The sequence below is a fragment of the Lytechinus pictus genome, chromosome 2 (assembly GCF_037042905.1).
Source record: "Lytechinus pictus isolate F3 Inbred chromosome 2, Lp3.0, whole genome shotgun sequence".
Classification (NCBI taxonomy): domain Eukaryota; kingdom Metazoa; phylum Echinodermata; class Echinoidea; order Temnopleuroida; family Toxopneustidae; genus Lytechinus; species Lytechinus pictus.
This window is the reverse complement of record NC_087246.1, coordinates 7971010-8023824: the sequence shown is the minus strand read 5'-3', so window position 1 is coordinate 8023824 and position 52815 is coordinate 7971010. Positions and strand designations below refer to the sequence as shown.

Sequence of the window (52815 nt, the reverse complement as noted above, 5' to 3'; positions counted from 1 at the left end):
AGATAATAAAGTCACCACTAAATCCATAATTGTCTTAACCTGGCTTTGATAAAATCCCGGAGCAGATGTATCTTCATCCCTCAACAGAAATACAGCCCTCCATTAGCAGATAAATACCTAGCCCCCTCTTTGAGGCAGCATGAATTTTCATATACACAGTGCATCATAAATTAGGCAAATGAAGGGAGAATTTGAGCCTGCGCCATGTAACCCTGCCCACTTGCTGCTCCCTGCATCTCTTGTAAATATGCAGCAGGATCGAGGGGGTGCTCAGCCGTTAGTTACGCGTTATTGCTCCTGTGCAGGCTTGGTTTTCATCTTCCTCTCTTTCTCCATGGAGGGATGCCTGTTAATGGGATTCAGTGAGCGTTCTGAGACAGCATCGGTTCCTCACACAAGTCACCTATTTACTTATTGACCATCCCTGAAACACTAGCTTCTTCAAACAGAAAGAGTTTGCCTTTAAGCCTTCTCTCTCATTCTCTCTCTCTCTCATTCTCCCTCTCTCTATTCTCCCTCACTATTTCTTTATCTCCTATTTTTTTGTTCTTTCTCCTAACCAAACCATCCACAATTCAGACTATCCCTTCCTTTCCTCCATGTGTCCTCTGTTTACTTATATTTCTGTTCTACAACTAGGGGGTAATACATCCTCCTTTCTATAATATATTTCAGTTGTATGCAACAGCTATTTTATTCATACATGTAAAATATATGTGTTTTACAATCGTCCATGCTTCTGATAAATTGTATTTCATAACATACGTGTACATGGGGGGGATTGGGGAGATAAAATAGAAAAGGCAACTTCCCTTTTTATGTCAAGATCAAAATCATGTGATTTGAATATTAAAAGTACCCTGAGAGATTGATTTGCATGAATTGACAAATTGTTACTTCACTTTCATCTTTAAGCCTCACTTTGACAGATACTTTCGTTGATCTTTCCACTATTTCCCCCATTTTTATATGCTAAGCCACATGATTTATGTATAGTTTCAATGTCTCTTATCCCCTCTTTAAATTACAAAATGGCAAGAATGATTTATGATACCTGTCAATAAATGGCATACTGACCCAACATCTCAAGCAACATGGTGTGACCAGTATACTTGAAAATATGAAATTTTGAATCCATTAATGTGAACAGATATTAGAAAGCAATGGATGTACATGTATGCCATCCCTATCTGAAACCACTCGCAATGACAGATAAGTGAAGTTTACACCTCTTCATCTTTTGTCGACATCCCCTCGTCGTCGCAGCACCAGATTGTTCAGCTCCAACTCTGTACATTACAGTCGGTCACAGTGTAGCCAGAATCATTGATTGCCTCTCGCATGATGATGCGATACCCAGAAAATAAAATCAACTTTCCAGGAGTGAGGGCATGCAAGGGACACATTTTAAGATCATTGATTTGTAAGGCATTGTGAAGAGGTCAAGCATTCAGGCTTGTCTGTATTACAGCAGGGTGAAATTGCCGAACACTTGTGATGAGGTCACAAAAGGTTATTGTATGCAAAATACATTTACCAAAGAATCAATTCTAAGTAGTAGTACACTGTAGGTGTAGTCCAAGTGTTATGGGTTTCCTCCTTTGTTTCTTAGTAGGCCTACCGGTATATGATACCCTTTTCTGTAATATCTTTATTATGTATTCTCAGTAACACTTGGTATTCCATGAATAGCCAGTACTCTGTTTTCTGTATTAGATTGGCAAATTACCATACGCTGACCCAATGGACTTCTAGTAAAAAGTTCACAACTAAATTTCAAAAATTTTGTCTCAGAAAGTTCCTTAAACCCTTTGAATCCTAAATTATAAGGGGCGGCGGTGACCCATACCCTGAATTATTTTCATGTATCGACCACATTCACAAACTCCCATGATTCGAGACCCAACGGCATGTTCCCCCCGCTATAACCCGGACTGGGCCGGCTGAAGTTATTTACCTTCTCGTAGACCTAGTCTACAAACAGAAATATCAACTTTAGTGTCTGTTTTGGGCTCAAAATCACTGTTTTTACTATAAAATCTATCAATTGCTTACCCATAGTAAGCATGTGACCCACCGCATATTACACTGTGTATTACCACACATACCACACAAGCAACCGCAGAAAAGTGGCATATTGTGGCCAATTTTTTATGCTAAATCCTTCCGAAATCAATACCGATCTTGACTGAAATTATTGACTAAATATCCCTACACGTACTAGAAACTAAATGACATCATTTTTAAAAGATCACCCGACATTTAGAACCCATGTTTTTGAAGTCACATGGATTCAGGCTGGGTATATGCACGTTCATTGGAAGGCTGGTATTCCGGCCAATAGGGTTCAAGGGGTTAAATTTATAAATTCTCTTACCTGTAGGATCAGGTAGGCTCTATCCTTGATTTCTGAACATTCAGTAGGTGTATTGAGTGAAGAAGATCTACATGATGTCAAACATTTTCACCAATTCACGACCAACTTAAATGTTACGCTTTATTATTGTACAGTTGTTATATTGAGTGAAACTAGATAATTGACGCCCTATGAATTCCTGTATTGGATTATGTTTAACCACCGTCTCATAAATTGGAAACAGAAATACCAGAATTGGGCATGAGTGTAGTTGAGAAGTCAGATCATTCATTTCATCAGCAGTCTACTTGATCGAGGTCGGTTTCCAAAACACCTTGAGATAAAGGCCTACATACATGTAACATACAAGACATGGTTTACACATTTACATGTATATGCTTTTCACACTGCACTTTTTTCCCTTAACCCCAGGAAATTGGTGGGGCTAAGGGGGGTCTTAGCCCCACCAATTTCCCGGGGTTAAGCTTAGCCCACTTCGTTTTCACACTACGTTTTAGCAAAGTGGGCTAGCACGGTAAATAGTACGGTACTATCTGGCCCTGCAAAAAAGCAGGGTTAATTTAGCCGGCTTATTGTGGTGCTAGCACCACAATTGCGGAGCTAAGAGATGCAGTGTGAAACAAAACAGGGCTAAGCAAAAGTGGGGCTAAGCATTAGCCAATCACAGAAGTCGAAATTGCACGTTAATCGCGCTCTGTATGGTAAAATCATCAATATTTATGAGCTGTGTGATTGCCCGGGGTTATTTCTGATTACCAAAAGTTGGCATCTCTGGGTTAAGGCGTTAACTCCGGCTAAGCAAATAGTACAGGGTTAAGAAAGACAGTGTGAATCGAAAAAAATATAGTATGGGGTTAAGGATAGTCCGGGGTTAAGGATAGTCTGGGGTTAAGGATAGTATGGGGTTAAGGAAATGCAGTGTGAAAAGCATAGTAGGAAATTATTCAAATAAGAATATCCTCAGGTGTATCACCCATGGGACCCCTCTTCACGTAATATGCTCTGTGTGACTTGAGCACCTGAAATCTGAATGAGAAGCATTCTATCTACAGTAACTGTTAGGTGAGAATGATATGATTAATAGTTGCGTTCACATCATATCCATAAACTGTATTCATGCATCAAACAGATATCTTAAGTCATATTCTTGTTCTACAGACCTGTGTGTTTTTATAAGAATATTCTGGTTCACCACAAACCAACATCTTCTATCGATATGAGTTTATATACGCACTACACAGTTTGGTCAGACCATGGTCAGACCACTGCAATTATGAATGTGATCCATTTTCACTTATCTTGCATGTGAATAAGATAGTATTTTCTAATGCCGTGGAACACAATCCATGTTCACCCTGCCTAGGTGATGAACTTACACATATAGCAGGCTATATGTAGGCCTACAGTGTATGACCTACATCTTTGTTATGAAATTACAGTTCAGAGAATAACAATCTAGGTTGCCTGATAAAATGAGTTCATATGACGCTTGGTTTCAATATTATATGTCAAAAGTGTATTACAAGGGCCCATTTACACAAAGCAAATAAAATTACAAATACATATTGTTTTCTCATACTGCCAGTCATGATTTACATACACACTTCAGACCCCCCCCCTAAAAAAAATGTATCGATTAAATATTTATATTTAGTAAAACGGCAAAGTCCTTGCCATTCTATTTGTGATCACATGCATGTTGGCAATGCCGTTGACCAAAGTCTGTTTTGCTATTCTGATTTTAATTGCATAGACACTAGAAAGATAAATTGATACTGCAGTTTTGGAAAGTGTAGACACTACCAGTTTTTCAGTGAGCCAAGGGAAAATAAAAGAAATTGCTTCATAGTGTGAATAAAGCCAGAAACTAGGACATGTATGTATCTGACCTGCAGACAGCTACACGCATAGTATTAAAATAGCTTGTGAGAGCATGGACCATGGTGAGAGGCAGAAGGCTGTTGTTGTTAGTCATAACATGGTCCATGGTCATGATCATGCCTGTACCCACAAACATATTCATACAATACCTGCCAAAAAGTAATACTTGTAATATCCCCAAAAGAAAATGTCTTAAAAATGTATGGGCATTAAATAAATATTTAAAGATTACAAGAACTTTGGCAGGGATTCTTTTATGGGGGGGATGGTATTTTAAATAGTAAATTATGATAAATTTTGAGGTGAACCAAGAGGGAATGCACATTCATTGGAATAGGATGAAAAAGTCTCCACAAATTTTCTGGTTTAAGGCAGGTATGAATGCACAAAATGAGCATCCATTATTTTGAGACCTAAAGGAGTTCTTTTAGTTTTGGTTTATTTTTCAAAATTGGGGAAGTGAAAATGCATTTCATAGGGGTACATGTAGGTTTGGTGAAACAATTGAGTAACATTGGTATATTTCTGCCTGTATGTGTCCCAATTATTATCAGCTCTGATGACCTTTAGAACGTATGGACAAGGAATTGATCTACTTTTTATCATTTTCCTTCCTTCTTCATCCAGCAACATATATTCATTTGGTCTGTGATCACAACCTCGTATGGTTTCTTATTCAGTCTTGTGATACTTAATATCGTGTAGACATATATGAAATGTTATAATTTCTCCTTACAAAATATTTCTATTTAATTAAAAGTAGTGATTTAAAGAGTGTAGTATTTGATTGAATGTATTTATTAGGTAAAAATCAGCCAACTTCTTGTTCATGTATTTTATCAAACTCTCATATCTATCAGCTGCTTATCTAATTATCTGACAAAACAAATTCATAATGCATATTTGTGAATTTGTATTCAAATATGAGGAAATCAATATCTTGACTTGCATGTTTGTGCACTGAAACATGGTATGAAATGAGTAGGCCCTCCCTGTAAACATGTTTGACTTTATTGTTGCTAGCACATTTGAATTTCACAAAACAAGAGTGTTAAGGAACGCTAACCTCCATTGATTAGCCTTGGAATCAAGGTGTCATTAGTCAGGTATAAATTGGAAAGCTTTTCATCTCATCAAATCAATAACAAATGCCACTCAAAATGACAAAGGTTTGAATTCAACAAGAACCAGCATTTGTATTCTAGCCCTGTTGGTGTGTTCACATATCCAGAATGGTTTGTATTGATGTGAAACATGATCTTACATGTTTCCATTATTATGATGTAAGAATGAATCAAAGTGCTCTTTGTGCCTCTAATATAAATCAATTATAGTCCTGATTAATACAACTTGTGTGAATGGGTACATACATTGTACATGTAGTGTGTAGACCCTATTGTCCTACATGTAGCCTTTCCTGAATCCAGAGATATATGAAAAGAGTTCATGCAAAATCTAATCAAATGACCACCCAAGTTTCTGTAGTATAAGTGAGAAATATGTGCAAGAAGTTGTGTAGACTGATTGCTGATAAATTATATAAATACAAAAATTAATTAGCTAGTGTAGGCTCATAATAATAATTGAATACTTTGCAAGTATTATAATGTACATTCCAGCCTGGCAAGGTTGCAATGTTTATTTACCGTTCATGTTTATTTACCATTGTGATGTCGTCACAACAAATAGAAAACTATGAATCATTAACCCATGTTTTAATGGCAAACATAGAATGCAAGAGATAAATTGAAACATATTTTATTAGTTTTGCATGATAGATAATGCACAATATTCACCTGTGTACATAATGTCATTTTTATCTTCATGTACATCATGTATGTCTATACATGATTGAATCAACATGCCTTGAAACATGACGTGATGAAACTGTCCATGTCATACCCACAGTTTTAGGAGAGAGAAAGAATGTTTCTGTAGCCAAGACATATTATAATATAGAATTTTGAGTGGAAAAAGCCTCAAAGCTGGCAGTTGTTTCCACCCTCCTATGGGGATTGTTAATGATTTTAGGATGCAAGATCCAGTGATGAGCAAGAGATGGTATGGAAACAGGACTGAACACTGGAGTGAACACTGGGCTGATTTTGTAGCTGTGATACAGGAGGGGATCAAATGAGTGATGGTGTAGAATAGATGAGGATTGAAAGGGTTGGGGGGGGGGGAAGATTCATGTTAAACTCTTTGGGGAAGAGGGGGTGGGGCAGATTCCATTTTTTGTGAATTCAATATTTTTGCCACAAATAATGATACAGAAATGGAGGTTTCAAACTAGAATAAAAGAGTCAAGGTTCTTAAGAATTTGGTCCCCGTAGAATGATAGGTATAGCTTCATGGTATATGTGTACATACTTGTGTAAGTGTGTGTTGGAAGGGGGGGGGGCAATAATAACAATGCTCAGAAAGTGGCAATTTGATACACTGAATTATATTAACATAACTATGTTGTCAATACCAGTCATTATCTTTTCTTGACAATTTGAATATGACCTTGCCTTGCTCGAGGTCAATTTTAATTACATTGACCTAGAGTTGACTGGTCAAGTGAGACTGGTCAAGCGAGATATTGATATGTAAATCATTTTATCTGAATAAAGGACAAGGTCATATTGAGTTGTGAAGTTCACAAGCATTCAGTGGTTTGACACATTTCTTTCTTAAACAATCCTTGGTTTATTTTTTGCTGGAAATATGCACTCCTCCCTACATTTTTTTCACATATACACAATAGAGCCTTTCATTGTTCAACTTTGAAGACTGTTAATTAAGATATGCAAATTTAAACATTAAAGATGTTGAGAGTGAAAAAGTTTTAGCTCAGTTTTTTTATTTTTTAAACTTTCCCCCTCTACCCCCCCCCCCTCACTCTCAAATCTGTACTTATTGCCGATAATTTTACGTATGCTGTGCCCACATTATCTGTTTGAATGATATGATGCTCATAAATGTCCTTAAAGCTCTAAAATGTAGGCCCTACACTGTGTGGATGTGGAAACTGGGACGATCTATTTTAAGTACTGGCTCTGTAGTACCCTTTTTACACAGGATTTTCTTAGCCCCGGACTATCGCTAACCCCGTACTGTCCTTAACCCTGAACTATTTTTTTTCCTTTTCACACATGCCAAATTGTTATTGCGAACCCCGGATAAGGAATGCTTGCTTTTCACACATGAAACTCGCTAACCCCTGACTAGTGGTAGCTCATGAATATTCACGAGCGCACTTAGGGGTCATTCGGGTCATATCCAAAATCATGCGCGCTTTAAATACATTTGTCGATCATTCGTAGTACAAGTACTTCACTCGGAATTGTTTACCGGCTATACGATAGACCTAATTACGTTATTTGCTTGATTCTCATCGCCGAATTCGCTGTTCATGAATATTCATTATGCTTACCTCTGATTGGACAACAGGGTCGGCACTGTTGCGGGGCATGAATGGGAGCGCTTAGCCCTCTTTCGTTTTACACTAGCAATCTTAACCCCGTACTATCGCTCTTAGCACCGCAATTACTGGGATAACCCTGCTTTTTTGCAGGGCCAAATAATCCCGTACTAAAGGTGGGGCTAAATGGCAATTTAGCCCCACCTATAGTACTGGGTTAAGGAAATTTTATTGTGTCTAAAAAGGGTATAGGTGAATCATGCATATTATGCAACAGAATCAAGATATGGGTCGGATTCTAGCAGCATGCCCTCCTCAAAACTCTCCTACATGAACATCCCTGTCAGTGTGGCTTTATTTGCTTTAATATAGCAGAAATATAAAACTCTGAAAAAATTGTTTCATTTGTTTAAAATGTCCTTGTAATTTAAAGCTACCTAATCACAATAAGCTTGGAATCTGTTGCAAGTAAATTTTAGATCCCATATCAGTCATACTGAAATCTTTCAATCAATTTAAATTTGCGATAGATTGATAGTCTGTTTCTTGCAATAGAAAATATGAATTAATTTGCTTTTGTTAAGATTTATCTATCAGTTGGAAATTTGAAATGAGAATTTACAATGAATTTCAGTATTAAAGGATCTTGGAACACCCTTCAATATTTCTGCTTAATCCCCCACACCCTTCTTGTCTATTCTCCTTCAACTCTCTCTTCATGCTATCTACATGTACTGCTCACTCATCTTTGCGTCTCCATCTCCCCTCACGATTTCTCTGTTTGGTGTCTGCCGCCAGCCACGATCTAACCCCAGCCACTCGTCAGAGCGTGATTGAGACTTCTGGCTATCAAGAGGCAATTGAATGGAAGGAAAGGCTGATTATGACAGTGTTTTAGGGTCTTCTTTTATCTCCTCACCTCATATTCATCCTCTTTCTCTGTCTTCCCTCTCTTCCTCTCTATCTCTCTATGCACTCTGGCTTTCTCCAAAACCCTGTTCATATGCCAATACAGCATATTGCAGTAATCTTACCACTCTACACCGATGAGCACTTTCCAATGCCCCTATGTATTTTGACCATTTAGGAATAGGGGTCAGTCAGAATGCTTAAATCTACACATCCATTTCTTTTCATCTTCAGAGAATTATGTTGCAAGCACGATAGGGTAACAGCAACATGACCGCTAAAAACCCTGCAATATATGAAGTATGGCCTCTATGAACACATATATATGCTGCATTTTTGCGAATAACCAGTGTATATGATCGGTAACAACTCTTATTTCATTCCTGCATCTTTCCAGCACATACTGTACATAACAATGTAATCTTTCTTTCCGTCTCTCTCTCCCTCTGTACTGCAACCGACAATTTACAAACCTACATGTAGGTGCCTCCACCCTCTCTCCTCTTTATCCTTTCCTATTGGGATGCATTTCAAATTCTTTCCCTTTGCTCCCTTACTTGTAAATGCTTGGTTAGCTGTGTAATTCTTTGATTTTTCCTTTTTTATTTTCACATCACAGAGCAGCTTGGCTCATTCACATTAAGTTATTTTCATTTTTGAAATTATGAATTAATGTAAGGAAATCTGGATTCCTCACTCTCTTTTTGGGGAAATCAATTTGTTTACAGTGTACTTGTATAGTTTCTTTAGTTCTCTCATGTTAGAAACATCATCCCTTTGAATGCCATGTTCACAATGCATACCTTGTGGAAGTTGGAAACTTTTAGGTTGGTTTGTTGTCCTGACATGGATATACTTTCATCGTACATGTTTTTGTCTGTATTACATTTCATATTTCCTCAAGTATTTTTTTCTTGCTTTGTTGAAGATTCTGCTAGATAGAAATGCATACTGTCCTGTCTTTCATCAAATCTCATTTGTAAACTGTATTTGTTCTCCTTCCTTATTGTTTACATTTGTCATGAGTGTTGCTTTCCTTTCACTTTTCCCCTCTAGAACCCCCTGATATTGCACTATTTCTCTCCATCTCCCTTTATTCATATCACTTTCCTTGAGCATCCGACAATCTTCTTCATTCCCATCCCCAGCTTGCTCCTAATACCTTCTCCATTGCCTCTCTTTCTCTCCATCTCCCCTCTCTTTTAGTTTGTCTTTTATTAAAATCTCTCTTTCATTTTCTTTTTAAAAGTCCAATTTATTCTGTTTTCCTCTCAATTTTTACCCTATACTCTTCACCATCTCTTAATATCTAGGGTATTCTTCTGCCCCTCCTCGTCTCCACCACCACCACACTCCTCCCTTTCTCTCTTCTCCTATTTTCTTGCCTCCTCTCCTCTCTAGCAGCTTTATACTCAATCCCTCGTTCCTCTCTTTCCCCTCGTGTGGCTCTCCAAGCATGACCCGATGGGAAGAGAGGTAGGAGACAAAGGAATGAGGAGTCGCCAAGCCAACAGTGGCGCAACGCAAAGGGTTGCCATTCCAGGGGCCGTCATCGTAATTAGTCTCGGCCAAAACTGAAACTCTCTGCATTATCAGGTGATCTGCAAACAAGATTTCCAACAACCTCTAGCTACAAAGCAAAGTGCCCATGAGAAAAGCCAACCACACAAAGGACATTGATTTCTGCAGATCGTTATCAAAGAATTGAAATTAGATTCTGATAATATACCAGCTTTTGCTGATGAAGATGTATACAATTGTGGATTTTTATTCCATAAAAGAATCATCTTTCAGTCTTAGTTTCCCAGTCAGCTCAAATTTAAACAAACACAAATCAAGCTCTTCATTCATGATACAATATTCAATGATATGGAAAACCAACCTGCATTTATTTGCTAAGCCTTCATTTGGAATGGCTTCAGTAATGGCTTTAACATTTTACTTTATGGATCAAAATGAATCACTGCATTTGAATTCCTTGATTGAATTCTTAAATTCTCTTTACATAATTGATTTTCTGATGTATGTATTATGTAGCCTGTTACGTCTTTCTTCCTATTATACATATATGTTCACGTAGGCCTATTTGATAACCAAATATAACTCATTATTTTCATTGCCAAGTTTATTCCTGAATTGGATAGTCAATATTGTAAAATGGACAATAATCGGAGTATTAGCCAAATTAAAATTTATTAATATGGTTGATGGGGGCAAAACAAGAAATGAGTCGTAATTGTGCAACTTATAAATCAACAGAACAAAGAACTGGTGTGTCTTCAGGGAGAAATTATTTTCGTTTATGAAACAAAACAGGGAGAATGAGAGAGAGAGAAAGAAAGATATAGAGAGAGAGGGGGAGATGAGGGAATGCAATATTTTGATATATGTAAATTCAAGTTGCTTTATTAGTCAGACCACCCTCCAGCTTGAATTGAAAATTAGTTTTGATTTTGACATGCGATTGGTTGTCCTTTGTGCGATCAGGGATCGTTAGTATTTCTTTCATGGTGTACATATCTACTTTGCCATGATGACTACAGTGTTCTCTCTCTTTCTGTTTCCATACCCAGTCTGTGCATGTGTGAGTGTGCGTCTGTGCACCGGTGTGTGTGATTTGTCGCCCGGAATCCGGTCTGCTGGTACGAGTGTGTCCCTCTCAATCTTAATTTACAGGGTTATTAATGGGTTGGGAATTACAGATGCTGAGTCTTTGTGTGAAACTGATAGGTCAGAGTTACAGAACTCTCTTGAAGAAGGAAGTTTGAGTTGTATACATGTATTGGCAATGTTGTCCTGGTGGGATGCAAGCAGGAAAAGTGAAAGTGCACTTGATCTATTACATGTACTTTCTTTTCTGTTTATTTTAGTCAATACTTTAGCTTTTCATATCTAATCATTGTGAAAGTCATACAGAGCTTTCTATGCAAGCGTGAATGCCTTGTTTGTATGTTTTGATTTTGAAAATATTATTCCCATTACTCTGACAGACGATATACATGTAAACAACAAATGATTAGTCTGTATTGACAGGATATATCAAAATGAAAGAAAAATATGTTTTCACTCCCTTGGTAATAAAGAATTATTCAGTTCAAATTATTTTCATATTGATGCATCATTATACTGTGCAAATGTAAGCCTTTGTCTCTGCTATCTAGCTCAGATTCATTTTAAGACCAATGCAGAGAGGCTGTACATTAATGTGTTTCAGGTCACACGACCAAGGTCAAAGGTCATTTAGGGTCAAAGAACTTAGACCATGTTGGGGGAATCAATATCGAAATCTTAATCAAGGTTAAGTTTTTGAAATGTCGTCATAACTCTTGAAAATTAGGGTAATGGTGTATCACTGTAGATCCTGCCTGAGTTTCAGGTCACATGACCAAGGTCAAGGGTCATTTAGGGTCAATGAACTTTGGCCATGTTGTGGTATTTGTTGAATTGGCATCATAACTTGAAAAGTTAATGGGTCTAGTTTATGAAACTTGGAGCAACCATATCCCTGAACATCCTGTGCGCATTTCAGGTCACATGACCAAGATGAAAGGTCATTTAAGGTCAATGAACTTTGGCCGTGTTGGCCTGTTGGGGGTATTTGTTGAATTGGCACCATAACTTAGAAAGTTTATGGATCTACAGTAGTTCATAAAACATAGACATAAAGGAAATCAAGTATGAATGATTGTTCTGCAAAAGTCTTGAGTCACATTATCAAGGTCAAAGGTCATTTTTAGTCAATTGACATAGTATTTTATTATCATATGAATGTTTTCTCTTGTGAATAATTATTCAATAATTTTTTTCAAAGTCAGCACTGCTGCCATATGAAACAAATGTCAGAGGCGTTCCACTTGTTTTTTCATGACAAAAGATATACCAGAGAATTTAGAAAATTTCATTCTAATACATTGCTATGAATAAAAAAAAAGTGAATTCATAAAATAAATTTCATTAAATGAACGGTTGGTTGGTTGATTGATTGAATGAAGAGATGTTGACTACTATCGAGAATTATAAATTTATTGAATGAATATGAATAATAATTTTAACACAATTTTTTTTAATTCCACTTTCTAGTCCATTTGCCTAGTAAACATAAAGAAGATTAGGTGTACAGAAAACGATAATATTGTTTACTATTTGTCTGATAAAGCATCCAATTGATGTACCTTTCCATGACCTGCATTTATTGGTCAGTCAGATGGTCAGCTGGTCATCAACTTAGCTGGCCTGAGAAGGTGATAGTCATGGTCAAAAGTGTCTGTCTCAATATGCCTTGGTGTGTTTATTGATAAGGTCAAGAGCAGGACGAATTAGCTGAAGACTTTAGATGACAAGCTCGTATATCAACCTTGTGTATGGTGGCATTTGTGTTGTGTAAATCTTGTTACACCTCTTTGCTTGCCCTTTAAAGATATAGTTCAGGGCTAGAAATGCACTTCCAAGACAAAACAAAACTAATGTTATTATCATTCCCATGATTCCATCCAATAAAAAGAAAAGGCCAATGTAAGAAAACAAGTTATGAAAAAATTCCTTAGAATTAGGACGTATCTTAATATGAAACTGCATTATTGTTTTTTTTTTGCACTGTGCAGTATATATTATTTTCAAAGCTTGATTTGGCCTATGCTTGTTTTTTTTTATTTTCAATTCAACCAATTTGTAAATAATTATATATTCAGACCATTAGAGTAAGGCAAGCTACAGATACACCAGTCTGTTATCGTTCAAAATGTACACAGTCTACTAGTACATTGTAGGTTCAGAGTCAAACACACAACTAAGGCCTATCAATGTATTTATGGATGCCTAGATTTGTTTACAGAAAAAACAAGACACTAATAGTTTAAATAGCATATTGGCATTTCTTGTGGTGTTCGGCAGCATTTATACAATTTGAACTTTGATCGTCAAGTGGTGGTTTATATCCTAGGCTAGATCTCCATGAGTAAAATAAACATGTGCTAATAATTCATTGCATTGTATGTACATGTGGCATATTTCCATACAGACTAATACATGTACAGACCTCCAAGGCCATTTTGCCTTCCAGATTTAATCAAAATTAACCCAATGCAACAAACTAATTAGTTACTTCAGGGAAGGAGGTAAATTTAAATGAAACATAAAGTGAAAGGTGCAAGTTCCACTCTATTAGGGGAAGCAAATCGCGAGAGTCAGCTGATTCTATGATTGCACGTACATGTAGAGTTGGTATGGTTGAGTAAGAAAGGACAAATTACAGGAAAACTGGTATATTTACAAAAAACAACATATGTCAAAGCTCTTCCTGTGGCCGACTGTTCTTTCCATATTAAAACCTAATACAAAGGCTCAGGCAAACTACCTCACAACCTACAATATGCCAATGACATTTTTTTTCAAAATATGATAAGGTCAGTTCTTGTTGGAATTTGCTTTGAGGAGAATTTCTGTTAAAGTAATCTGTTTTCATCTGCACTTTACGCCTTGTTAAGTATGTAGGAAATAGATTGGTGGTCTTGCGTTGATTCAAATTTATTTTCAGAGAAAGAGATAATAAAAATATATTTGCACGTAGTAGCTCTGTCATGATCTATTTCAAGGATTAAACGAATAAAAGAGTACTTTTTTGCCGAAATGGGGATATGCATGCAATTAAGACACAATGGATATCGAATCCTTACCTGACATGTAAGCAATACTTCTCATGTAGATTTTCTTTTCGGTTTTTTTTGTTTGCAAGTATGTATTCTTGGTTTATGAATCATGTAGGGCCTACATGCATGAAGTAGTCACATGCATTTATATCTAAAATGTCAAGTGTAGTTTAGCATTGGCCTCATTTCCTATACACTGGTGTCCCTGCTAAGACAAATGATACAATCCATTTCCCTTAAATTTATTTCACTTGTACACGTACTTTCACAGCTTGTGCCAAAGGAAATGAGGTAGATTAATAAGAATTCATATCATTAATGACTGCATTGATGTATATCTATCTGTAATTCTGTATATATTTCCTATTTAATGCTTGTATGTTATAGCCAACTATTAACGTTCATCCACTAGCATAATTTTACGTACTGTGACATATAGTCATCTCTCTTCTGAAAAAATTGTTTGAATCATTGAGATATCTCTGTCCTGAAATTAATATGAGTTGAATTAATAAAATTAAATTAAAGAAGCAAAGCACACAAGAAGCTGATTGAAGTTTTGTGCATTATTTTGATAAAAAAAAGTTGCATTAAAGCATATATTGTGAATGAGCTGGTGATATTATCATCCCTCCTAACTTGCATATTTTCATACAAAATTCAAACTATTTTGATTTTCTGCTCCAAGGATGAAAAAACAGAGTGGCTTACAAATTTCTGTATCAGATCATCATTGCCATAACATATTTTATTACATATGGGATATATTTTATACACATGGAAAAATCAATAATTAAAATTTCAAGTGATGTGACATCCCTGCCTCACCCGTTAATTCATGACAACATACATACATGTAAATACTATTTCACTGTATTAATGCAAAGCATTGGAATTCCATTACTTTATAATTTTTTAACAGATTTTGATGAAAATATTAGGCCATTGAAGCTCTGAATTGACTTGGCATTGAAGGGTTAGGGTGGTGCACACTGCAGAGTCTGTATTCCGTAACTGCAAACTAAGGGTGTGTTTATGCTTCCATTGCGAGGACAGAATCAGCGTTTTCAAACGTCGATTCAAAACGCCGATCGTAAACGTGGTTCTGGGAGTGCTGTTTATGCTGAACTTTTCAGAGGCGAAATCACGATCTCCAGCTGGCTTCGCATCGTAATTTTGGTTGAGCAGGAAAGCGAGGTCAAATTGGGCGCGCCTTTTTTCGAAAGTTTTTTTTTCCGAGTGTTGTTATTACGTGGAGGTATTACATGCGACCATGGAGCAATACGACTGTATTTGCCCACGGATTTTCATCTCACCGGAAGCATGTACCATATGACGTCATTTAAACACGTTTACGATCATGGTTCTGTAACTTCTGTTTATACTTCCCCAGAAAGCCTGATTCTGGTCAAACGACGTTTACAAACGCTCCTTTTTGTGAGTTTACGATCGACGTTTTGAAACGTCGTTTAAATGAAAGTAAGCATGGACGCAACCGTGTTTTGGACTAATCACGTATGGAAACGCTGATTCTGGCCTGAGAAGTGGAAGCATAAACACAGCCTTAGATCTGGATATCTGGCAGAAATATCAGTATTTTGAAGAAAGTTCATGTTAGGGTCATCGCACTCATAGCATTCAGATGAGATATGAAGGGAGATTGGATGACCATGGCTCTTGTGGTCAGATTAATATAAGTGGATTGAAGGAGGCCTGTAGATAAAAAATATTAAAAGTTAATTTGAAGTTAGGTTTTTTATTGAAATCAGCCCCCTGTCCTGTCCTTGCTTTCAGTATGCTATGCATAGTATACTAGTAAATTCTGAAATTCATGAGCCCCAAGACATGAATATGCATGGATTTGCTTTTACGTGAAAAATTAGGCCTGTGAGTGAATGTATGCATCTTCTCTATGTATTTTGTTTCTATGTCTTTCTGGTAGATACACATTTATTTGTTACTCTTTCGTCATTGACGACCGCTTTTTTCATTTCTCTGTTCTCACTTTCAATTTTCCACGCTTGACCCTTCATTTTGTCTTACTCCATTTCTATTCACACTGAATTATATTTCTCTTTGTCTCTTTTTCCAGTTTCACACTTATTTTTCATTTCTCTTTTACTCTCTCTCCCCCATGGATCTGATTAATACATGCTTTAACAAGTTTGCTTTTCCATTTTCTCTTTGGTTGCATCATCAGGTCAGTGACGGACCCTCGTGATGGCAAGCGGGTCGCTCTCAAGAAGATGCCCCACGTCTTCCAGAACCTCATCTCGTGCAAAAGGGTCTACCGGGAGCTCAAGATGCTCTTCTTCTTTAATCATGACAATGTAAGTAGATGTACACCTCAATTGAACAGCTCAATTATTTCAAAGGGAAAGTTCACCCTGAAAAAAAAGTTTATTGTAAAATTAGTAGAAAACATGTAAAAAAATATTGCCGAAGGTTTGAGATAAATCCATCAGAGAATTAAAAAGCTATTAGAATTTTAATTATTTGATTTGTGACGTCATATGCAAGCAGCAGTCCTACATAGCAAATGGTTAAAAAAATCAATGAAATGTCATTTTCTCAAAGAATTGAAAATGGTTTTTACTGTACCTTTTGTATATTAGACAAATCAATTCGCACCCGATCATGAAAAGGAAACAAAAATAAGTCATCAGGAACCATTAAAAAATTAAATTCATGCATTATATATTACATAACATATGGGGAACCTGCTCGTTTATGACGTAACAAATAAAAAACTTAAAATTCTAATAACTTAATCTTTAACAGATTTTCCTCAAACCTTCACCAATATATTTTCTGCTATTTCTTACAATCAAACTTCTTCAGGGTGAACTTCCCTTTAATGTATTCACATTTTTATATCTCTTCCTCTCTCCTGCATTTTACCTTCACTCTTCCTTGCTCATTGTTGCATACATCCCTCTAACACACTTCCTCTGCCCAATCATTGTCATTTATATGCAAAATGGAAATTTTGAATATGAAATAATTGGCCCCCTCTGCCAAGAAAGTTGATTAATTGATTGAATGAAAGAATTGATTGGTAAGAATTGCTACATAAAATCAATGAATAAAGCTCTAAAATATCTGTGAGTAGAAAATGTATTGATGAATTGGTAAATAAGTAAATGATTATGAAAGAAATTAAGAAATAAAGAAAGTATGATTATGTTATTTATTGAACACTCAATAAAATCCTTTTAGATTATCACTTGAAATGTTGTTTGTTCATTATCATTATTTATATTCATTTCGGCAATCAAGAAAACATGTTGACAAGAAAAAAATAAACATTCTCCAGGTAATTAGCAGTTATAGAAAAATTACAGAAACCACCTCAAACTTTGTTTATGTGAAGCTGACAGAAACAAGTCATTACATGCAATTTCATCTGATCATCCCTATTCATTGTCTGAAGAGGCGGAAAGAATCAACATGATGACGTGAGAATTAACATCAGAAACAATTTCTGCTTCACTTCTGTAATCAAGAGAGCCAGACTTGCCTTCAATCTCAAAAAGGTCTCAGCTGTATGGCCGTATTCATTATCTTCTACATTAAAAAGCATTATTAATCCCGAGTAAACAAATCAGTTGCATAACAAGACATAAGTGATTTGAGAGCATGTCATGTAACAAACACTGAAAACCATTATAGGCTACTGAAATCCTTGCATCTGATTTGGCTCCGAACAAATTAGTAAAAATCCCTTTATACAAGATGCCTTATTAAACATTCCCAGGACTTGTCAACAGAATAAAGCAAAAGGTTAAGACACTTTAGAAATATATATATATAAAAACATACTCCTGTATTGCAAAGTTAAAAAAATTATGCTTTCAAAGGCAGGAAGTGATGGGGATTAAAGTAACAATTCATTTTAGAAATAATATTTGGGTATATAATATTTGTTAAAGGCACTTTTCTAATGATGGGCCTTTATCCATGAAGAGAACTTCTTTGGAATGATTTGCATGGTTAGACCAGGGGAAACATAAAAATACCCTAATAAGCATTATGATATAATCTAAATGGGGTTGGATCAAAGTGTGTTGTTTTAATGGTATCTTCTAAGAGTATTCTAGTTTCATACCAATGATCAAGTCCCATCTATCCTGATAATAAATCATCTCTAAATATCAATTACTTACATCTGTCTTGTTGTTGTGATGGTTAAAATTAACAAATATTTATCAAACAGAAAGAGGTAACATGATAGGCCCATGAACGATATTGCATACAGTTTATGCATATGCTAAGCTCTTAGTATTCTGTGTTGCTGTTGGTAATGTTTTTTATTACGGTACTAATGAGCTAGCAATTTATCACTTTCACAATTCATGCATTTGTTCATTTTGAGCCCCACTGTTTTCTTTTCATTTGATGTTTCAGTTCTTCACAACAATACAATCTTTAGAAAAAAATACTATTAAGTCAGTATGTGTAAGCCTCCTCATTAGGACAATCAATATTTACCCATAAAATTTCACAATATAATGCATTCATGAACATGAATCAATCAGAATTTAAAATATTGATTCATAAAACTTAAGCTGGACCTTTATTTTGTCAGCTCGTCTGGCCTCAGTTTGATTAAAAATTTTTATCTGAAAACACAAAGTGTGGGATTCAAACTTTTACACAGAATTTTGAAACTCATCATCATCAGCATCATCACCACCACTATCATCGCCATCATCGTCATTGTCATTGTCATCATCATCATCACCATCATTTGTGTTTTCCTCTCCAACCGTCTTATTCTCAAGTTAAATTCTTTGTCCACAATTTTGTATCTCCTTCCCCCATCCTCCTCCCCCTTCCTTTCCCTACCCCTTCATATTTTTACCTCTCTCATGCATGGTGGATGGCCTTCCCCTATATCCTCTTCATGCTGCTACCCATCTTGACCCCAAACAAACTTGACCCCTTCATCACACCCCCTTTCCACTCCCATAGCAACATCCCTCCAGCCTGGTTAGGCCTCTATAAACCAACCCTGCCTTCAACCCTTGACAACGAACCAGGGATCACTGACGCACATTGAAGGGGGTTATTAATAAACCATGCCATCTTGGTAGACTTGGCTTGACCTATTACACTGAATTGGTTACTCCAATCAATCTACTCAACCATCTACACCATGTCATTATAGACTATTAACGCATATTGTGCATCATTTACTCAGGGGTTACAGTAAAAGGCACATCAAATGTCTTGATTTCCTTCTCATTCTTCAGAATATACTCCCCCACGTTTCATAAAAGAGCTCAGTGAATGTCACTTCCACACTTTCTTCTAATGCAGTATTTATCATTTTGGGGCTATTTATATGTATTAGCCTCTATGCCTGTTTGATACTGCTACATTTATTGACATTTGTTTTATATTTGAAGTTCAATCTGAATAAAAATCTACCACTGACTCATTTTGAGTTGTGGTATTCTCATTGGTGTTGATATCCTAGACCAAATCACCCTATGAGGTATTTATGTTTGTGTTGTATACTACTTCAAAATTATTTTGTATCAAAGTATCAAGGCCAATGTCATTTTTTTGTCTCCAAACAACTCTCAGTTATGTCACTCCAATGTTGTTCATTTACTTCCTGTTATAGTGATTGTTCACTGAACAATGCTTTCAGAAATCTGAATCAGATTAACTAATTGTATGATAAATCCATATTTTCAGGATTAATGCTCTCACAGTATATGGGTCAAATTGATTAACAATGACACAGACAAACTTTAGCACAATGATGTTTCCAGATTCTCCTCTAATTGTGTTTATAAGGTCAACCAAGAACGGTTCTAAACCTATCAGCCCGTTAGTAAATTGGCCACAGGGAATATGGAATGTTGACAGGCATTTTCCCTTATCTAAAATGCATATTGTGAATATTTTTCCTTGTACATGTTTTATGTTTACAAGTTTGTTTGTATTTGATTATTAGATGAAATTAGTGTTGTAGTATTGAATTACATACCATTTTAGAGTAACACTAACTTGATGATTGGTGTAAATTGTGCTGGAGAAATAATTTATGACAGTGATAGTTTTACTGATTGCCACAATAGCTCAGGTTATCATTTTCACTAACAATGCTGTGTGCACTATAATATATTGTTACATGTAGATTGGAACTATAAACCATGAGGTATTTCACCTCATCACGAGCACAAGTTCAAGTTAGTTCACAAAGGGTGAATAACATCACCATCAACTAATAGGAAAAAGTCAAATGTTAGTGATCATGCACAGACTGCCAACTTCCTCTGCTAAACCTTTCAAACTAACTCCCAAATGGTTGCAGTTGACAGTTGATAACTCACTTCCAAGGAAATTCATGAAAAGGACATTGAAAGTGACATTATGTTTGACATTGAATTCTCCATGTTATATTGCAGAGGTGACATTGTCCCCACTGCCAATGCCAAATGGTAATGGCTGTAGATCTATTTTTAAAGTAAACACAATTGATGTTGATAGTGATTAGCTGGATAGTATATGGATATAATGCTGAATGAGAAATGAGTGGATTTTAAGTGAGCACCCCCCCTCCTGTCTGTTTGTTCTTCTGCATGTCTGCCTTCCTCTCCTCCATTTATCCATTCCCTTCAAATCTTGTGAGATTTGAAAATGAATTTTAAGGCTGAGCACCAACCCCTGTTGATTTATATTTACCTTAGACCCAGGCTGTAATTTAAGAGTGTATAATTTGACAATTATTCAATTTTTCTTTTTAGTCATTATGAATGAGTTCCGTTCACACATGCTTATCTCTGAATAATACAGACATTACCCTCCCCATCCCCAGCAAGCTTCTTAAAACTGTCCGGAGGGGCCCTGCCTTCCCAATGAAGTAGATTTTGCCAACCTTAATCTAAAAAGGAAAGACAAATCATCTTATGTCCTCCTCATTGCAGCCGTGTAGTGAGAGTGAAAGAATTAGGACTCAAGAGAAAAAAAGTAGGTCAGCAGAGCTTTAGCCCTGTTCACATTCCAAGTATTCCGTACTGTGAAGAATACTCGTGCAATGCTTCAAGATTTTCACATTGCAGTGTTTGGTAGGAAACACATAGGGGTATCTTCTTGGACATGAACCGAACTAAATACCAGAGGTGCTTGAGCAGAGTTGATTCTCTACAGGGAAAAGGGACACTGTTTAGTATCTTCATCCTTACTTGAATGTTTTAAATATCTGAAAGGCAAGGGTGCTCTGGACCCTCTCGACTGACCAATGTGCAAGGAACCCTGGACAGCATTCACCGACCCAGAAAAACGAAGGCAGCAGTCTGTGGATTGAGATTTCTTTGCTGGATTATCCTAGTTCATTGGCAAGCTCTTATATGTTGCACTTTTTGTAAGGCAGAATGGACATTTGGACACAGAGATGTTTTTTAGGGGTTGGTGCACTTGATAAGGGATTATTTGAGCAAGGAGATATAGAACAATCTTGATTTAAAGGAGAAGTTCACCCTCACAAAAGTTTATTGTAAAAATAGCAGAAAAAATTGTAAAAAATATTGCTGAAGTGAAGGTTTGAGAAAAATCCATTAGGGAATTAAAAAGTTATTAGAATTTTAATTACCGGGTATGTGATTTGTGATGTCATATGCGAGCAGCATTCCTACACAGCGAATGTTAAAAAATAAATGAAATGTCGTTATTTTTCAGAAAATTGAGAAAAAAAATTTACTGTATCTTTTGTAGTCATAGACAAATAATTTCACACTCGATCATGAATAGAAAACAAAAATAAGTCATCAGGAACCATTAAAAGAATGAAATTCGTGCATTTTGTATTACATAACATTGTAGGGCAGCTGCTCGTTAATGACGTCACAAATCCAAAACTTAAAATTCTAATAACTTAATCTTTAAAAGATTTTCCACAAACCTTCACCAATATTGATTATTATTTTTTCTGCTATTTTTGTATTAAAATTTTCTTTCCCTTTAAGCTGATGTAGACACAGCTTGAAATCCTTCAGATTCACAAGACTTTGATTGGTGTGTTTATAATCATGAAGATTTGGAGATTTCTACTTTTTTTCTACTATTTTTCAAATTACAAGCCCAGTTCCAATTATGAGACAAAATTGACAAGGGTTACAATTACATGACTTTTATAGGATTTGATCCTTTATTCCCTCTATTCTTAGGAACACTGCCTTGAATATTAATTTCTTCAAGTTATATTATGAACCTTTATTTGGTTAAAATACATCTATGAAATAAAACAAATACCCTCTTTCATTCCTCTATCATATTGGTAACTACATGTATGAGTGTCAATACAGCTGCTGTGTATCAGAGTCAATACCAATTACCCAAATTTCATTAAGATACTGCTACCATGTAAATTGGTAATGACATGATCTGTGTTTGTTGATTGAGATTGTATTCATGTAATATACCATGGAGTGTGCATGTAAAGTACATTCATGGTATGCATGCACTGGTGATCCACATTTGACATTCGGGAGTGATGAACTTGAGTAGTTTTCAATGTGGAATACATGCAGTTGAGCAAGTATTAAGATATTAAGTCTGTTTTGCATATATTTGATAGTATGTTGTAATAGATAATTGCTAGAACATCCAGAAGCAGATGAGAATACAAGGTGGCTAAGAAGAAGACAACAAAGAATTGATCGGCAGGTACATGAATCAACAACAAACAATGCCTGAAAGTCATTTACTACATGCTATATTGTTTTAATTTCAAAACATGTATGAATATTAAAATTGTATGGTATGGAAGGTCTATTCAATAAAGTTTTCATTTAATTCCCCCAACACCGTCTTAGTCAATCCCATATCTCCCTCCACTCCCCCCGCCTTCTCTTTTAATTCCCATAATTTCTCTTCCCTTTTCTTTTCTAGCACCTCTCCTGTATTCCCCTTTCATTCCTCTTCTTTCTCCCTTCTATATCTCAGGAAAATAAAGCCGTTTCACAGCAATTTGGAGATACAGGCCTGCTTAATCTTTGTGTGCTTGTATATGAAGCAGAGAAGGGGGGGGGGGGTGGGTATTATATGCTCTGGGTGAAGTATCGCAATCGCATCAGCCGTGACATCTCATCAATAAATCAACCCTCTTTTTGCTCCCTCAATTTTCTACCCACGTTCTGCAGCGTTATCGGCAGCATCCCTCCCGTTGGAGTAACTGAATGATCTGCTACGATGTCGGTGCAAACTTAGAATCAATGCTGTTCGTAGTGTCGATGAGCATGGTGTCATTTTCAATGCCATTCGATCGAATTGTTGATTTGCCTGGTGTAAAGTGCTTTATAATGATTGATATCTGCGCAACTTGCATGGGAATATCAGTTTATTGAGTGAAGTCTTTCTCATTGTCTTACATTTATAACTAACTCTAACGATCCATGCAATGCCCTCCAGTAAATGATAATCCTTTTTTTCACCAAAACATATTTGTTTTTCGACCAGTCGCCTAAAATGATGGCAATTTTTTTTTTTTTTAATTGATCTTGTACTTCCATATACTCAGTATGATTTAAGATGCTCAGAGCTCTTCAAAGTTTATAGTATTTTTGTACATTTAATATACATACATGTAGATGTTCATATCAGTGCCTATACTATGTAACTTGAATTTATTTTTATTTTTTTACCAATTCCCTTGGAAGATACTACATTTACACTGTTTAACTCTATTTCCTGATGCTTAAGTAAAGCAATACCTTTAAATTGCAAAGATACTGAACATTCTTCGTTCTGTGAAGCAAGTCAAATGCCAGACAACAATTTGTAATGTCAAGGGCAGCATGTAACACACAGGCACACCAAATGTTTGACTCATAAATCTATTTATTCATGGTTACCTTGACCTCATAATAGGCCATGAGTGTCATGTCCAAACGTTTATATGAATCATGGAAGTGATTTTTATTCAAAACATGGAAATATTTGAAAAGGATAAAACTCCATTCACATTTGCTCAGCTATATTTCAGAAATTCTACCACCCCCCCCCCCGAAAAGGTGATTTAAACAATTCAAATCAAATTATGATTATTTGATTGTTTTTAAATTGTTCAGTTTTTGTGTTTTCAAAGAAGAATTAAAATTCAATATAACTGTGTGCTTGGTAGTTTTACCTTAGAGGTTAGAGTTCATTCTTTTAATTCAAACAACTTATAGAGTATAGGCTATATATCTTGATCGGTTTAGAAAATTTGTGCTATATAGTAATTTTGTTTCCCCACATTTCTATATCTCATTTCAGGTTCTTCGAGCTCTGGATATCCTTCAGCCCCCACATGTAGACTTCTTTGAAGAGATGTATCCTTTTCAAAAATGATGACAAGAGAATGAGAAAAGTGATTTTTTTTTAATGAAAATTAAATTCATGGGTGTATATTTTTTGTCTTTTCTTTTTGTTTATGTCACTGTTTTTTTTAATTGGGCTTGTTTTGTAGCGTTGGCTGTTTATTATGTTATTGAATTGCATGAAACCTTCAATTTTTTTGTATGAGGATCATTTAGGGAAAAATAAGAATATTAGAATAACAAGATTAAATCTAAGAAAGAAATAATTGCCTTTGTACATACATACATGTACCAAAAGAGGAGAACATATGTTAAACTTTTAGAGGTATGGAGTATGAAGATGTGATTTTGTCTCTGCAGGCATTATTTATTCTGAAAAGGTCATTAAAAAGAAGACGTCTTCTGCAAATATTATTTGGGTATTGGCTCAATTTCTTTGTGTAGGTCAGATGAACCAGCTTGACAACTATATTAGTATAAACTTTGATATTCTTAAAATTTGGAAAGTAATTGATATAGGATTTTTAGCAGACATAGAAGACATCCTGGACATTATGTATTTGTAACTAGTCAGTAAGTGTTGATGTTCATTTATAAACAAGTATGATTTTTGTCTAGACAGTGTTTGTTTCATACAGTTGTAATGTTGACAAAAACAAAGAATCTGATGAGACGTATTCAGAGAAAGTACATTTCACATGTCATTAATGGAACCCATTAATCATTACCATTCTACATTATGCACCCATCATACTCAAGGAGAAGATATGTCTGTCAAAATGACTTAATTTCACCTCTTTATGTCACGCTTTACTTGCCTCCGGTGATCATTACATACGCAAATAATTACCCATAATTCAAGCGCTCCATCCTGCGCACATCTCGGGGGTTCGTGGAGCAAGCGTTGACGCAATTTAATCTGGGGATGTCGTGTTTTGGGGTGAGCAAGGGAAATTGAATTTTCCTCTTCTGGGTAACGTGAGAGGAGTCTTGGGGTATCCGCAGTCGAGCTTTGACCATGTTTTTACCTCTGGTCAGATCACCTTCCCTCTCTTTCCTATCATTCAGAAACGTACTAGAGATCTGTTAATTGGAGAACAAAGAATAATTACAATAATATTCTTTCTGATCTCTTCTTGAAATCTGTGGAGGCTTTTTGATTAGTCATTGCATGAAGTTTAATTTATGTGAACGAATCTTGCCACTAACTGTTTATTGAAATGAGTAGGATTTATGGGCATGTGATAAAAAGTGGGTTAATTGAAATGTCATGGGTTTGCTTGACTTTTGGGGGGTTGCACATTTCATGAATCTAGCCCAAAGTGTTTGTATTATTTCAAGGGTTTCCTATATTGCTTGGTTTTCTTATGTTCACTCCTGCTACAATTGCTCTGTGAAATCTGGACTTCTTGACTGTCTTTCTTGTCTAACTATAATCCAGCTCTACAAAATTATGCAGTAGAAAAGTGGCTCTTGAAATATTTCATTTGTTATGTAATGAAATACAAAAGAATTATTCAATGTGTGACATCAGCTCCATCATTTGCATACCACCAATGATGTGATAAGAAGTAATGCTTCAAAATGCTGTAAATTTCTTACTGTTCATCTGATTTCAATGAGATTATCAGAGATATGCATTTTTAATCATGATCTCTATTAATTTGATATAACTTTCAGGGACTTGACTTTTAAGAAGAGAGGGAGAGATTTGAAAAGCAAATCAGTAACTTTGTATTTAATCCCTTATTTAAATCAATGATATTTTATAAAATTGTGAGACAAAAATTTGTCTATGCTACCTAACAGAATCTTTCTACAGTAAAGTAGAAGCTGCACAACCATAAGAGTTTTATAATGAAGCCATTACCATGGAAACATGCTGTTAAATGTTTAAATGCTGAATGTAAATGCCTAATGAGCATTCAGTTGTCAACACAAGTATAGCAATCTTTAATTGAGTGGCATGAGATGTTTGTAACAAATTTATGGTTGAGATGTCCTGGTGAAAAATACTTTGCGCTTGGGCAATTTTGAAGGAAATGAAAACAAACGAATAATTGTCTCCCCATGTGAATTATTGACATAATCAGAGTAATTTTCTATTTTTCAAAAGCTATAGACAATGATTGAAACATTTTGACATCTTATTGATTAGTCTATTAATACAAACTTACCAAAAAGATACTATATTATACAAAAGATATCATACATTGTATATTCGTTGTTCAGATATACAAAAGGGATTTTACTGCGTTCCACCATGATGCTGCCATGCCTGTCTCGTTCTTGTCAGGCAATATGTTGATCTGTCTGTTTCAAGAAAAATATAAGTGACTCAAATTTGGAACAAATACAAGTTGATTGATTTATTTCAACCAAGCACATTTAGCTAGAAAGTTTGCAATCGAACCAAATTTATTTTTAATTTTTTGTGAGTGTCTGTTTTCCAACCAACTTTGAGTTCATATAGCGGCTTAAATTTTCGACTTTGTGTGATTATTTTATTTCAACAAAATTTGAATTAGATTCATAACCTGATTACTTGATGCTTTCTTAACCATCCATTGTGTTCCACAAAGTTAATGTCTCACAAATGAGATAAACTTGAAATATCATTTTGTCTGTGTATGAGTTATATGGCGCATTTATTCAGACTTTGTGGGGCGACCAGGTTTCCAAGCCACTGTGATGTAGATGGAAGGGCAATCTTATATGTCATCATACAACATCAGTTGCCCTGCAGGCAAAATAAGTGAGAATATATTTCTCCCTTTTTAATACATGAGCAGAATAACATGAATCATAGCCACAGAATCAATCCAGAAATATTTATTGAGAAAAGTTTTGTTATCTGAGGGTCATTGATTGGATGACTCACTTCAAATATTAATCTAGTCTGTCTCTTTTTTTTCATCTCCTACCTGGGAAATATTCTCTGATTTTTAATTTCATAAATATTTCTTTTCAGCCTTTGAGCCAGGTCCCTCTTTTGTTGATATTATTCTTTTTTATGTTTTTTTTTTCAATGTGATAAGGATGTCTGCAAATTATAGACAAGTTTAGGAAAGTTTTGTGTTGCATTGGTTTTTGAAACGATATGCTCAAATAAGGTCTGAAAAAAATCTTATGCTTGCTGCCCTCATGCGACTGAACGTAAAATACGACTTACAGACTTGCTATTATTTTTGTTAAACTTATACAATGGCAATATTTTAGTGATTTGGGCCAATAATTTGCTCATATTTGTATCCAGTGGCTTAGATAAGCACTGAAATATGTGTTTAACTGCATATATATATTATTCCTTCTCATGATTTTATTTGGAAGCCCAGCAGTGAAGGTAGGAATATACATAAAAAAAGAAGAAAAAATCAACCTAACGACCACACTACCTGATTTGAGGCTTATGAGTGCCACATAGCAATTTTTAAAGCCCAATGTTGGAGCAAAAATCTGGCAGAAAATACAAATCCAAAAAAGTTTAGCAATCATATTTTATACCTTATTTATTATCATAATGCAGTACCAAACAAGCAGTCCAGACTTTTCGCATTCACTATGGAGACACTCTCTACAACGCCACAATTCCTTTGAAAATGCAAGTTAAATCACAATGGAGAGCTGAGAAGCTTCTGTCGAAAGTTGGCGGACTGGGACAGCATTGGAATCTCTTGACTCTTGTTCGTCCGGTGCAAATCTTCAGATGATCTGCTGTCCCAATCCACAAACTTTCAAGAAAAGCCTCTCAGCTCTCCATTGTGATTTTAATTGCATTTTCAAGGGAAATCATGCATTGTAGAGAGTGTCTCCCTAGTACTGTCTAATTATGGATCAGAGAATAAATACAGGACTTCAATCTTAATCCAGAGGATACTGAGCCTGTATACATGCAGACTAGGGCCTATGGAAAATGTGTATTGCAGCATAAACAGCCAGTCTCTAATGGGTTAAGATAATGAAATATCAGTCATTATAAAGTATCATCATCTTTCATAACTTCCTGTTTGTAATATTCATTATGAAAGATGCATGGAACTTCCAACACACTGAACCCAGAAAGGGAAGATTGAAAGATATTTATCTTCCTCTCATTCAGCACGTTATCAGTGTAAATGATATCCTCTGAGTGGATTAAGAACAGTCCATTTGGATTTACATCCGGAAGTAGATGGCAGGTTCATGGTCATGTTGAATGCATTCATCAGCTAGATTGAAGTGATTGTTATATCATTTTACGATCTCTGTATTTTGTGATGTTTTTTTTTCTACTCCAATATCAAATCATATTTTTATTAATTTCACTTCATTAATTTGGTTCGTTTTTAGTTGGGTTTTACTTTTAATCTTTTTGGTATCTTTTTCTACCCCAGCAATTTTTTTTAGAGTTAAGAAGTTTAAAAGGATTTAGAATATTGAAATGTATAAAAATGTTTCAGGCAAGAGAATCATAGCGACGACAAATTAGTCCAAGATACCGTATCTAGATACAAATGTGCCCAGAGCTAGTTATGAAATTGTGCCCCTTTCAAAAATAAAATTCAAATTATGTTGTCAGTAGCTTATTTGGTTGTTCATAAGATGAGACCATTTTAAGGCTCCCCCACCTTTTCATCCTTATTGCTTGAAAGGAAAATGGTACATGTCTGCCAAATAATAGGGACATCCCCTCATATTAAGGAAAAGGGAAAGGAAATTTTGAACTTTGCATTCCTGAATTTATGTTACAATCTGTGAAGCAATATACATGTATGAAAGAATTTCTTATATTTTACTCATAATTGTTTTTATTCCTATTTTTGCCATCATTTTAGTAATATTTGTCTGTAAAAATAAGGGCCTAATGTCATCAATGTTATTGGTAACAGCACACAACTAATAAAAATCATTGGCTCCAAATAAAATGCAATTTATGGCCAAGTTATTAAAAAAAATATGTAGTGTTTTACACAACAGGATGTGGGAATGTTAATAACAGTGCTTATCCTTTCTTTTATCTTACCCTGTTTCTACTTACCAATAATATTTCTTGAGCTTGGTAGCTCAAAGATATTTTGTGTTTGTAAATTACCAGGATCTACACACTGTGTTTGAATTCTATATATCTAGGAATCATCATTCAGTTAAGATTGGATATTATTTTTAGCTCTATATGGAAGCAACTGTGGTGTTTTTGGTCAACCATAAATGGAAAAGAAGGATGATGAGATATGGGAACTTTGAACTATTGTTCAAGATTTTTTTTAATGCTAAATTTACTATTTTCTTTTTGTATTTTTTAACAGTCTGCAGTATTTATGGCGTGGTTTAGTATTCTTATAAACCTTACTGGTACCTCCACCTGTCTGGACAAAAAAAGAAAAAATCAGTTTGTGAGATGGGCCTTTAAACCCATAGATACATGTACAAACAGTTGTACGCATTCATTTTTCATCATCTCACCAATTTCCCCATTGAAAATAAAATTATGTAATATGTAGATTTCAGTAGGCAAAAAGTCATGGTATTGTTTGGATGTTGATGAGGAACATATTCATACTATTAAATACAACATTCAAACTTATTACACTAATAAGAAACTTGTAATAATTTAATTTTCAACTTTACGATGTCTTAATTTAAAAAAACCTTTCACTTTTTTAGGGGGTTTGCAGGACAAAACTTATTCCAGTTTATCAGACTACTTATTATGCTGGCATTGATATAAGAAACCTGGTTATATTTTTAAATGAGGACATAAATCTGTTGATCAATATATGACAATTTTCTTGACCATATTTCATGATCAGATATGTTGTGACAGAGCTTCTGCAAAGCGACCTACACAAGATCATCGTATCTCCTCAGCCTCTTAGCTCAGATCATGTCAAGGTCTTCCTCTACCAAATTCTCAGAGGTAACGTCCCATTTAGGATTTATTTTTTAAGATAAAAAGTCCACATATGTTTGCATATAAAGATGCCAGGATATGAACTATGAAAAATGTTCTGAAGGTAAGATAACCTTTTGTTGCAAGGTGATCAAACAATTGTGTTAATAACAATCTGCACAAATATTAGGGCCAAATGATTTATCCATAGTTGTTTGAATGTGCCATGTTTGTTTTGATGTCATCATGAAATTATTATGGCGTGTTGAGTTCTCTTTCACAACTTTTTACACTTTCTGTTGGATGAGCAGATAGCCTTTTGTGTGTTAATAACCATAAACAGGGTGATTTGACTCAGCATGTCTGAACACGATAAAACTGTTTTTCTGGGTTTTGTCACACTGTATCTGAACAATGCTTCAAATTGCTGTTAAACATGTATTCATTATCAGAATCACCTGTGTGAATGACCCCTTCGTATATTCAATTAATTTGCGTGGCATTTGATTCATCTGTGTGAACAGGTCCGCATGTGCACGCCCATGCCATAATCCCCTATTACGTTGACTCCAGTACTGATTCCTGATTTTTATCCATTTTACAGTGGAGGTCATATCCAAAAATATACTGTCGGATTCAGTGTGTTCCAAATATGATAACTGGAATGTTAAAAATAGCAATATCCTTTATGGAAGATCATGACTAGGCAATCAACACATGTCATAGGTGTAGACATTGCCCATTAAAACAATAATTTTGAAACGGGTTTTAGCTAATCACCAATATAGTCGATATATCATATCCACTTTTTCTTTTTTGCTGTAACCTTATGAAGAGAAGAACACACCCTAAGAAACTTTTGCTATGGCTATATGTTTTCAAGACTGGAACTTTATTTCCTTTGAATGAAATTTGAATTAAGTCTAGACTAAGTAGACTATACTGATGGATCAATCTCCATATTAATTGGTGATAAAAGTGAATATTCATCTATAGTTTTCCTTTATTATCAGATCAAAATATCATCAAGATGAGAAAATCAGTTCATACCTCATTCAAATATACTTTGGCAGAAAACAGACTCCACAAATCTGTGACAAATTTTTGAATCTCCAAATGTCTCTTCAAATTGGAGGTATTAGCAATGAATCAACCAGTTCCTGTGTACATGCTGATCTCTATTAAGTCACTGGCTGTGCTTAGAATAATCATGTAATGTTTTTAGACCCGAGAGAATAATTAGGCCGTCCCAGGCATATTCATGTATCATCATCATTGGATGCTATCGTGAATTCTAATATTTTTCAATGGGCTTCTTATGGCTAAAGGGTGCTCTCATTATCTATAGTATCCTGATGTATAGTATTTATTCTTGTGTCTTATCCTAGTAAACCAAAATGTGATCATATTATTATCATGGTTGACAGGAAAATGATAATTAATAGGGTAGTCTAGGTCTATAACATAAATTTATTCTTTAGAAATGTTCTCTTATTATTTTTTCAAACTGTGTGATGATTTACATACATATTTCTGTGACATAAATTAATGGTGATCCTTTCTTATAATGCAGGTCTCAAGTACTTGCATTCTGCAGGCATCTTACATAGGGATATCAAACCGGGCAATCTTCTCGTCAACAGTAACTGTGTACTTAAGGTAAGAATGTAAACCCATTTCATGAATTGGTCCGCCTCTAGGTGTAAGTAATGCACATTTTGTTGTGTCGGTGCAAGAACGCCCTTAGCAAAACATTTCATGCACCACATTGGTGCAAAAACGCCCTTATGTAATGCACATCTGCACACTCCTTGGGGCGCATGCGATGCATGATTTTTTTGGTGTTTAGGGCGTTCTTGCACTGACACAGCGATGTGAGAGTTCAATGGCAATATTCAGTTGTGACCCATCAGTTGAACAAACAAACGAAATGCAACTAAGATGTGCACCTCCATATAGACCAACCCACAACTGATATCTAGACATTAAAAATCAAAATCTATATCTTGGAAATGGGAGATTCAGATTCATCTAGAAAGATAGGGGTTACTGTTTGGAAAGTTGGATCTTTCTTAAAAGGTTAAGTCCACCCCAGAAAAATGTGGATTTGAATCGATAGAGAAAAATCAAACAAACCTAACGCTTAAAAATTTCATCAAAATGGGACCATGTAAGATAAGAAAGTTTTTTATTGTTTGACTTATACAATATTTAATTTTTTTACAAATTTGACCATGAGGACCAACTTGTCTGAACCATAAAATGTTTAAATAATGGTACTTCTAAATGTTCAGGGAGGAATAGAACTTTGTTTCATATTACAATGAGGAGAACATAAGAAGAATATTTCATATAATGAAATACAAAGGAAATGGTGAGCAGGTGACGTCATGAGTCCCCTCATTTGCAAACAAACCAGGATGTGCATATAATTGTTTTGTGAAATCAAACGAAACTTAAAAATGGCATAACTTCCTTATTTTACATCCGATTTTGATGAAATTTTCAGTGTTATGCTTGTTGGATTTTTCTCTTTTTATTCAAATTAACTTTATATTGGGGTGAACTTGTACTCTAATAAAAAAGAAACCCTTCAAATGTTTGCAAGAGGAAATTAAAAAGGATTGTTATGTGCTTATATCTTTACACATTAATTGTGTGACAAGAGCTCATTATGATAGTCCATTATCATCATATTTGTCAACCAAAGATAGTATAAAGTTTGGATTAAAAAAATGTGTAGCACTGCTAGCCTTATCACATTCTAGTTTGGCCCATGCTGAATAATTTAGTTTTGATGTCAACCTTTCACTGGAATATCACATTCTCCACTATAATTTTGAGTGTTCCTTTAATAGTGATCCCACTTATTCCCAAGCATGTCCATCCATTGATAACTTGTAGACAGAAGTTGTCATGATGCATTACTGGTCATTTACTCTGTCTCATTCCCTTGGAATGCTTTCCAGTATTACCGGTGCACCTATAGCCTCGTTCTAAACTATTAAAAAAACTTTCTTTCAGTTTCTTACATAAATGTTTGAGAGGAATGAAAACTATTGCTCTTTATGCTATGTCCATGGATGGCATATTTTCAATAAAGAATGGGAAGATATTCGCTACACAGATTTTTTGTTCTTATACGTTTTGAAGATCATTATGCAAAAATATATTTGTCTGAATGTAGACTATGGAAAGGGATTCACAGAGAATGAATTTCATGTTCATTTTGTACTTGTCATTGATGTTCATTTCATGAAATTGACTCATCCCAAGTCAGCTTTGCTAATCAGAGCAAGAATCTTAGGAATCTAGAAGGGAATTAATTGTAATGAGTTTTCACTTCGGGCTTCCAAAATCTTATGAGATTATATCTCATCATCGACTCATCACATAAGTTGGATAATGAATCTACTTTGATTTCACTCTGTTAAATCGACAATTATGGGAACAAATAATTAAACGAAAATAAATCAATGAAGACATTGAATCCTTTTGAAATAAAAAAAAGTTACTTTGTAACCCAAAGAAGAGAGGGAAAATTTTAAAGCATCTGTTTTGTAACATAAGAAAAAACATTTTGCCAATATATTGACAAAAATAAATATATTGTAGTAATTTGATGCCTTTTTTTTTTCAAAAACATTGTGATAAATATTTTAGAGGGAGTATTATACAAAGATCCGCGTTATGACTAAAGTGTATCTCCTCTATATCTACAATCTCAGATTATTAGAAATATATAAATATTCTCATGTGCATTTATCTGTTAGGATTCTGAATAATCTCATCTTTTTTCTTTTTTTTTAGATATAAAATGTGGAAGAATTTATTGGATATTAATTTTGTGAATTTTGTAAAAATTGTATTGTCTGTAGTTGAGAATTGAGGCCTAAGAGAGGGGGTTATTTATACCTTCCAAATATCTGTTAATTCTGTTTGAAAATATACACATAGAGGCTCTGATACATCACAATGTTGGCCTACATTATCACCGCTGCATGGATCATTATACTTTATGGTGTGCATGTTTGAAGAGGTGGTATTTCATATGGCTTACATTGAATGCTCTACTTGAACGGTCGCTGTCTGCTCATCGCATGCTTGGCTGTCTAACCAAGGAGTTAATTTGCGGCTTGGGGTCCTTGTTAGTACCAAAAAGGTCCGTAGTACAGTATTAAGTGCATGCCGAAGAGAGATGAATGGGGGGGGGGGGGCGAGGTGGGGTGCAGAGATGGGGCAAGGGGGGGCATTGTACGTCTTTCTCTTTAAGCCAGGATCCATGTTAGTCCCATTAGCAGGTCTACAGTCCTGTGAAGGTGAAGGCACATCTGTGATTAGCTTGAAGAATAAAGGTGCCAAAATCATCAAGTAGAATTTGATATACCTACATTGTGGACAAACTGTAAAGTAAGAGAGGTCTGCTGCAGCAGCATGTGAGTTCTCTACTGCCCTCTATGTGTGATGATTTTATATGGTAAAAATGTTAGAATACTTTTTCTCCTTTTGATTTAACTGTCAGTGAAATGGAAGTATAGGTCTAGTGATAAGATTCCCAATCGTGCCTGCAGCATGCATTTCAAGTATATTGATTTTGGAAACTCAGTACTAACTTTGCCATTGTGAAACATTTTAGGTCACAGATATGAATGCTAACTCGAAATTATCATTGCCAAATTGATAAAAGTGGTTTAAAGGGATGGTCTGGGCTGAAAATATCTATATCTAAATTCAACAGAGCAAAATGCTGAAAATTTCATCAAAATCAGATAACAAATAACGAAGTTATTGAATTCAATATTTTTAAATACAAATTTATTGAATTTCATTCGTCTGAAAGAGGGCACAAACCAGCATTTCCATCTAGGCCTGTAGTGATAGTGCTTTGTACATGAATGAGGGCAGACAGGCGAATGTAGAAAGGGACTCCCGGGAGCACCCAGGATGAAGCTTGCCGACAACGTTCGATCACCGCATGGATCCATCATCATTCTGGAATGCCAGCAATGGAGTGAAATACATTGTGTATCACATGTAGATACATTCAGACTAGCATGTTTGCTGCCATGGTATAGATACTCATCAGGGTTTCTATATATCGTTTGACATGACCATGATTGCAGATTATTGGATAGCAAACATGGAGAATCTGTATGAAAATCGGGGCTCTATCACGATTAGTTTTTGCCCAGTATCGCTGGCACAGGCTGTAATTTCACAAATTTAACCGTTGTATCAATTTGATTTGAGGGGGGGGGGGTTAAAAAAGAAACAAGCAAACGACCTCCATATTTTCAACAAAGTTGGCAGGTACAGCAAGTCTGTATAATTTATGCTGACTCATTCCAAGACGAGAAAAGACAAGGTATAAACATCGCAATAAAACCTGAACATTAGATTAGAATTTTAAACTTTAAGAGTAATTTTCTGATGGTATGCATAGTTTGCCACTTAACATTAGCACATTAATATTGCCTGTATGTTTAATAGGAAATTGATGATATATGATTAATTTGCTCACCTTGGTTTGAATGATATTACAAAAATACAAATAATAATAATTAGATTTGTCCTTTGTATTACAATGACTTTCAAGTGATGATTTGGCACATTCCATTTAGATTCAAACTATGATTTCTGTTATTGCAGGAGAAAATTTATGAAAGAAAGAACAAGAAAAAATAAGTAAATATTTGTTTGAAATATATAGAACTTCAAAATGATAATGAAATCAATACTAGTAAATCTAGTCTTGCCATACATTGCATTGTTGGTGTTGCCGTTGACAACCTATGCCTTTCGATACAATGTTGAGTTGTCGACTATATTCTTAGATCATAAGTTATTCACAATTGCATTTTTACTCAGATAAATGGATGGTTATGGATCAGAAATGAATCTCACTAGAATTATTGAATTTCAGAAAGTCAATTCTAGAAAAAGAATCATCCGTTACGGTTCCAGGGGGAGGGGTGAAAGAACAGAATTTCTTAGTAAGTTAACTCAGCGTCACTTAGGCAGTGTGGTTGTAAAAATTACATCTCTAAGAGCATTTGGCCCTACTACAACAAATGATCAAACAAAGTGAATTTCTGATTATTTGGGGGAATGGAGGGGGAGGGGTTAATATGATTAAATGACTTTGTTGAATATTAAACAAGCAGCAAAGTAAGTTATAATTTATTATCTGTTCAGTCATTATAGTGTCAAGTCATTGAACATTAACTACTTTGATATATGTCGCTATGTCATTCTGTGCCTGTCTATCTCTAAAATGGAATTAGCAAACAATTCTAGCACTTGTGCATTGTGCAGGAACAACTTCAAAATGGTCTACAATAATTCGAATTGACCTTGTCAATTATAAAAAATATAGACCTATTGCTCAGCATGCAGTGCTTATTTTTATACAGAATAACCTAATAATTATTAAGTATTTGTGAACTCATAGATATGACAAAACAGGATGACATCATGTTTTTATTACTCAGTATGAACCTATACCAGACTTCCTTCACACCCCTATGATACAAACCATGACCAGCTGAGCCGGCTTGTTTATTCTGTAGGCACACACATTCCCCCATTGTCTATGACATTTGGTGTGTTCAGATGCAGAAGTAAATCATGTTTTTGAAACGTGAAGAGGTTACCTATAAAACAGACAGTTTGCTCTTTTGACTTTATTGCTGTAAAAGCCATTTTTATATAGGCATTCATCATATTCTCCATTGCATAAGGATGTTTTCACATAGGTCTAAACAATAGCGATAATAAAGCATTTACAATGCCTTTTGTATATTTTTTTGCCATCTTTACAACAAATACTGGTTCACAGTTGTGATGGTCGTTTTCCTATTCCACTTGACACACATTGTCCATGGGTGTGTTCAGAATGAAGTTTATGAGCGCTTTCAAAAACATGTGTATATCGTGTGTATAGGTTGACCTATAGGTAACAAGGAATATTTTGCCCTGATGGCTTTGTGGTTGTGGCTCTGCCACTGGTAGCACACTGTGATTGATGATTTGTGATAGGGTTGTAGTATTGTACACTCATTCAAACTGGTAATTCCTTTGTGTGCATATACATGTAGGCGTGAACACAAGCAGGCTTGCTTTGTCTACATTACAACTGTACATGCATGCATATTTATGATGGCTTTGATTGCTGAAGAAAGATTATCACTCTTGAAAAAGAAGGTATATTGTTAATCACTAGTCTTGTAATACAATAATTATAATTATGTACATTTGTCAAATTTACAGGCTTTGGTTCCCTAAATAATCATACCCCTGAATACAGGTCTCGAAATCCCCCCCCCCCCCCACACAAAAAAATCTTCAAGCTACTTTGCTACATGACTTTTTAAAATTTTATTTGGCAGAAAAATAAACATATAAAACAATTCCAGAATTGAAAATAATAATAGGCATTTATATACCTATGATTATTATCATACTGATTTAATCCCATAAAGTGACTGTAGCATTGAAGGGGAATATAAATTTTACTCATATGTAACACCGTATTGGTCGTCGTTAAAGGGATCATGCATCAAATACCTTTATGTGATGGTGCTTTGAAGACTTTACTCTGTGTGAAATGCTCTGTAGTATTTCATTCTTCACAAAATGAATTATCCCATCAAATCAGTATGATTTGCCAATATATCTAGATCACAACTTTATTAAGAAAGTATATCCATTGCAATTTTAATAACATGTGAAGTTAAATTTTCTTTATCTGAACACTGTTTTTGTTTGCCAATGCTCCTATACCACAGTGTGAGTCATGACATGTTGTTGAGCCTAGTCTATCTGGTTCTGTGGTTGTCCTTAGTTTCCTGTACATTGGTTAGAAGTGTTACATATTTGATGATTGTCACACTGTTGAGGGAAGCACTGATCGATCTTGAAAACCTTTGCATGATCATTAATCCTTTCCTGTTTTGCTTATATATAGGCCTAATGTAATTCTACTTGTCTTCTTCTGTAAGTTGTTAAGCGGTCGTATCTAGATCATCTGAGTGCTTTCCTTGAACCCTAGACTGATCTGTGTTCCTGGCATTAGAACGACAGGAAATGCTTTTGTTCTTAGATCTGTGTGAAAAGACTCACGATTGGATATAAACTTTAGTTGAACCAGAATATTGGTAGTAACTCAATGATTAGTAAATATTGTTATTATAGATATAATTACTTGATTAAAAAATAGGATAGGTTTTGATCCTTCCCAAAGTTCAACTGAAATGATATCTTGCAATACATCAGATCGGATCTCTAAAGACTGGAATGCAATATTTTTTTATACATCAAGGTCTATGGTTATTTGAAGAGAGAGACAAGACCCAAGAAGTACTGGCACACATGTCTTCCAAAACTCTTAACATAATAGTCAGTTTCAAAATGATCTGTACTCCCTAGACGTTATCTTATTTTTTTCTCTCTCTGCTTCAGGTGTGTGACTTTGGTCTGGCCCGAGTGGAGGAGCCCGACACCAGCAAACACATGACCCAGGAGGTCGTGACCCAGTACTACCGTGCCCCTGAGATCCTAGTAGGGAGCAAGCACTACACCTCCGCCGTGGACATGTGGTCAGTGGGCTGCATCTTTGCAGAGCTTCTTGGCCGACGGATCCTCTTCCAAGCCCAAAGTCCAATCACTCAAGTGAGTAACAATATAACATGTGAAAAAGGAAGAATCTTCATAAGGGTAGTTGTTCCTAAGGACCTCTTACTTTATAGTAAGGAGAGAGGGTTACTTCCAAAATATAAAATGGGTGTTGTATTATGAGAATAAGAATGATTTTTAGTAATTTTACAGAAAGTGGGTTGCCGTTTATCACATGAGAATTGGGTTGATATTCATGATTCAATTCAATCTATACTATGATACCCAATTTTTATGTGCATGATATTTTAATACTGACCAAGTCAGGGATCAGTTGCATAAAACTTACTATTGTTGAGAAGCTTTCCTAGTTGACCAATAATTGTTCTGTTTTGGTGCCAGGATGGTATTAACTATGTTTTGATGTATGCCTTTATGCTCTTTTGGCTCCAAGGAGAAATCTATGGAGCCAAATTGGCATATTGATTTCATTAATTAATGCAAGTCCCCTTAACCAATACAAGCATTGTCATCCAATCTACACACAATTGATTATTGTTTGATGTTATAAATTTCAAGCCATGTTTTGAATTGCCATATGAATTTTCCATGTTAAATAATTGTTAAAGTTGAAGTTGCATACCATAAAGCGATTCATCAGTGATTTTTGCTGACAACTATTGGAACCTATTAAAACCTTTACTTATTGACTGCATGAGAACAAATTTCTTTGTAGAAAACACTAAAAAGAGATGCATTCATTGGCTCAAAGGGAAAATACTCTCCTTTTTTCTGATTGAGCTGAATTATGACTTTGACTGTAATTTATATAAACGACCTCCACTTATTATCTGATTTACCTTTTCATTACAGCTCAATTTAATCACAGATCTTCTAGGAACACCATCCATGGAGGATATGAAGTACGCTTGTGATGGAGCACGGGCGCACCTTCTACGCATGCCACATAAACCGGTATGAATGTAATAAATAATACATGTGTAATGTTTCTACTCAGTTTCATACATGTATGTCCTGTGGGACCCTACTGTCTATTTCATCAGTTTGTTAATTTAAGGATACTGTCTCTACCGATATGTCAACTATACAATGTTTGCCCATACCCTCACTTCCTAGGAAGTACTTCAGCATGGCACTTGCATGTGTTTAGTAAACTATCTCAATGAATTTGCATGATACTAGGTATGCCCAATTAAATATCCTGGGTGAAGAGTAAATGTAGATGAATATCTTGCCAAAGGGTGATTTGTTCTTACAGAACTCAGACACAAACCCTGAGACTGAGAATAGTCGTTCAGCAACATGATTTCTAGAACTAATTGCTTTTGTAGGATTCCTTGAAACCTACCTGAATATCTCTCTCATTTCGCTCTCATGAATCTCTTTCTATAATAGCCTTGCCTCTCAGCTTTATATGGTCTCTCCAGCCACGCCACACATGAAGCTGTCCATTTACTCAGTAGAATGCTTGTCTTCAATCCGGTAAGTTACATTTTTGATGGTAGATTACCAACCCAATGTAAAGATCAGTCTTGTTTTGTTTTTATTAATCACAGCAGGAGGTCATTGATAATGACGATGATGACGGCGACGATATTGGTAACATATCTGCAAATTGTTAACCAATAAAATCATATTGATGAGATGAGCAGGACAACCAAACTTAAAGCTTTAATGACTATACAGATATTGCCTTTATGTGATTTCATCCTTTTTATTATTAATTTGACATGTTGAGTTAAATATATATTAGTTGTCCGCTTAAAACATCCTTTAATTGAATTTATTTCTTTTATTTGATAGGACAAGAGAATTTCATGTATTGATGCCCTTGCCCACCCTTACTTGGATGAGGGAAGGTTACGTTATCACACATGCATGTGCAATTGCTGCCACAATACGTCGGCAGGCCGGCAGTACACCGGCGAGTTTGAACCCGCTGCACCACAGAGGTTTGATTGTTTATACGAGGACGATCTCCATACAGTTTCACAGGTCAAAGGTGAGACATCATGATAGGGATGAGTTTTGGATTTATGTTTCTTTTTTATAGGAAATGATATTTGCATACATTTGTTACGGAATAATTAAGTTTGTAAGAACTGGTATACATTTAGTGCTTTCAATATTTTGTACAAACAAATTTGTTTAGTTCAAACTTAAATAGTTGAAATATTGCCAGATCAAAAAGTAGATATACAAAAGTAGATTTAACTTAAAATTGCATAGATGTATAAATATTTGTATGTGTCGTTTATATTACTGCTAGATTTTTATTTAATTGATAATGATTTTTAAAATCTGCATGAGGGGGGAGGGTGTACAATTTTGGCTTTCCATCTATTTCACCTTTACATATTCTTTCCCATCACAGAAGCGTTACACAAATTCATCACGGACAGACATCAGGGTAACACTGTACCTCTATGCATCAACCCACAATCAGCCGCCTTCAAAAGTTTTGCAAGGTGAGAACATGAGAAAATGAAGGACCAAAAGGCAAATCAGATCAGAAGGGTCTGATTCATGTCTCTGAGAGTTGAAAGACTCCTTGATGGGAGTATTTTATGTTGTAGGCTAGAGAGATGATAAGCCAAAGCAGTGTTAGATTTGTTGCAACCCTTGCATGCCATATGTCATGCTTTATTGATACAGACTTTCACCAACGGTACCATCAGAGTGAGCAACTTACACTATTGTTGGTGCACTATCAATGAATGTATGGCGCACAGTAATAGGTGCAACTTAGCAGTATGGTGGAACGGTATACCATTTTTGGTGGGCAACCGTTGTTAAACAATTGATGGTGCACCATTAATTGTGCACAATAATCGTATTGGTGGTTCAATGTGATGGTTCTCTTCCTGTTGGCCACCTTTGTTTGTTCATCATTGATTGCAGTGCCTTTCTTATCGCTGTATTAAGACAGTGTGGCAAGAACATATGCATCAAAATAGAGGGACAAGCTGGATTTGTATGATTGATTGGCCCTCCAGTCTTGCGTGTGCTCAGAGTTTTCTGATTGCTCTGCTTGAAGACATTTATCTTCAGTGGACCTATTGAAATGAACCGAAAAGGTTGAATTTCTGATGGTGCATCTTTATAGGAGAACCTGTGATGGTGAAACAACTGTTGGTGATGGTTGAAGTTCTGATGGTACTGATTGGTGGTATTGCTTAGTCCTGCATGCCAGTCCGCTTCTCTCTCCCTGCTAACCTTCTGTATGAGCTACAGTGCTTGAAATTAAATCACAGTTCAATATTACAGATTTACTGTGGATCATATATTATAAACATTTGCATCTAGCATGGAGTGTAGTAACGAATGGTGTTATGATTTTATGAAATGCAATCTACATGTTCTAAAACCAAAATCCTGATGCTGTTGGTTGAAAATTGAAATACAAAGAAAGCAAAACTATCAAATCAAAATTTTATAAAACCTTGCAAGAGCTTACCAATAGAAATAATTCAGATATTTTTGTACAATATTTCAAAAATTTTTCTTTTCCCTGTAGTAATGAAAAAGTGAAACATTGGTCGCTATTTTGTAAATTCTTTATTCAATGTTTCAAGAAGAAAGTTACAAGTTATTCAAGCACTGTAGCTCTTGATATTCTCTTGTGAAAGTAACTGTTCAGTGTTACTATCCGTCTTTTCCTCCAAAGTGTGTAATGGTTTTGGTGAAGCTAATGAGAGTAACACTCTTCCACTCTTCCACTTCCACTTACATTTTAACATACATGGGTAAAGGTTTCATAAAATTACTAACATCCATTAACATCATTCACACTTATAGAATTGAACAACTATTTATTGTTCTGAGTAATTTACTGATAGATACGTTTAGTGGCATATTGCAGCATAAAAAATTTGATTATTTGGAAATCAGCAATTTAAGTAATCTATGTATTTTTGGCAATAGGGGACTAGTTTATTATAAATTGATTTTATTTTTAACTGAATTGCTGTATATAGGTCACCATGCTTGCTATATCCAGCCTATAAGGCCTATCCAATGCTTACTCCATAAAAAATAATGTCATAATTTTGTTATATCAACATCAATATCATCAGAAACAATTTCATAAAATTATCATCATTATTATCTCTATCATGATCATCTTTAATAATCAATAGCCCCAGGTTTTTGCATAATCTTGTACCCTCTTTTTAATGAGAATCCAGAGTAATGATTTTACAAAAGTGCTGAGAGACCAAATGTCAAAGAACACCCCTGTATGGGAAATAATTCGTAGAAATTCAATGAGGTGCCATACATTACCCGAGTATATCTATATAGTGGTTGCGCTATGCAATTTTATCATATTAGTATTCAATATTAAAAGGAGTAGATTAAAGTGCTGCACAAAGTCCAATTCTCATTATTTTGGAAACAAGTCCATATTGTAAGTGGAATCCCTACAAGCTAACAGTTTGCTGATTCTCTTTGATTTTTTTCTGCATGAAATAACTTTAAAAACATAAATAAAATTTTCTAATATACCTTTCCTCACATCTCAAATGTTCCTTTTATTTATTTCATTTCTCTTGGTCAAGATGCATGAAAAAGTTATCCTTATACAGATTATCTTGTAGACAGAAGTTTGTCATTATAAGTTTGGCAATATTATTGAAGTTTTGTTTTTCTTAAAAATGTGAAGTTCTATGATTTATTAGCATCTTTTTTATGTTTGTGTTCTTACTTTCTCTTTTTTTAAATTTCTTTAAAATATGCTATGGGAAGGAGCAATTTCCCCAAATTTTACAAAGTTGGCAGTTGTAGATACCCTAAAAGAAACCTGGAAATCTGTGAAAAATAGAATTCCTATATGAATTTTAATGACTTAACATCTGGGCTGGTGTTATCAGATGAATGCTCTTTATACCTTCTATTTTGGCAGTGGGTTTGTTTGGTACATTTTCTGTATATATTCATCAATAATTTTATTTACTCTCTGTACCATGTTATCTCAGTCTTTGGATAAGCAGAATCGATTGTCAGCTGCTACTCTGGACAATAAACTGATTTATTTGGTCTATGAAATCAAACTGCCCATTAATATCACCCTACCGTTCACAAGTGAAAAAAAATTATATTAATATTCCTCGTCACGATCATTTTCATCATCACCCTCCTCTTAACCAAAAGACTAATGAATAACTCTTCTTTTAAAATGGTGTCGGCTCCATTACACCATTTCTATCCTCCCCCTGTTCCCTGTGGCTGATTTCATGTAGGACTGGGAAAAAGGTTTTTGATGTACCAACAGATGCTGCCAATTTACTCATTCCAGGTTCGTTCCTATCCAAATTATCAAACAATTTTTTTGTCATTTTTTTTGTCTTCATAGTTTATCATTTTGTTAAATTTCTTTACTTGGTGCTTTCTTTGGTATAATTTCCGGTTTTACTTTATTTCTGTTTCATGCATGATAAGTCACAAGTAATCTCTTTCATTTCAATATGAATATGCTTTTTGTATTATTGGTGACACAGGCATTGTATTTTGTCCTTAGATTTGGTGTAGCATGGAACAGATACTACCTATGAATACTGCTCAAATTGAATATTTGCCAGGAAATCTTGTTGACAAATATAAATCATTTTGTGAATTAGAGGCCGAGTAAAACACCAAGCTTACACTTCTTTCATTTCATTTTGATGTGTAAAAATTTACACCATACATGACTTCCTTCATTCCGATAAGCCAGTCTTCATCAATTTGGAAATAAAGAGGTTCACAGGTTTAAATGGGTAAACACTTGACCTAGCACATAATATGAATAGTTACTGTAATGAAGTTGATTTCTTCATTATTCATTGCAATTCAGTTTATTAAGCATTTAAATCAGTTAAAATTATGAGAAAAAATATTGAAGTATGATTATGCTTGAATCTCCAGAGATCAATTTGTGCTTGTAGGTTAAGCACTTACGCATCACTATATCGCAAATTAATAACTACAATTCAAGAAAAAAAGATAGGTTTAGCTTAAAGTGATCATTTCACTTTGTTCTGATTTAAAAAATTCTCATTTTGGTTCCTGAAAATGGGCTAAACATTAGGCTTATAGTGTAAAAATACCATCCCAAAAGTTTCAAAGTATTATATTTACAGGATCAATTTTAAAACCTTGGAGATGTAAACCAAAGTTTGAAATAATTGGGAGTTGGTTTCAATGACTATGTGTATACAGGGAATCTGTGCACCACAACACATGACCTACATACAGTGTGTACAAGGTATACACTGAATGTACAGTGCAGCTAATAGTGTGTGTATAGGAGATACACACAACAGAAGGCAGTCAAAATAGCCAACAGACTTTTTGAATTGGAGAAAACTGGTCATAAGCTGAACCCGTCTACTAGACGGTTCTCAAAATCAGGCTAATAAATTGCTACTTGTATCTAAATTAGAGTTTTTCATCCTATATTGTGGTCTGTTTCAGGGTTTTTGAGGACAAATACAGGCACTCATACGCACGTTTCAAATCAGTTTGAGAATTTTTTAAATCAGCTGCTCACAAAGTTTAACGATCCCTTTAAAGGATGCAAAATGTTACTAAAACACAACTTTATTTTTAATTGAAAATTTCATAGACAACTAGTGAGGATAATCATGCAGCCACCCTTCTGCATCTTCTAAAAGGAGAAAAAATCCCTTGTACAGCATCTGGATTTCCTCTTTTTTTGTTTTTGTTTGTACTACCGGGTAAAAAGGTTATCCTTGAAGTTGATGCACAGTTCATAAGACTATCACTTGCAAAGTCAACAGATTGTCCCATAGTTAGAGGCCAAGAGTTAGTTTGCATTTCAGCAGACATCTTAATTTTTGGAGTACTTCTGAAAATGCTTGAATTGGCAACACAATATAAACTTCAAAATCACTATCATCCCATGCAAAGCAACATATTCCATCAGTGTTCATTCATTTATGACACATTAATTTTAAATGAAATAGTTAGCAATCACAGAAACATTTAAATGTTGCCAATTTGATGAATTTATTTTTTCCATTATACAAATAATATGGTAGAACATGCATGAATACAACATTTTTAGCCATTTCACTTTGCAGATAAAAAAATCACTCGTATCTCTCATATTTCAAACCATTTATCACTGTTTTTCTTCTTGATTCTCTCCAATAATAATATTGCAAATAGTTACACAGTATTTTTCTAAGGTAGCTTACACAGTATTTTTCAAAGGTAGATTACACATAATATACATTATGTAAAAGTGTAGTTAAGAATGATATCAACTGGTTCAAATTTTTAGAGAACATTGAAAACCTTACTCTCAACAGAAATATATTGCCCTCCTCTTTGACTCTGTTCAATGTGATTCCTCTCAAGGACAGTCAGTATAAGTATAATTATCACACAGTCTGAATGCATCATCAACTACTAGTATAACATAGAGTTCTAATGGGGGTGTTTCACACAGATTAAGATCAATTGAAAAATATTATATAACTGCAGTAGGCAGGCAGGCCCATCAAGAGAAATACAAATTGTGTTCATATGTAGTTTATTGTTGAAATGACACAACCCTTCAGATACCAACAGGGATGTGGTCGAGTCTGGCCTCAAGAAAACTTGGAAGTAATGATGATGATGATGATGATCCACAGCATTTGTATTGCACTATATTTCTGTTAAAACATTCATAGGCGCAGACTCATCCAATTAAGATCATTATTACACATCTGCTGAAATAAGTGAGTTTTGAGAGACGATTTGAGGAGTTCAATGTTGTCAAATTCACAGAGTGAAGAGTACTGGCCTTGACTACATCTTTTGGTACCAATACAAGCTCAAAGGTTTGCTAATCGCAATAGCCAATCAAGGTCAATGTTGCATGCACATACTATGTGTAACATTGACCAAGAACCAATCAGAATCATTCTTTCACCAACTTGGTGAATACAACCTGTGGCATGAACAGCATACATCTTGTAGATGTCTAGGAGGGGCAAGTCACTGTGTACTAAATACAAACATACTTGTGATCAAGCTGTGATGTGACCCTGCTAGTAAGTTCAATGATCTGGGAGAAGGGGTAGGAGAATGTTACAGGTGGATTCAGTTCCCTGACCTGCCAGCCTTTTATTTTCAATGGTCAACATAGAACCTTATGCCGCAACATGCATTTGCCACTAGACACCAGCCTGCACATATGCAGGCTGATTCTCTATCTAATTACAATACAGAAACATAGAGTTAATATTTTTAACAAGCCTGCGTGTTAGATCTGTTTGATTTTGTATATTTATGGGCTATTGCACAAATTTTAGTTTTGTGGTAACGTCAGGTGAATCCTTGATGTTGATTGGCTGTTGATACCATGGTAGTCAAGGACATGTTACCTTGATAGAAATTTAAATGCCATGGGCTGTGTTATATGCACAAAAGCACAATTTTAAAGTGTCATACATGTAATTCATGCATGTTTACACTGCATTCATCCATTTTTTTTCTCTTGTATGTACGTATATGACATTAGGATTAACAAGTGTTTGTCTTTGTTTCCCCTTTTCTTTGATCTGCCCTCTACAGTTCGTCCGTAGCCAGTGCATCAGAGCTGCCACCATCACCCCAACCGTGGGACTGATGAGAAGGCCGGGAGGGGACCATGCCCCGCCCCCACCCACCAGCCAGCCACGGCAACCAACGAATAACAAACAAGTCTTGTCCAGATACTATATTCCAAGCCTTACTGTGTGTTGAAGGAGGGAGAGCTTTGTAAGAATTGCCAAGAAATATTTATAGCTAGTGCCTCGACTATTTATGAGCGCTCGTCTCCCTGTCTCCTCCTCCTAGACCCTAGTTCTTGACTGAGTAGAGCAATACTGACTGTTTGCCCCGCCGTCTCAACTGCTTGTGACTTGACCTTTGACCTCTACGTACTTTTGACCTGTGATGAAGGAGCAGAGTTATATTTTTAAGGTGTGTGATATGCTCCATTCAACAGATGTGCTATATTATTTCAATCGAGCAAAAGATGCTGCAACATGTGTATATCTGTCAAATGAACTGAGAGGCATCGGTGACAATCCCACGTTCCTTTTAACAAATCTGTATGTGCCACAGGTTTCTGCAAATTGGCAAGACCAGCTGTATTCATTTAAGGTGATTTTAAGTTTTTAATTTATGTTCCTGCATTGCTGCATTCTGTACCCCTGGCTGCCACAAAAAAATTGCAGAGAATGATATTGTGCAGATTCCTTTCTGAGATGCTGTGATTCTTGAGAACACATGGCTGTATCAGAATTGCTCCAGATTGATTTGTATCAGTAATGTTGAGGTATCTTTTTGAAATATCTCAAAGGAGCTTACGTTCTTACTACCAAGCCCGAATTCATATAGGAAAGTCCATGGACATCCATTCCTCGATTTTAACTTGAAGGTTTAAATACATCAACATTCATTTTGTGTAACAAAGCTAGTTGTGAAAAGGGAACGGGGACAACTTTGAAGCTGCAACCCCCTAAAGATGACCTTTTTTCGAGCTTGCTGCAAACAAAATATACTTTGAGCCAGGATCCCTTTGATGCCTCATTTAAATTATTTCCTTGTTTCAAGATGACCAGTACTACCCAACTCATTAAATCTAATTTTCATCTTCATTTTCTCTAACATTAAGTTAAAAATATTCTTCAGTATAGTAAATTTTCCTAAAATGTGTGATTTAATTATGAGAAGAATTTACATTATTTTATCAGAGAAGGTTTTGCTTGGTTCATACCATTTCTTGAATGGAATATATATCGACTTTTAAGAAGTTGATCTTTTAATTTTTTAAAAGTGAAAAACCGCCGCAGTATTTTGATAGTCAAAATGCATTCTCATTGTTACACCACATTTTTTTTTGTAGGAAATATTTCTCATTTTGTCACCTTTACTGTATCTTAATGAAATATTGAAATTCTGTACAGGATGAGTATTGAATAAAAGAAATTATTTAAATTGAATAGTCCAATTCTCCCTTTCATTGAATGCTTTCAATTATTGTCAGTATTGTATTTAACATTTTTTGTTTATAGACAAGCTAATTAGTACTCTACGTACGATGCAATTATTTTTATGTGTATTGACTTCAATGGCCTGTGCATTTGTATCATATCTAGATATGCAAGAAAAGGACAATTACGTCTTTAAGCTTGTATTTTGTAATATTGTATTGCCACAAACAATGTAGATTTATTTGTGCAATTTGTTTTTAAACCACAATCTCTAAGTACAGGATTTGGTTTTTGTTGTTTTCTTCCTCAATTCCAAAAGGGATTAATTGATCTCATTTACCCTCTCTGTTAATCATATTTTGTTTTGAGATGAAAGCTGGATGATGGGTTTAGAAACTCTATTGCATATACCTCGAGAATGAAGAAATGATTTGTTTGTAAATTATTGCTGAAGTAACAATTAATCTGAAGTGTAATTGCCAATCATGTGATATAAGGTCTTGCAGAGTCATGTGTATTAACTTATTTATATTGTTTAAAGTCTCTGCATCCTTGTTAGGCTAGATATATGTATAATTAGAAAGTGGATGTGATCTCCAAAGAAGATGTCTACAGGAGTAGAAGGTGTTTGTGAACTGTGACTCCTCCCTATTTTGAAGCATCATCATGGAGATATATGGTGTGGTATTGTGCAAGATATATTCTGACAGAAAGAACCATATTTCATGTATGTTGGTGCTCCTTCCTTTGCAATGAAAAACTTTTGCTACAAATTGGGATTCAATCCAACGAATAACATTGCTCTGAAGGATTTAGCTGTTGTCATGGCAACACATAGATAGCTGGATGTGTCGGTTGCATGTTGAAATAGCCGGAACTGACCGGCCGATCATTGTGTGATTGGTTTATAAGTGATCTAGCCATGTTTTGTGATAGAACTTAATTTATATGTATATTACTTCATCATTTTTTATATGGGACTAGTTGGGTATTTCGGATGTACATTTTTTGTAGAAAGAGAGAAAGAATGATAACAATGCTGCATCAGGCGTGTGTCATTTTAGTCTAAATCATTTTCTGGGTTTGAACGCACCTAATTTGATTGCGCAATTCTTATTTAAGTAGTGTTATATATAAAAATAGAAATAGTGATAAAGACATTGTGTGATATGTTTCAATTTATTTGTTTTGGGTTTTTTTAACTCTTATATTTGTGTGTCATATTTGTATGAAGTTTAGCCTTGTACATTGTGTATTCAATGGGCACATTGTTGTTTGGTCGTCATGGATATTTGTATCTGTGTAAAATATTTTCTTCGTCAAGATATTTCAGTTTTCTTTGACTTTTATACAGATGTATATTTTTTGGTTGTAAGTTTTGATTCATGTGCATGTAGGAAGGTGCAAGAAGCCAAGAACTTTTAGGTTACTGCTTTGAAAATATATCTACATCTCACAATATCTTCCCTTTAATTGAATTTGGTTTCTTGGAAAAATAATATTTATTTCCTTTAATGTTAGTTATTTACAAACATACAGGTAGAAAAACCATGAATCTAGTGTATGCAACATTGCAGATTCTGACAAAAATGCATTTATATTTTTTTTTCCTTTACCATCAGATTATAACAGTTCCATAATATGGAGGTACATTTGCTTATATATTGGACATACATGTAGGTATCATAATGCAAAATTGAATGATTTTGCATTTTGTTTTGAGGGTTATTAAAACAAAAATAGTTTTATTGTTACTAGACCTTTATACATGAGCCTTAAGCCCAAATTCCTTTGTGGAAATGTAATCATGCAATCAAATTTGAATTTTCATGGATGATGTATTCTAGTTTAATTGCAGTTTTAATTGATAGTAAACGTGATATCCACATGGGTGTTGCCAGGGTATTTTGAAGTGGGGGGAGGGGGTGGTAAGATGATCTAAAGGTGACATCAATATTTGTTTTCAATTGTTTTATAGGGGTAATATAGTTACATTGTCCATATCTCTCCCTTATGTACACTTTCACCATCATTTCTTCCCCCCCCCCCATTTTCCTGATTTTTTCCCTTAATAAAAAAAAAATCGGGTGGGGGAAGGGCATTTTTCTGCCCCCCCCCCCCTGTGGTGCCACCCCTGTATTCAGATACCTAAGTGAATGAGATATTACAGAATCAGACATTTATCAGAAAGTATAAAATTTGAGATATTAAACACCATCACAAAAACAACAACTTATCATTTTATGGTTTATTCCGAAAAAACTTCAGTTTCTTGCAGAGATATTGATATGTTATTATGATACAGTTACACAAATTTATTAGGATATAGTAACACTAAATAACGGTACTTTTATTGTAAAATTTCTTTATCTGGTGAGTGTTTCATAAAGCTGTTTGTAAGTTGTGAGTGACTTCAGGAACGACTGGTGATCCTCTCTTAGGAACTAAACACCAGTGGAAATTTGGCTTGTATCATTTACCACAAAGGATCACCAGTCAATTGCAAAGTCGCTCAAAACTTTCGAACAGCTTTATAAAACACCCATCAGTAATATTTTACAAAAGAACACAGACAAATTATCAATGGATTAGATAATAAAATAAGTATGTAAGTTCTGCAGAGAAAGTATACTCTTTACCTGGGTTTCATTAAGTAGTGCAAGATAACAAACTATTTTGCCATCTTGTAGGAAAGAAGTAAATAAATTTGCCCTTTAAATTCTCTCATCTATGATGGGAATGTGTGTGCAGGAAGGGCAGAATATTTGAAATTATAGAACACTGTTTTACAACAAAGAATGGCTGAACAATTGAATAGATCATAAGGCAAAACATTTGAACATTCCAAATCATGCATGGAAATAGCAAGTTAAGACGGCATTATGGTGATTGCTTTTAGTTATTTTTCAATGCTCATTTGACTAGCAAATCAAGTGTCCTAATTCATTGTATGATTTTTATGTAGTGTTGTAAAGGAATAGAATGAAAGTATGTAATGATCATGTTACTTACATAGATAGAGAAGGAAGCAAACCTTGAATGATTTCAATCATTACTGCATTAAATTTTAATATTGATTTGTGCTATTTTTTTCTATGGAAGAGTTTTGTAGTCTTTTTGTACATTTTTGTACAGATTTATCTACCATCTGTGAAAGGTGAATGTTCACTTGATTCTGTTTTATGAATGCAAGCAAACATGTTTAAGTTTTACATTTTATTTAGTTATAAAAAAAAATGTCCATGTTTTCAGTTGTTCTTCAAGCTATGCACAATTGCAACATGTTGTTCATTTTTTAAATAAAAATATAAGAGATGATGATTTGTCGAACAAGTAACCCAGGCAGCGATACACAATCATTTATTTTCCTGTGAATGAACTTTGCTGTGTGAAAGTAAATGATTCTTTTCTTCAGTCATTCATTGGTGTTAACTTAATTCCCAAAATTTGTGCTCTTGCAATCAATATGTATATCAAAACTTCTCTCTTTGGAGTTGATTTGTGTAGTTTTTTCATGTGGATATTTATTACTCTCATGTACTGTAGAATTGTGATATTTGTATAGTTTTGAGTGACATATGTCATTAAGAGATCTGTGTCTCTATTGCAATCTTTGTAACATATATATATATACTATTGTTTACAATGCATTTTTAAGAAATAAATAAATAGATTGAACAACTTTTCTTGTAATAAAGGTTGCAAGAAAGTAAGAAATTAAAATTGTGAGTGAAATTCGTTTTATTATAGAATATGTTTATTGTATTTTTTTTATTCCTTTTGACTACAAATGTTATGTAGCAGTAGATT

General features: G+C 34.9%; 1 protein-coding gene across 1 annotated transcript; it reads left to right on the top strand.

Moving 5' to 3' along the window:
* The first annotated feature begins 14226 nt into the window (after positions 1-14226).
* On the top strand, positions 14227-51609 carry LOC129253612 (serine/threonine-protein kinase NLK-like). The gene is made up of 12 exons (XM_064095910.1): positions 14227-14252; positions 16419-16548; positions 24488-24543; positions 30321-30427; positions 31974-32059; positions 38861-39070; positions 39887-39988; positions 40430-40516; positions 40838-41036; positions 41409-41502; positions 44275-44330; positions 47600-51609. The coding sequence occupies exons 1-12, from the start codon at positions 14227-14229 to the stop codon at positions 47608-47610; spliced, it is 1164 nt and encodes a 387-aa protein (XP_063951980.1). The 3' UTR covers positions 47611-51609.
* Positions 51610-52815: the final 1206 nt, after the last annotated feature.

What these genes read in the sequence shown, in the direction of transcription:
- LOC129253612 (XM_064095910.1), top strand. Translation starts at nt 14,227, where the DNA reads ATGGATATCGAATCCTTACCTGACAT. An exon ending in TACGCATGCCACATAAACCG is followed by an intron (nt 39,989 to 40,429) that starts GTATGAATGTAA and finishes TTTCTATAATAG; the next exon opens with CCTTGCCTCTCAGCTTTATA. An exon ending in GCCTTCAAAAGTTTTGCAAG is followed by an intron (nt 41,503 to 44,274) that starts GTGAGAACATGA and finishes GATTTCATGTAG; the next exon opens with GACTGGGAAAAAGGTTTTTG.